At 38.2% G+C, this 72,089-nt stretch overlaps 1 protein-coding gene across 1 annotated transcript; it reads left to right on the forward strand.

The window, feature by feature from the left end:
* Positions 1-2,696: 2,696 nt before the first annotated feature.
* On the forward strand, positions 2,697-43,832 carry LRIG3 (leucine rich repeats and immunoglobulin like domains 3). The gene is made up of 19 exons (XM_053943263.1): positions 2,697-3,210; positions 10,255-10,326; positions 10,598-10,672; positions 22,774-22,908; positions 23,522-23,665; positions 25,578-25,721; positions 26,028-26,171; positions 26,598-26,741; positions 28,004-28,084; positions 28,744-28,815; positions 29,174-29,245; positions 30,404-30,567; positions 33,455-33,775; positions 34,342-34,623; positions 35,074-35,526; positions 35,736-35,894; positions 36,998-37,141; positions 37,224-37,496; positions 39,966-43,832. The coding sequence occupies exons 1-19, from the start codon at positions 3,023-3,025 to the stop codon at positions 40,208-40,210; spliced, it is 3,312 nt and encodes a 1,103-aa protein (XP_053799238.1). The 5' UTR covers positions 2,697-3,022; the 3' UTR covers positions 40,211-43,832.
* The last annotated feature ends 28,257 nt before the right edge of the window (positions 43,833-72,089 follow it).

Here is a 72,089-nt window from a genome sequence, read left to right on the forward strand (position 1 = left end):
ATGCTTGGCAGTGTTGTGGAGGAAACTAATCTCGTTAGCCAAAGAGAGAGCTTGAGAGTCTAGTTTTACAAGAATTTTTCTCTGCAGCCATGCTTCCCCCTCCTCAACATCATTCCCTCAGGCGGCTCCTGTATTCAGGCTGTCATGGAAAGGACCTGTCTTTGCATAACCACAAGTCAAGTCTCTTCCTTGTGCAGCTACATGGAAAACTGGCTAAGGAAATTATTACAACTCAGAATTAAAGGAACTGTGTGTGTGTTGTTATTATTTTTAAGGGGTTTCAGTCAAATCAGTCCCCTAATCCTGGTGAATCCGCCATTATGCTAATGCCAATGCCAAAAAATGGTCACCACAAGTTCCTTGCTACATGTGGAGGTAACGGGATAGATGAATGGGAGACCTCTTATTTTGAGATAAGCTTACTTTTAAGCTTATAAGATATAGTTCAGCCAAACTTGTGAAGGAGGGACTTGTATTTGCTTATGTACAGTCACAGTGCACGCTCAACCTAAAACCAGTGATGAAGACACTCCTGGAACTGAGGGCTGCATGAACTTGCAGTGCTCATATGAGGTCTCTGAGACTTCTGAAGAGAGCAAATCTCCCTGTAGGAAGAAAGACTTTCTGTCATGGACTCTGAAGTACAGATACATATAAGTATATATAAGCACTGTAGGATTCATAATATTGATTAGTTTGAGAAAAGAAGCTGCAAAGACAAATGAACTAATTTTCTGAATTGATTTACCTTGTTTAACTGAAACCAGCTTCATATATTACTAGCACTAAATATGCATTAGGTTTTTCTAAGGACACAGTATTCCCTGACTGCATGAGTGGTTTTCAAAATTACAAAACCAGAAGTTCCTACCCTTTTAATCTCTTTTTTTCCTTGCTTTTGTTTCTCAGATTCTCTCTTGTTCCACAGTTCACATAAGCACGATATATATTATTAACTGCTATGATAAAATAAGTTCAAAATGCTTTGTTTCTAATTTTTCTTTTCCTTGGATGTTAAAACTGACAGCTTAATGATTCTCTTGCCACTTACTAGTGAATCACCACCCTTACCAACACTCAAGAGAAGCTCACTTTTCCCAGAAAAGTGAGGCCTTTTGCTGTGCATTCTGGGAACTATAATACAAAGCTTAGTTACTTTAAATCTATTTTAATTTTTGTAGATTCCTCAATAATTACCTGGAGCAATATAAAGTATTTTTTTATTACTTTGCAAAATTAGCAAGTATAGCATATCTTACCTATATGTAAACACAACATGTTCAAGTGTCTCTTTATCTTGGTGTTATGGTGTGAAACAATTGGATAGCTAGAACAAATGCTGGAACTTGAGAAAATAAGCTGACTTCCATGGAAACAGGTACAGACTAATCATGCATAGCTTCAAAAATCCAAATTGAGCACTGTCCTGCTGTTTGTTTAGAACAGCTTAGTGTTTCACAGTCTTTGTTGATCTAATGTCACCCTAATGTTTTCCAAAGGAAGACTGGAAAAGAAAGTGCAATACTGACATGCCAATGGTACCAGGACAGTTTTCATTCACTTTAAATAAATAAAAAAAAAAAACTTGTAAAGACCTGCTAAGTGATTTCTATCCTTTATTTTGTTCCTTTGCTTGTTTGCTTGCTTTTATACGTAGAAAAAAGTGTGTTCCTGCAGCATTTGTTTGTTTTCCCATGGTAATTTCCTTAAGGAACACCAGTGGTAAATGGAGCACAAGCTGACAAAACATTGCAGAGCTCTGCACACCCTATGCATCTGAAACAGTCATGTTGACAATGGCACATGAATGTTTGTAGTTTCTTAGGAATTGTCAAGTTTGCCTTGCAAACTCATGACTCCTGGCTAAAATGTAGTTTTCTTTAACAAAAATCCCCCTATCATGATATATACATGGAAACAATAAAAACTGGGACAAAGTTTCAGCCTTACAAATCTTGATACTGGAGCTGTCAAACTTCTTGAGGCTCCAAGTTCACAGTGTCCAAGATGTCTGCCATCTTTCAGGTGCACATGTAAAGGTGGGAGGGAAAGCAGTGTTCGGGAGCAATTTGATGGCTGCTGCTCCTGCAGAGTAGGGGGGTGTGAAGCCTTCAGTAACTGAATCCGTTGCAGGGTCCGCGCTTACATATGGAACTTGAACAATAGGTATTTACTTAAATTACATCAATTACCTCAGACATGTGGAATCTGTACGTCCTGCCCACTTCCCTGAACCTTTGGAGCCAGGATCCTGTGGGGAATATAATGGGCTTAATTACGGTGTCTGGACTAGCCGTGTAGGACCCGGAAGGCAGGAGTTAACCTCACCTCACCTTTTACATGCCAGTGACCCCAGGCTTGGCTGGGAAGCCTGGGGCCTCTGGAGCAGCTTCTGGATTACCACGACACACGCTACCTGGCGTGATGGCAAAGAGAAACCCCGCGCGAATACGGCCATGGTGCCCGTGCCTTCTCACTTCGGCCCGGGCGTGGTGGGCGACGCTCAGGGCACACAGGGCCCGCTCCCGCCCGCCCATGGAGAGGCCGAGGAAGGCAGCAAAATCCCATAGTAGCGCCCGCCGTGCTGCGAGGCGGGGGCCCGGGGGTGCCACCTCCAAGGCTTGGCAGCAGTGGGACACGATGCCGGCCCACCCGCGCCCTGGCCCACCATCGCGCACCCCAGCCCCGCGGGGCCCGGCCGCGGCTGTCACATGGCACGGGGAGGGGGCTGCGGTGGGGCGGGCCGTGCTTGGGGCTCCCCCGGCCGCGCGGAGGCGGGCTGAGGTGGCGGAAAGTTTGCGGAGTGGCTGGCGGCCGTGGCGGCGCTGCGGTCCCCTCCCGCTTTCTTGTCTTTACTTTTTCTATACACCCGTCTTCCATCGCCTTCACCTCTCAGCGGTCGCTCCGGGGCATGAGCGGCAGCCGCCACCCGCGCTGAGAAGCAGGAGGTCGTGCCTCGCTCGGCTCTGTCAGTGGGGGGAACGCCAGGGACGGGAGCGTGGGCAGCGGCTCCGAGCCCGCCATGCTCCGCCGGTCCCGCTCGGCGCTCGCCGTCCTCCCGGCGCTGTTCCTGCTGCCGCTGCTACTTGGCGGCCGCCCCGCCGCCGCCCGCTGCCCCGCGCCCTGCCGCTGCTCTGGGCACCTCGTCGCCTGCAGCCGCCTGGAGTGGAGCCGGCTGCCCGAGCGGCTGCCCCGGGGGGCGGTGCAGCTGTGAGTATCGGGGCGGCAGGCTCCGCGGCGGGCTGGGGGCACTGGTCTGCGTCCGTCCGCCCGCCATCTTCTGCCCCCGCGGCCGCGGGCGGGCGGGCTTTGAGGGGGCCGCGGGTGTGGTGGCGGCAGCGAGGTGGGGGAGTGGGCAGCACTGGGGCTGCGGCCGAGCTGTCAGCGGGCGCGGAGAGGTCGCCGGCGGCCGCAGCGGGACAGCGTCCCTTGGGGCAGGCTGCGGCCCCGAAGGTGATGGCGATAAGCGCCCGGCTGAAATGGGCCCGGGAGCGCTTCTCAGTGCCGGAGAGGACGAGGAAAAAGTTTTGTTGACTTTCTTGGACAACGTGCAGTAATCAACACGTTAGCGCTGATCGGTGTTGGGAAAGCTCCTATCGGTTTTCTTCGTGCAGCTCTTCATTCCTGGGTAGTTTCGGCGCTGGCGATGGTGCGGGCCCGCTCGGCCCGGTGCCGCGCAGTGGCCGAACCCAGGGCAGCGCCAACTCAAGTGCCAGATGAGGAAAAGTTACTTTCAGTGATAAACTTTTATAGAAAAAGCATAAATTAGGTTAGCTTTCTAAAAGCTTGAAAATGGACGAGGGACTTCTCATATTTGTTTTTAATCGCTTGTCGCTATATATCGTCTATATATATTGTATTAATTTTCTGTTACATTTTCAAAGCAGATCGAGATAAGGGCTTTAAAGTAAACAGGAAGACTTTCAATTAGTTGTGGCTAATTCTGTTCAATTGCCTCGTCTGGAGGTCATGCTGCTTTACTCATGAAATGTGGATGGCTGTATTGACACCATATGGAACTGAACACAGGCACGGCTCTGGGAGTTGAGTATTTCCAGGACTGGTATACGAAAGTGTGAGGGGAAAGAAACTTCTTTTTTTTTTGCTTATGTGATTGAAATATACAGCTCTACTAGTGCATCTGCTTTACATTCAGCAACTAGTTTTGCTTTCTATTGCATTTCATTTCTCTTATTTTTTTGAACTGTTTCAATATGCCCACTTAAGTTTTCTGACAAAACCCAAGGATTTTGTTTTCATAGAAGGTAAGCTTTATAGTTTTATTTTTTAGCTTAGCATACATTAATGCTGTTAAAATTCAGCTGTGGTAAATAAAAAGGGGAAAATCACAGAACTTTTGATTTTTTTAGAGTTGCTTTAAAACATTTTTCGTTAGCAGTAATCCAAATTTGTTTTTTCCACTTACGTTCCCGACAGACAATAAAACACATTGCAGGACTTTTTTTATTGGCACAAGGGACGTTTTTTCTAATTAGAATTCCCTTGGTAGTGTAAATTGCCCTTATGTAAGTTCACATTCCTTTAAAAGTGTGAGAAAATAAGTTCCGCTTGTATAAATAAGCTTTGGTCTGTTGTGAGAAACCCTGCTGTGATCAGTCATTGGACAGCTGTGTCACTTGCTTTTAAACTCACAGAAGTACATCTTTGTAGGTGTCACCAAACCATGTGGTCTGGCCGCTTTTGTGTAAATATTTCTTTTGTTTGTGACAAATGCCTTAGAAGTACCCAGCTCTTTCTTCCTTCCCCTCTTAGTAAGAACAAGGAAGAGTGTGGCGTTGTCTGTTACCTCCAGCTACCCCAGTACTTGGACCTGGGATTGTGCAATTTGATAATCAATGCGTTCAGCTTTACATACGCAAAAAAGTTTGACTAGTTTGGATTATTGTTGCAACAAACTGCACTTTACAATTTGTAAAAGATTGTTTATGAATTTTATTGCTATATGTCTACTATGTTTTCCATGAAACTCTATAGTGGGTATAGCCAAAGGCTAGTAGTTTAATTGCAGGTTTTCCAGTCCTCTTGAGAAAACAACAGGTTTTTTTTACTACGTTCTTAACATACACTGGTGAGACCCCCAAGCAGGAGAGTGGAAGCTTTTCTGCCTGAGAAGGTCTAGGACCATGTTAGGCTTTACACCTTCCTTTGCCCATCTGTACTGACCCATATGGAGAGCAGGTTTCGGAAACTCCTGCTGCATACTTTCATGCCTGTTTTGTTCACATTCCCTGCTGAAATAAAATAAGAGTGACCTCAGAATGGACAAATAGGGGAAAAAAATGAACCTATGTCCCCGTCTTATGGGTGGCAGGTGTGAATCTACTGTGTATTATGGAAGTGTCTTCATAGAGTGTAAACAGGCTATAATTGCCAACTTCACTGTGATTTTAGCTAAAAATGCCTTCTTCTATTACCTTGCCTTCATGAGAGGTAACAGTCTGCTGAAAACTGATAAACATTTATAACGCCTTTGTGTACAGATAGTTTTGAAGTTGGATTTCCATTTAATTCCAGGATGTGTATCCTGATATTGCAAGAATGTGAGGTTGTTAGAGCTGGTGGAGGAGGAAGAGTGGCCAGAGTCCTCCATGTGTGCAAACTCCCATTGGCACTGCAGTACCCTTTGCCAGGTTCACTCAGGAATGCTAGAACTGCCGGTGGGGCAGGAGGGAAAGTCTGAAAAATGGTTTTCACTTGTGTTTATATTACATCTTTAGTATTTACATTTTATAAATCCTCTAGTTCTCTACCAGAATTGCCAGAAAAAAGACCTGTATGGTTTTCACAGCTGTTTTTCAATATTTTCCAGACTAAAGCTTGAACATAGCAAGCTGATTTATGAGTCACTTTGGATCAGTGTCTTAAAACAGCTACAGCCTGGCTTTTTGTTTTTCAGCTCTGCTGATTTCTGCTGAATTAGCAGCTCTATAGGCCCCAGTGGGACTGATTAAGGAACTGTTGCTGGATTTGCATTTTAAAATTTGACTTGGGGCTCAGGTTTCTGAGTTCTCTAAGGAAGAAGATGATAATTGTGACTAAGTGTTGTAAATTAAGTTAGAGTCTAAAAGTTATATCTATAAAATGTGTGAAGAAGCACTTGTGTTCTCCCTCTATGCATTAGGCTTCATATCAGTTTTTAATCACACAAACATAGATGTTCAGAATTAAGTTTCAGCTAATGCTGGGACTTGTGAGTTACAAAAAATGGTCATAAAAACATAATGGAAGAAAACTGTCCAATCACTTTTACTAGAAATGTGAGGTAAAGAACAGGTATATATGCTTACTACTGCTGTAAAGAATTTCTTAATATGTATCTGATTTCTGACTGTTTTCAGTGTTCTGTTCTATCTTCTATAACTTTTGAAATTCTAGTAGCAAAAGTAATCACAGAGGGAATTTTCTCCGCTCTTGTAATTTGGTTTTAACACACAAGGAAAATTCAGAAATGGAAAACGCATAGTAATAATGTTTGAACAATGTCAGTTCCATTTCTGTGAAGGAAAAATAGAATTTAATTTTCCAACTTTTTCTTTGTACATGTTTTAAGGTATGGTGAGAAATGCATTGGACTGAAATCAACTTTCAGCTTTGCAACTGGGATGTTGGATTTTTATATTTAAAAAAATTGTGCCAATCCAGTGCTTATAAGTTTGAAAAACTTCTACAGGCTTAAGCTTCACTTAGATTATTAGTAAAAGGCAAATATTTTAATTCTTGGTTCACTTTCAACTAGTCTGATTGAACTTAAAATGTAACTTGCAAGGCTTTTTTTACTGAATTTTCTTGAAGTTTCCTATGCCAGTAGTAGTGAAGTCATGTTAATAAAATATTTATAATACGTTTTTTTTGCAACTATTGGTAGACAAGCACTATATATATACTATATGAAACAGGCAATTCAGTATTGTCTGGAGGGTTAGGCATTTTTTGTTGGTTTTTTGCTTTGGGAATTTTTTTTTCATCTTGTGTTTGACAACCTGGTGTAAGTAAACCAGGCATAAGAAAATTTTATGTATGTATTTTTTAAAGTAGGTGCTACTTGGAAAATGTGAATGTATCTTCAGTGTTAAAAAACAAACACCAAAAAAAGTAGTTTGAAACCTAGTGTTAGTTACGCTCACGGTTGCCTTGATAGACTCCAGATGGATGTGAGTTTGAGCTATGAGTGAAAGTGTCTGGCTCCAGTGTGGTGATCATGCACAGCAGTGGTTGTAATTGCAGGATTTTTATAGTTTAAGGACTCTGCCAGATTTTTTTTAACTTGTTTTAACTCCAGCAGAACAAATCTACTCACGTCTGTTACTGTCTGGTAGGTCCTTTAGGCAAACTTGCCTTAAACAAACCTTTTGCAGAGTTTTTAGGTGAAATGAAGAAATGCAGGTTTTTAGCACTAATGTTGAAAGCTCTTTGTTGAAATAATTACTGATTCCTAAGTCTTGTCTGAAGCGTGAACAACAGTAACATGTTAGGCACTAACAGCCATAACTTGACTGAATTTTGGCTGTTTATTTGCATAGTTCTTATAATCCCTACAGACTAAAGCCAAATATTGAATTAAGTTTAAGGGCAAAAACTGTCTCTACTCTGCCTTTAAGGACCAAGTTAGATTGCTGTCTAGATTTTTGTAGCAGCATACTTTTTCAGTATTTACACTTAAGAATGCAGTGTGAGAATTTCAAATCTGTGCAGCTAATGCCTTCAGATGTTAAAGGGATTTTTTTTCCAGTGTATGGCCTGGAGAATGTTTGCACTAGATCTTCAAGCAGTGAAGATGCAGTCCTCTTGACATTAGTATGGTTAACCCAATATGCAGGAGAACTCAGAATCATAATGGTGGCCTTTTGAAAACATTGACACTGTATTGGTTTTCCATTGTTAAGGGGAAAATCTGTAGGGGTTTAGATACCTGAAAATCAAGGCACAGATATATATTAGGTGCTTGAGTCCAGAGCTGAGTCTCTGAAAACATCCTCTCTGTGCCCACCTGAAGGTGGTGGAGTGTATTCCCCTCCTGTAGGTGGCTCTCCCCCAACTCTCAGCCCCTTCTTTCGTTCTGGAAAATGCCATTCACACCTGCAGTTCTGCCCTGTGCAGTCCTGGCTTGGGAAACACAGCATATCTCTTTTCCCTGCCTGTGGCTCTGAACAAGGCTCTTGCTGAGCTGCCACAGCTCAGCAGCTCCCTGGGCCTGGTCCATTTGGCTGGCTCAGAGCATACCTTACAGCTGAGTACTGGTGGTACCCCTCCTAATATACATACATGCCTGGGATTATTTTTTATACTTAATTTTTATTATTACTGGGGGATTTTTTTTTTTACTGCCAACGGTAGGAGAGGACAAAAGTGACAATTAAACTGTCCTGGCAACATGGAACAAGTCAGTTGGGAGAATCTAAAACAGAGTTTTACTATTCACATGTTCTGCTAAGGAAGCCTAGGTGCCTGGCTGAGTTGCAGAATTACACCTGTGTCTGAGGTTGTGTAATCATGGAAGCAGGGAAACTGGAGTTCTCTGGATCTGTGGGTTTGCAGGGCTTAGTCACAGAGCAGAATGCCTAGCACAGACCCTGAACTTGACTTCGTTTAAGGCAGCTCTGATATGTGTGCAGCAGGGATATGCTGTTCATCAGCTTTCTTCACTTCAGGAACTGTGGATGGAGAGTAAACACGTCCATGGCAGTCAGGCCTGTGTTTGGTATGCTCAGCACAGATGACTCTACTGAGTCATCTTACCCAGAAAAAGTGAGGAATCATGTAGTTTCCTCATAGATTCAACTTGAAATGACACTTTGTGCTTGTTGGCTTGGTGAGGACCCCAGGAATGGTGGATGACTCCTAAGTGCTTAATTAGCATGGGGAAAAGTATCATGGAGTGTGAGCAATTTTTTTCAAAAGGATGCTTTTTAAAGCACCCTTTACCTGATACTACAGCTGCTCACTGCTGAAGTGCACTGATTCATTTCTTTATATGTCTGCATTACAAACACTCACTGGAGTGAATTTAAGAATTCACTAAAATAATGTCATTTTTGTTAGCTGGCTTGGATAAATGCAGTGTTTTAACTTGGAACAAATGCTTGCAGATGCCTGGATTGATGCTGGTGAGGTAGTGATAATCTGTAGTAGGGGAACAGAAAAGTGCACGTTTTGGTGGATGAGTGACTGAGAAAGGGAAGGCCTTCAACAGAGCTAGTCAAGGTTACAAGGTGAGTTGTGAGTCTGTACCACTTGTGCAGAGGTTTAGAGATGTGCAGGTTTGAGTTCCTGCAGTTAGCTTTTCTGTCTTTTACTTTATGGTTACTCTTATTTCTGTTATGTTTCCAGTGCTTCTGAGGCTACAGCAAAAATTTATTAGGACTCTTGTATGATGTCAAACGTTTGGGAGGGTAAAGATACATGGCACTGTAATGAAAAGTATTTCTTGTGGTCAAGAAGTGTTTCATTTTTAGTACCTGGCTTGTTTGGTAGCAAATGCTGCAAAGGTGTTAACAATTGCTTATAAGCTGCATTGTTATATACTGGGATCTTCAACATGGCACAAGCTAAGTGTTTAAGCTACTTCTTCAAGGGTAATTAAGTATGGTATTAATATCACCAGTATACAGACATCTTAAAACTCAGAATTTGCCCTTGCTATGTCTGTTTTCTTCTATTTCTTAAGATCTCCATTAAATTTGGTTATGTGGGAATGGTGTCCGGAATTTTGTGGAAGCATGAAAATACAACTACCATTATGAGCAGTCTTCATTGTGTATTTGTGAGCTGTGCATTACTTTTGAAACATGGGTGAGAAGAGTGAAATACTATGATTATCCAAGGAATGAGACTGCCATGACTATTATTTTTGAGTTTTACTTGTTGAAATAACCAAGAGGTTGTTATAGCCGTTTTTTTTGTTGTGAGGGGCTGTGGAAGAGGGGTTGTTGGTGTATCTGAGTCAAAATCTTAAGAAGTTTTCGATTGGTCCTGTGCACATTACAATGAACAGTTCTATATTGTTCAGAGATACTAGGAATTTCTTTGACACTGCTAGCAGTGATCAAGGTATTTGCATTTGAATTTGTATTTTTATACGTTGTGTAAGCAAATTAGTTTCTATTCTAATTTTGCTAATTAAATTTCTTTACGTACTTGGAGACAAGTGAGAACATAATTTGGATTGAAATTGCACTTCTTTACCTAATATTGTATGGCAAAACTGACAGGGTGTTTATTTTTGTAACCTCATAGGGACTTAAGTCACAACAAATTATCTTCAATCAAGACCAGTATCTTGGATCACCTTCATAGTCTTCAGGAAGTGTAAGTTAATTTGTCTTAATTAAAAACCGTACCAAAACATAAACCCCAACCAAAAATACCCAACCTGTGTTTGTGTATGCTAATTGTATAGTTATTTCTCTAGGAATGGTTGCTTGAACAACAAAGATGCTTGCTGTTCTCATATTTTACATTAAGTGAAACTGGAATTATTTTTTAATTTTGAGGTGACACAGTTCAGCAGTTTAGCAAGTCCAGTGTACCTACTTCTGATTAACATAAAAGCTAACTCTCCCTTTTGTAATATTAATAGGAAGTTGAACAACAATGAACTGGAGATAATTCCAGATCTGGGACCAGTCTCGGCAAATATAACTCTTCTGTCTTTGTAAGTAGATCTTACTCTTGTCCCTGGTTAGTGGAACTAAATCTACAGGGTTCATGGAAATATGTGCATTACAGAGATTAAAGTAAAATAATTGGAAATAGAGCAGCTTGTGGTTAGGAAGTTGATTATGTCATATTATTTAGTAGTTCTTTAAAATGTGTATAATTGAGCTTAATCCTTGTTTTTGTGCTTCTGAAATACAAAGACTGCATTAGAATTAATTTATGTTGTGGTAGTACCCAGAAGCCTCAGTCCTGTTGTGCTAGGCACTGTACAAGCATCTGTAAATGTTACACAGACTTGTACAGTGCTGTCTTTAAAACAAGACTTATGTTCTGTCATTATGCATCTTGGCTGAGATCCTGATGTGTTAAATCATGGCAGAATTCCATTAATTTGCCTGGACAATAAAGGGAAATCCCCATGAGATGCAGCTTCAGAACAAGTATCTAGGTTAGAAGATGTTTTCCAATGTCTTGAAAACTTATTTTTGAGCCCATTTTAATGTGTGGCACTTTTTTTTTTTTTTTTTTTTTTGTCTGCAGTTAATACCGAAAATTGTGACACATGATTGTGTCCATGTTCATTGCTTTTCATGAAAGAAATGAGTAAGTTACTTGGTGTTCAATTTTAATATGAGTATGAAGCTGTAAAAGGCATATAGGGCCCATAACCAAAAAAGTTGATTTTAAAGGAAATCTTATTCCTGATGTTTTAATGATAAATTAGTTGGATTTCTTTTCTGTGATTTAGTTTCCATAAACAGTTGAAGGAAGGTGTAGAAAAGTAGTTACTATCATACTATTAGTTAGAAAAAAAGACCTGTTTTGCATGTGTGGGATTTACGTTTTATCAGTGGGAATCTAAAGTGTCTAAAGCTAATATGTAGCCGTCTGGCCAAATCCTGTCCTTGAATACAAATTGCAAGTTACCTTTCTTGAAGAATCCTGAAGGGTTAAAACAATACAATAAACGTTAGAAAGCTGTTCAGTTAATTAAATTGATCACTATTCAATTGCTTACATCTGGTGATTTATAGGGGTTTGTTTTTACTTTAGGCCTAGGTTGGCCTAGGTCAGCCAAGTCAGCTGGTGCAGCCGCTGTGTCTGGGCTGCTCTGTTTGAATAAGAACTAAGTGACATTTGATACTGATGTGGTTTCTTACATATCAGAAAAGAATGAAAGAAAAAGCAGATAGTGTCTGACAAATAACTGTTGAATTTAAACACATATTTTATTTTGCAGTAGCATTGGCATTACTTTTACACTGGCATAGCATTCTGTAGTTCAAGCACCTAATTGATCTAAAAATTTTATTTCTCACATAAATTTTACCAACTTGCTAAGGTCCTCTTTACTACAAGGGTAGAAATACTAGCATAATGAAATGGCTTATATAGTCTTGCTTTTTTTCTGAATTCTTAGCATTTCTCTTTCTCATGGAAACTCAACAATTGCTGTTTAGAGGAAGCTAAAATCATTCTTTTGCAGCTGTGCAAAAATTTTGGTATTCCTCTGAGAGAATAAATAACTGTCAGTCACTGTTGAGTTGTTTGTTTCATATCCTTATGTCCCTGGCTTGGGACATTTACTCAGGCAGTCAAACATGGAAAAATCTTTGTTAGATCTGTGCTATGCACTGGATATGCTAACACTTGAAAGAAAAAAAAAGTATTTTCTAAAAGCTTTTATCACACTACTAATGCAGTTAAAGTTGCTCTGGGTGGGTGTTAGCTTGTTTTCATTCTAATTCTGTGTGTGGATAAGGAGATTACTGAATGTAACTGTGGTACAGCTGAGATTTAATACCTATTCTACGACTATGGCAGGGATTCCTGGAGTTTAATATGGCAGAAATAATTACTTTAATGTTTTGTGTTAACTTATGAATTCCAATCTACAAGTTAAGATAATTGTTTGTTCTATATCAAAACAGGTGAACATAGAATATAAAATTAGAGTTGTATTGTCCAAAAATAAATCATCTTGTCTCTTTTGCACGGCTTTTCTTTAAAACCTAGAGTAGAATCATAGAATCATTTAAGTGGAAAAAGACCTTTAATATCATCAAGTCCAACCATTAATTCAGCACCGTCAAGGCCACCACTAAACCATGTCTGTAAAAGCCTCATATGCACATCTTGTAAATACTTCCAGAGATGGTGGCTTAATCCCTTTCCCTTTGCAGCCTGTTACAATGCTTCACAACCTTTACCATGGCAAAATTTGTAGAGAGCAATAAGGTCTCCCCTGAGCCTCCTGTTCTTACTGGTTGGATATTATTTATGTAATGATCTTAAATTTAATTTCATATAAAATAGTATAAATAAAGAGAAATAAACATACCGCTGTTTGGCATAAAAGTAGATACGGTATTGTGGTATCATAAATGAACAAATAATCTAATACTTTTTTTAGAAGTGAAAAAATACGTGCATTTGGTTTTTCTGTGGTTGATGTTATTTTAAGGGATTGAATCAAATTGATTTAATGTATCTTAAGTCATGTGAAGTCATGACTTAAGTCATATGGAACAATTAGAATATAAGTTTTAGAATCACTCTTCAAAGAGACATCTGATGACTTTCTCCAGGATTTTAAACTTTTGTAAGAAAAGAGGTTGTGAAGCCTTTCCAAAGCAAACCACTGTTTCCATGTTGAGTCTTTGTTCTGGCTTTCAAATGATGGCAGAAAAGAGGGTGATAGTCTTCTAGATTTGATTACACTTCTTATGACATACTTATCAGTTGGTTCATTACTATCAGTTGAAAAGCCAGCTGTTTTTATTCCAAGGAACCTTCAAGGAATGCTGGAGAAGTGATACCCTCTTTTCTTGCCAATATCTTCATTATTGAAGAAGCTCTATTACAAGATTTTTTCTTTTACTTGTGAAGAATTCTCACTGGGCTGGGGAGCCTTAGAATTTTGCCTGTTCTGCAAGAATTTCATTGCCCTGCAGAGGAAATTTTACTGCTGGTATGTCTCCATAGTAGTGCAGGTATCCCCACACAACCATGTATGTCAGAATTCTTCGAAAGATATAAACAAGCATGGGTGGATTATCATGTTAGTCCAGTTTCCATTTCTGGAGCTACCTCATTTCTAGCTATCTAGCTGATATTTTATCTAAATGAGATATTTACATACTAATGAATTATTCAGAATAAACGTACCCAGAGCAGGAGGTTAGCCCAGTCTCATGGTCCCAGTCTGTCTGTAACATGAAACAGCAATGCTAACATTTTGTTTTTACCAATGCCAGTTGAGGGTTGAGCATCTTGGGAATGAAAAGTATCAGACAGGCACACCCCCTCACCACCACCCTGGGAGATGTGTGAAGGCACGAGTATACAAGGATATTCAGGCACACTCTGCTTACATGGCTGGAGATGTATCTATGATTTTATTCATGTGATGAGTATATATCTTGCTAGAGCTTGTGAACCTCCTGGGAATCTGGATACTACTGTGAGCTACATGGGTGGTAGTTCAGGGTATATCTGGTCAGGAGGCGTAGGTCAAGTCTCTGTCTGTAAGAGAAGGCATGAAAAGAGCAGTATATTAAGGCAGGAAGAGGGAAGTTCAGGTGTTTGCCAGAGATTGTCAGCACAGTAGCTCCAGCCAGGAGGTCAGTTCCCCCACATGCTGGCAACATAAGCTTTTGAGGAGAGTATTGGATTTAACAACTGCTTACCACAGGTATAATGTATAGACACCACACATTGTAATGTAAGTGTATTTATCTATCCCTAGAAGTAAAATATGTTAGAAGTTTTCTAGTTTACATTCCTGAAGTAAATGTAAAAACAGTTAAATTAATGGAGAATTTCTTTAAATTGTTGTATTTGAGAATTATTCATTTATTGGAGAAGAAACAGTTTATTTTTTACCGTTCCAAGATAGTTGGATTGTTTTTGTATCAGGTACAAAAATAGGCACTAATGCCCTCATTCCAGGAGAACAAGTGAAAGTTCTGGCTGTTGTTGCCATTCTAATGACATTGCTTATCTAAGGTGTACCTATTCTGTCCTATTTATCCTAAAAATCTGCCTGAACCAGTGATCTTTACATATAAGAAGAAAACTAATACTGCCTTTCAGGTCTATCACAGTTGTAGTTTTGGACCTAGGGGAAAAATCTAGAAACAGATTGAAACCAAATAGTGTAAGTACAATAGCCTTGTCTGGAAGTCCTGTTTGGTGTTTACCTACCAATACTATTTGCATAGGGGTTTTACTTTAAAATTCTTCCGAAAATGTTAACTACTATTAATGTTACTAGTGCTTTGTAAGGAAGAGACTGATTTGTAAATTCAGCAATGTTACGTAAGATTTGTTTAAGGATATACAGTTTAAATAAGAGACCCATGCTACTTTTACTTGCAGAATTTTTAAAAAATACGTAGTTGTAGACCCTGTCCAACATCATCAGTACACTGTATCTTTGAGTACTGTGAAAAATGGAAGGTAGCAGTGCCTATGAAGAGACCGAACAGCTTTGAGTATTGAAGTATTCTGTCTCTCCAACTAGAATTTATTCTTATCAAAACATACATGTAGAACTAGTATTAAAGCCCCCATGTTTCTCATTACCCACATCCAGGATGTGTTCTGTTGTAATGCAGTTGTAGTCAGTAGGCATTAGAAGAGCTGTACATGCCCAAGTCTTTAGTGCATATAGTGAAATTCTAACATTAGACTGGTTTTCAAGAGTGGAATGTTTTAAATAGACTTGTAATTTTACATTTTATTGAGTAGGAGATACTTTATTTAAAAGCACTAGAGCATATGGTGTAGGTGATTCTAGTTGTTGTGTTGTAAGGACTGATCATGTTAGTCTAGAATACAAACAAATACTTGGTCGTAGTAAAGCCAGAGAGGAAAATTTGAAAGTCGTGGTGTGGAAGTTAAAGGGTGCATGAATGATTCACAGTTCAGGAATGTTTTTCAAGTCTTACATTAATGTGTGTTTTATATTAGGTTCCTGCTTCACTTTTTTTTTTAGAATGTGAAATGTTCTGTTTATGAGAGACATAACGAAAATGTGACATGGTAGAGGTTCTCAGCTGTGCTGGGGGAGTCATCCAACTCTATCTGTACAGGAAGCCTTTAAGGCAGGGACCGTTCACTTTTGAGTTCTGAGATACTTAAAAGTGCTGCCAAAATTGAGGCGGTTTTTTGAAATGTGCCTGTGTGTTTGTTAGACAATGAAGAGAATCCACAAGCCACTTCTCTGGAGGTTTTCTACAGCCTTTAGTTTGTAATATCTGTCAATATGTGCTGAATTTAAATTTACTGATTTTGAAGATGTGTCTTGTATCCTGGATTAGGTTTAAAATCTACTAACAGAAGTACTAACAGAAAAGGTCAGGAGATAAAAACAGGACAAAAGAACTGTAAAGTAGCCAGTCCTAGGTGACTGCGCAGGTCACAAGTTTTCGCAGTAAGAAAAACTATTTCAGCTTTAAATTTAGCTTTCTGATCAGCCACTACAAAATTAGCCTGATTACTTATCTTTATACACAAACATAGTTACTGAAGAAAAGTGGCAATTAATCCCTTCTACTCTTGTGAAGGGATTTTTTTTTTTTTTTATTGTTTGTCCCTTTCTGTTTAAAATGTGGAAAAGTGTATTTATGTATGTTATGTGATAATGGGCATCCCAGGTCAGGCTTCAAATAGTCATATTGAGAAATAAAAATTGAACTAATTGAAGCAAACACTCAAATCATGCATTTGTCCCAGCTGAAAGTTTGAAAACAAGAGCAATAGTTTGTATTTTGTGGCAGTAACTTAAACCCCTTTGAAAGGCTTTCAGTGAGGACAGAAGGATAGGTGTGAGAAGTTTGCCTCTTTGTCATATCACAGTGGTCTGGGAGTGAAAGCTGTGTGTAAAATCCAGGAGAATACTGTCTTGGTATGCAGTTAGAAAGCTGTAGTCACAAGAAAGATGTTTAGATGAAACTCCTGAAAATGAAAGCTTACATTCAGTAGGAGTGAATGCCTTTCCCTCCTATGCTTGCCAGAGAAAGTGGTATTGTTTGTTTATAAAGCTAGCGTACTAAACTGGAGTCTGGATCCCAGTATGAAGAAAACATTGGTCAAATATTTTACATCCTTGTCATCTCTTCAGCTACCACTTTATTATGGGAAGGATTAAGATTTGGATGCTGCCTGGAAGAGTTTGTTTTGAAGAAGGATTGAAAGAAGGGATAGAGGAATGCCAGACTGGGCTTCAGGCATAAGGCTACTTGGAGAATGTCCCAAAACTAAGAGTAGTGGTAAACCATGTGTGACTTGGTCTGAAGTTGTGAGCAAAAGCTAGAGCGAGGAACTTACTGGAATTAGTTCTTGTAGTCTTTGACATTTGGTGTGGAGACTTAAGAGGAAGTAAATGAAAGAATTTGAAAAGAAACCTGACTTAGTCAGACTTACAGACATGGAAACTCAATTTTTATGACAGTGATTTAGGCTGAATGATGGGAAAGAGAAGTACATAGAAACACAGAGTTTGTTGTAGCAAAGATTGTGTGCGTGAGAGCCTAGATAAGTGCTTTTGCAATGAGAATGGAAAAGAATGCAGATTTTATGAGCTATTTGCAGTGGATAAATCTGTCATGATTTTCTGATCAGAGTGGTAAAGGAAAAGGTGAATTAAAAAGAATAGTAGTGGACTACAAACTAGAGAAAACTGTTCTGATATGACAGAATGGAAGAGTGGTAGGAATTTTACAGAGGAGTAGGGCATATGATGTGGAAAATGAGAGACGTGAAAATGAAATTGAGATGTCAGGCGTAAGTGTTTGGATTATATTTCAGAGAATTGGTAGTAGTGGTGGTGATTGTAGTATAGCAGTCAAATCACTTGTGCCTTGAGTGGAAGAGAAGTGGATGGGAGAACATTGCTCACCTTGAATGATTGAAGTTAGGGGTACATCTAGAGGGGTATGCAGTCTAAACTTCCTAGACTTTGGTCTGCACCCTCTAAAAGGGAGGGTTGCTCTGTAACAATAAAGAATAGGTGTTACTTAGGAACTCTATACATACAATAGGTTTACTTAGGAACTCTGTACATTAGATTAGAAGAATGATTTGTAATACTGGAGGGCACTATGTTGGTTTTGTCTAGGTCATGTTTTAAATTTTCCAAGATCTTAGCATTAACTAACTGTCACACAGCTCACCAAGTCTGCAGTGGGCTATTATTCCTGTTGTCAGTTCTTGCCAAAATAGTTATGTTTACATTGCTTTTGTTTACAGTTGTTAAAGTAAAGGGATGAATTTACACATTCACTTGCCTATCACATGCTAAGTAACTTGTGATTATTTTGGAAAAGCCAGAAAACTGAATTGGAAACAGACATCAGGGTATTAAGAAGAGAGTTTGGAAGGAAAACTTAATTAGTTGCATATTGGCACTATGACTGGAATCAGAAGAGAATTGTTATGGAAGTATCATGTGTTTGAAAGTTTGGATTTGTCTCTTTCTTCTTTTTGCTGAGGAAAACTTATCTGATCACAGAGTTGTTTCAGTCTGCCTCTTTAGCCTTTCCCAGTTTATGTTTGATTTGGGAATCAATAAACCTTTGGTTTCAAGTTTTGGACAGGGTATCAGTAGCCTACAGAGTTCTGAGTTTTCATTTTCTGTTATGCCTGTGTAATATAAAAAACAAGAAATTTAAAGAGTCTTTCTGACATCTGGCTTTAAAGGGGAATGAGAGGCATGGATCATGGAATGAAGGGGACCTTCAAAAGAAGGAACAACTGCTTGCCACAAGGAAGGCAAGAAGCTCATGTGTGAGAGAGGCATCAGATTTGTAAACCTACCAGTAAACTGGAAGTGAGCCAGAATCTGGGCTCTATTTCTGCTGACTTTGTCTTGGAGAAAAACAGTTTCACTTGCAATACTTCTATTACTAACACTTGCAAATATTAAAAAAATACCCCAGACTTTCTTAATTCAGTCCAGTTGGGTGTCTTAATGGTGAGAAGAGCATGTAGTCCCATTCATATCAGAAGCTGCTTTTTTGTAAGGGTAGTGTTAAGCTTAAAACTAAAATTTCAGTATTTTAAATAATGTAATTTTTCATTACAATGTTGCCCAGTATTCAAATGAGTAGAAATTGAAGAAAAAAACAACATTTTTGCTCTTCTTGAAGTAGTAGTTACTGAGGCTCTTCTGATAAGACTTCCTTAAAGTTGTCCAGTCTTATCCTAAAAGCGACAAGGTATGTATCTTCTAGCACTTCCAATTACAGTGTTGATCCTTTGTATTTAATATAATTTATTTTTTCTTTTTGCTTCAATTTTGTTCCACACAGTATGTTTACATCATTGCTCTCAAAGGAGTTTGGGAGGGGTGGAAGGGGACTGCAAAAAAGAATATGCCAGCTATATGAATATGATGTCAGATAGTGAGTGATGGAAAGAACAGGTGAAAAACCCAGAAAAATTTAAAAGGAGGCTGTGAGTTGTAGTGGCATGCAATGGAGACTGCCCAGAACATGCTCAGATGTGGACAGTCATGTTGGTTTTGTAAGGACTCTGATATGGCTGCCTCCAAAAGCTCTAATCCGGTCAGACTACGCATCCTTGAACTTCTGTGTGTTGGCCTCAGCATGGGTCAGAAAGATGCATCCAGTCCTAGCAGAAGGTTTTTTTTTTTTTTTTCCCTCTTCACTCCTGTTTTCCAGCAGGAGATTCCACTATGGTTTAATTTGCCTTTTTGTGATTCAGATTATTCTGCTTCTCAGGGCTTAGTTGAGGGACAGGAGGTACTGTGTTAGTCCAGATATACACATATGTTAAGACAGTTACTTTACATCTAACATTTATGCTGAACAGGTTGCATGGACTCTTCTCCAAAGTTGTCTCTCTATACAACTTGTTTTTTACTAGGTTGCTCCACCTCCAGACTCCTACACATACTCCTTGTCACGATAGTAGGGTGAGATCCAACAAAGAAGTTTTCAAAACACTGCAGGTCAGGATACAGCTGGAAGAAAAATTATACTGGAAGTGCAGGAGTGTTTTTTTGTGCTGAGATTTCAAAGAGAAACAAAAGACAGGACTTCAGGTCCTAATTTGTTCCTGCCTTGCATTTTCTATGTTACAGTGTGCATGATGAGTTACAACTCATCAGGACCATGAAGCTTATGTGGATATTTTTCTTAGGTAGAAAACATTTCATACTGACAATCTTTATCAAGAGACAGTACGACTATCTCATATCTTTAAAAACTGGAGAGGAGGGGATGTTTCAGGATTTAAGAGCTTTTACATCTGAAAGGTGTTAACTAGATGCTTAACAAATTGGATACAGAAGTTTCTGACCTGCTTTATATTTCCCCAGAGTAAAGAAAGTACAAGTCATTATGTTGGATACCTGGCAGCTGGTTGTATAGAATGAATTTTAAGATCAGGATTAAGAGGGCTATTAGAGGATTTCTAGCCTATTGGTACATTTAAAGTCATGAATGTTGAGAAGGAAAGCTAAGGTTTCTCATACCCATAATGAAAAACTGGTATTCTCAAGGTGGTATTCACACAGGCTTATGTAAAAGTTATTAAATCAGGCTGTATGCACTCATTGTCATTGGTTTGTGGGGTTTTTTGCTGCAAATCGGGGTGTAGGCACTCAAATTGCAAAAGGCACGTTCAAATTCATGTAGATATTTTTGGTGGGTTTATCTGCATTCCTTGGTGCTTCTGCTGCTTTAGCTGTAACAGGAGAAGTAAGGAAGCTGCAGCATGTTGCTGGTCCTTTCACATGAAGAAATTGTTACCAAATTGCTGCAGGTTCGTTTCTGGGCAAACTTGATGTACTGGTTTTCTTGTTGCAGGGAATCTCTTTCTCTCATCTTGCCTTGAAGGTCTGTGAAATTAAACCAATGGAGTGTATGCAGCTCCTTTTGTCTGAATACAGCAATAGTACCATCTCACAGGAAAGGTTTTCTTTTGGGTTTTCTTACCCCCACCCTCCTCTCAGTGAAAAAATTTTTATGTCATTGTGTCCACACTCATGTTCTTTGGTTCTGTCTTGAGAGTTAGACAGGCTTATGTTCTCAAACATGTTCTTGACTAATTTTGATGATGATTTGGCAGTTATGAGGAGGGTGATACATTGTTCTTTTCAATTTGCTTAAGTGATGATTATGAGGACCAATCAAATTAGAGTTAAACATTCTCATTTTAAATAAAGTTGGGTAATAAGTCGAACTATTTAGATATCTTCAATGCTGAATAATCTTCCAGATGTGAATTATTATACTTACTTTCTTTTGAAGAGAAACTGGACTAGTGTGTTCGAACAATAGAGAATGAACCTAATTTGGCAACTGAGTAACTTCTACAAATACGATTAAGCAGGAAGGTGCAGTGAGGGCTGGTTTGATCTTGATTGTGAGATGGAGTGGGACTATGATGTGTAGTGCAGTTTTACTGCGCAAAAGAAGTTGCTCGTCACTCCTCAATATGGCCTTACCATCTCCAAAAAAGAAAAATGTTCCTGAAGCAAACAAGCTGCGGGTTTTTTGTTCGGTTGTTTTTGTTGTAACTTGGTCTGTGTCAGGTAATTTGCCACTTGGTTTAAGTGGTACTCTGAAGATGGTGTAAGAGTTTTATTCGGTTCCATTAGGTCCAACTAAAGTTTGTAATACAGGGGCTATTATCCTGCCAGTTGTGAGGAATTTCTGTTTTATGGAGCAATGCTGACACAAAGACAGTACTGTGCAAGCCGTCTTATAACTGAACACTTTCACACTGCAATTTAGGAGGTGGGCAGTTCAGGAAATTGCTGGCTTCTGCTGGAGCACACTTTTACTGCAAGGAAAATTTTATTCATCACTCAAGTAATTGACAGTTTTAATACCTTGTTAGTAATTACCTTGTAAACAAACTAATGCAGAAAGGCAAGGCTCTATGACCTGTTACGTTATCTAACTCACATTCTTATTTGGCTGGTGGAAGTGACACACGGTGGTGTTTGTTGTTGTTTTTTATTAAAGTAATTTGTTTCCATTTATTATAAGTACTTTCAGCTAAGAGTTAAAAAATGCAGTGTATCTGTACCAGACAGCCTAAGGAATGAAACATGATACAAGCTCAACATTGGAGGGGCTGCTGGATCCCTTACCCATTCGCATATGTGGTCAGAAAGCCCATTAATCTCACTTCTGGTTCAGTTTGTGAGTTAGGACTTTTTTTGTCTTGAGCAGTAGTTCCCCCACACCCCTTGAATACATGAGAGTTGTCCATGCTACCCTATTGTGTAGATTTCTATTTGATCCAAAGCAAGTATTTCCAGTAAACACCTTCCAGAATTAATATTCTTGCTGATAGTTTTACTACAATTGCTTCTGCCTGCAATCTCTAGGATCTGGGAAAAGCTCCTAAATCTTGGTAATTATCAAACAAGGTGTAGAATGTACCACAGCTAGAACTGACTTGAACTTACAAGGTAACAAGAGTTATTTCAGGTTACATTTGTTTAACTGGTTGTGATCTGCTTTCACCTATGTAGTGGTAGCCCTGAACAATAATGCTGCTGATGTGTGGTGTATGATTTGGCCAGTGTATTATTTGGATCATCCATCCTTTATAATCTAGCTCTGTGTTTTTTTCTGGAAATTCAGTTGGATTTCTGTGACAAGGAAGTTTTCAAAAACCCCCAAGCACTGTATTTAGCTACTATGATAATAATTTGCTTAAAAGAGAAAACAGCTCTAACCTTATTTCATTACAATATTGTGGCATACTGTTGCATGCAAGTGTCAGGTATTTCTACTGTTCAGAAATAGCTGATTATAGAGTTTTGCATCTCTTTTTAAAACCCATGAATTGCAGTAATTTGATTACATTGCATTTTTTTTCTTCATTTCATGGAATTCTATTTTAAGAACTACTAATGAAAATTTATTTAGACTGTTCCAATTTGTGATTTTGGATTAATATTATGCATAGAGAACATAATTTATTGCTTTTTTGTAATTCAAAATTATTTTTGAGTAGGAAAATTAAGAACTAATATTGGTCAGAGTTGTGTAGTTAAGTTGTGTTTACTCTGGAAATGACAGTCTTTTGCCTACCACCCTTAAACTTCAGGACGAATAACAATATTGCCAACATTTTGTCTGAACATCTGAAGCCATTTCAGAGTCTAGAAACTTTGGACTTGAGCAACAACAACATATTGGAGCTAAAAATTTCATCATTTCCATCATTACAACTCAAGTATCTGTAAGTAAATTTTTCTTCTTTGAGGTTACTTTCAAAAATCTTGTTGGATAATTTAGATTGGCAGCTGTTTATTAAGGTACTAAATCTTATTTTAATTGGAATGACATTAATATTTGTACTTGTCTAGTTTAACATAAGCTACTAACTTGAATATATGAGTTGTTACAATGAGATGTTTTAATTCATTAAAAAAACTAAGGCCATTATCTTGAGATTAAACACATAGATGTGTCTCTTGACAGAAATAATTATGTGATAAGATGAATTTAAGTTCCCCATGGATAGGCTAGTTTATATTTTTATGAAGTTTGTTAGACTTCTTGTGAATACTTTAATTCTTACTCAGGAATATTGGAATGCCAGATATATTGACTAATAAAAAAGAAACAAGATTGCCACATACTATCTTCTTCCATTACCACACTCTGGCAGAGTAAAATGGTGGTGGTGAAATACTATTTGACTATAGAAAAAGCTGTCAAGAGCTCTAATTAATATGAAAAAATTCCATTTATAAATGACTAAGCACCACAAGAGTTTTGTGTTTCACTACTTGGTGTTAAGAATTTATTAAATAACTGTAAATTTAACCTTCTAGACATTGTTTCAACAGGTATATTAACAGTAACCGAATAACCTCTATGGAGCCTGGTACCTTTGACAATTTGTCTACCACACTTCAAGTATTGAAACTGAACAGGAACAAAATTTCAGCAATTCCTCAAAAGATGTTTAAACTGTCCCATCTGCAGCACCTGTAAGTGTAACCTACAATTGACTAATTGTTTTCAGGTTTTCCAAAGGACTGGCAGTGCTTGAACTTTAGCCTTTAATTTAACCAGAGGCAGAGTGAGACAGACAGAGAAAACATATTACTACAACCTTTACTAACTGCAGCGTTGTACTGAACAAAACTAGTCTTATATGTTGGTGAGATGTGAACAGTCTTTGTGTTTAAAATTGCGTTTGCCTATTAAAAGTTAAAAAAAAAAAAGACTGGAAAAGGGGTAGTAGCAATATTTCTGTAAAAAAGCATCAGGAAAATAGTAAGTAAAGTAAACTTATATAGTTCACTGCAGCAGTCATTTACTTTTTGCTTTCACGGTGGAATGAAGGAAATTCATTTGCTTTCAGATGGCATGACATTAAGCAATATGCTTGAATAAATAGACCTTCAGCTTTACTAATACAGTGCTGTCTGTAAATATTTTACCAAATAAATAATAAAGTTATATGAAAGAGACTGTGGGGTTTGTTTTAATTGGAAGATTTAGAAAGTGCAGAAAATAGACAAGAGAATGGGTTGCGCTTTGTCAAATCCTGAATAATTACTTTCCATATCAGACAGTCAGGAGTTAAAAATTACAAAGTCTCTTAGGTTAGCCTTGAAAGGGATCAGTTATAAGAACGCTGAAATATTAGAGTGCTTGACACTTGTGGAAAGGGTAACTGTGTTTCTTCTGTATACAAGTTCTGGAACAGTTTTATTCAGGCCTCAGTAGAAGAGAATGAGAACAGTCCTGCAAAGCTCAGGATTTGTTAATGATCTTGGTAGACTTTCTGATCTTCAGAGTCACCTTAAATTTTGGATGTTGATTATATCCTTGCCTAAAAATGTTCCCTTTGTTCATAGTCATTATGCTGACTGAGTTATGTTAGGTAGCTTATCTGCAAAGAAGGCCAAAAATTTGTGTTATCACCTGGAAATATTCAAAGAAGAATAGAGAAGAACTAAAGCCTGTTCTTACTGAATGTTCTTCACTTTTTATTCATATTTAAACACAGGATAAGAAGTAGGGTTCTCCGTCAGGTCTGTTATCAGGTAGATTTTGCGTTAGACTGCCATAGAGACAAGCTGAATTCTTACAGGGTTGTGACTCTGAAAAATAATGATGGTATAACTATGGGGAGAAGATTATTTAGACCTTTACTTTGCATGAGGAAATAAGTTTTGGAAGGAGACTTAGGAGTCTTAGTAAACCTAAGACTTCCCTGAAGGGGCAGATGGTCACTCTTTTTACTACCTTTCGGTAGTATTGTCTAATCCTGTCACTGCATCTTGCCCTCCAGCTAGTTATGTCCTACATCTACCTCGCAGGATACACATTACTCCCAGTTTCTGACCTGCACAGGGTGAGTGTAGTGGCAGAATAGTGAGTGCCAAGACCACTTGAGAAAGAGGGAAGGCACTATGTGTAACTGGTTGTGGAGGAAGAGAGGTGTAATGAGTACTTGGCTACAGATACAGAAAGAGATCACCCAGGATGTTAAATTTTGTCTAGTTATCACAACTAAAATTTTAACTTTTTTGACTTGTTTATTGATTGCAATTACAAACCAGCCTTAACAGCTCTATTGCTGGATAAACACTGCTCTCAGTTTTGAATTTGGGAACAGGATTAACCTAGACATTCTAGGTCTACAGGGATTCTTTAAGTCTGAAAATCAAGGAACTGCCAAGTACTTGTTCACAGTATCAGAAAGGCAGAAAAGTATTAACATGGTTGAACATAATGTGTTACAGTAAAATAATTTTACTTTTATTACTTCTTGTCTTTGTTTCATGTGCAAGAAAAGTGTTTAAATAAAGTTGATTCCAGAGAGAAAATAAATATTGTTGGCATGTAGGTAAAATTACTGTGCTGTAACTGTAAAATCTCTTGATGCAGGGAGCTGAATCGCAACAAAATAAAAAAAATAGATGGTCTCACTTTCCAAGGACTTCCTGCTTTGAAATCATTAAAACTGCAGAGAAATGGGGTTATGAGGCTCATGGATGGTGCTTTCTGGGGTTTGACCAACATGGAAGTCTTGTAAGTATCAAACTTTTGCTGGTAGGTTCTGCTGATAACATATTAAGTAGATTTGCACAAAATTAATAGAATTGTGTGGTAAAATTTAAAGGCATTTTTGAATTAAATTGTTTTGTTGTGGTCTGAAAAGGAGCAAGCAGTCAGTAGTGAATGTGTAGAGCAGCACACTTTAAATGCGTGCATACAACTCAAGATTTAAATAGAGGCTCCAGCTATCTAGCCAGTGTCATGAGGTCAGAGGTGGACCTGTGGCATAGCATGCATGCTGCTGAGTTTCTGTCTTTTTCTCTTTGTGGGTGTTTGTAGGCAGCTGGACCATAATAACTTAACAGAGGTAACCAAAGGCTGGCTTTATGGCTTACTGATGCTGCAGCAACTCCATCTCAGCCAAAATGCCATCAGCAGGATCAGTCCTGATGCCTGGGAATTTTGCCAAAAACTCAGTGAACTGTGAGTACCTTTATTCTCTTCCAGTTTCAAAAGCCGGGTACATGCCAAAACATGAGCCTATTAGCTCTGATCTGAGAATTTTTCATAGCGAAGTTTCCAAGATGACTACAGCTTTGCTGTATAAGACAGTTATATCTTGTTGAAAGAAGTTGGAAGTTAACTGAGATTGCTCCATTTCACTGTAGCAGTTGTACTAAAGCTATAACACAGTACTTTTCAAATGAGAGAAATTAATTCTGCAGTAATTTGTGAATTGTTTGAAACAGTGCAAAGTGCTGTGTGGTCAGAAGTGGTGTAGTGAGTTCTGTGATAATCATCAGGGGAAAACCGGTGCTTCCCCCCGAAAATTCATATGGGTTGAACTAAGTTAAATAAGCACTGCAGCATGAACATTAAAATGCTTTTTTTTTCCCCTTAAATTTGCAGAGATTTGACATCCAATCAATTAACAAGGTTAGATGATTCAAGCTTCATTGGGTTAAGCGTGCTGGTTGGACTGTACATTGGAAACAACAAAGTAAATTACATTGCTGATTGTGCCTTCAAGGGACTTTCCAGTCTACAGATTTTGTAAGTTGACAAACTCAATTTGTAAGGTCAAAACCCTTATGAAAAATCCTGTGTTTATAGGTTTATTTCTTTCCTTTATGAAAGAGACAAGAGCATTTTGTTAACTTCCTCTGATCAGTGTGTGATTTTCTTACAGTAAGATTTCTTTCCAGAATAGTTGAGAAAGGGAGAAGTTGCTCTTTTGTTAAGGCTGTGCACAATGGATGGTGATAACTGTGATACAGACTTCCAGTAGGATTGTTTCTGGGAGAGGCATATCTCTTGAAGGCAGCAAGCAGAGCACTGCTACCCACAGTTGTAGGGATCTGGATCATAGTTGTGTCTTAACTGAACCATTTTCCCTCATAGCAGAAATAAGAAGACAAAACTTATTGTCATGACTGGACAATTGCTTTAAGTACTAGACCATGTTTTGAAATAGCATTTCTTAAAGGAAGGGAAAGAACTAATCTAAATACATTCCTCTTCATTAAAACCTTCCCATTGCATACCACTGACCCATCTGTGAGCCAGATGAGCAAAACTATTGCCTTTGCCTCTAGGCTTTATTTTCAGGGGTTTGCTCACATAGTCACACTTAAGGCATCTAGTAAAGATGCAAATTAGAGGAGTGTACACTGTGTTTTTTAAGAATATAGAGAGTTGGAGATCATAAAGAGAGGAAGTTAGAGAATTGCGAGCTGTTTAGGTATTAAGTTATTAGGCATTTTCTCCTAGATTTTTCTTTGTCCTCTAGCCCAACCCTGTAGATTGTTTGCAGACACACTATTCTGTACACAAATCTGTAATCTCTTTATGCTTCATAGATAATTAAGCAAGTGTTTGGGGATGTTAAAATGACTCTCTGGGTGTTAATATTAAGGACTTAAAAAGACATGAGCATGCTCCATTTCAAAGGGACAACAGTTGGTCCTTTCCCTTCCTGCAATGCATGGTTTCTTAAATAGTCCTGTATCTGAATACTTTTAGAGGGGTATGTGGGTTTCTTTGTTCACAATTCTAAAAATTGTTGAGTTTGTGATCTTTTTAATTATCAGTGGGAAAAATACTAATAGTCTTCAAAGTCTCTCAGTAAGAATTGAAATGATAGTCAGGAAAAGCTTCTCTTAAAAAGCCCACAAAAACCAACTGAACAAAAATTCAACCTAACAGAAAGCTATTTTAGTTTTTTTTTTTTTAAGTACTACATGCTGTTGAAGAAGTATGTGCCTTGCTCTTTTTAATAGCTTTTGTGGTTTGATTTCCCCTTCCCTCTTAAACAGGGATCTGAAAAACAATGAAATATCATGGACTATTGAAGATATGAATGGTGCTTTCTCTGACCTAGATAAACTTAAGAAGCTGTGAGTATTGCTACAATATTTGTATCTCATCATACCTTAAAAATATAGCTTATTACGTGTCTTTCAAGGAACAAACACAACACTTAAGGATATTAAATTTTCAGTAGCAGAGATGTTTTTCTCCCTTACCACTTTGTTCTCTATAACATCTTCTTTTTCAATAAAAGAAATTCAAGATTCTCCAAGTCAAACTAATCTAAAATATTTTAAGTATTATTAATATTTATGGACATTTTTATCAAAGAATGAGGTTTTCCCATACTAAAAAATAATAAGTGTATCATATGACAAAGGCATAGTGGCAGGCTTAGTCTTCAGTAATGTAAAGCAACATCCAGTGGAAGTGGCTCCATTTCACTGAAATTTTCAAATGCAGATTTATGACATTAAAAGATGTTTATAGTTACACATTTAGAATAATCCATGTCACTTAACTGCACACCTTAAATGTCTTCTAAAATCATTGTAAAATCTAGTTATTTATTCAAGGGGAATAAACTAGTACCTTTTAGATGTGATACGTTTTCTTGCATTGGAGATGAGTGAGTGGTGAATACTAGTCACAGTTCAAAAAATAAATGCCAAAAATGCAATTATTCAGCTCAAAAATATTCCCATTTAATTACATTTCTTTTGTATCATGTGCTTAAATTTTTCAGGATGCTCCAAGGAAACAGGATTAGATCCATTACAAAGAAAGCATTTTCTGGTTTGGATGCACTTGAACACTTGTAAGTAGTAGAAATTCACATTTAACCCAAAATAGGAAAAGAAAGAATTTTGATACTAACTGAATTTAAGGTAGGACTAACAAGCTTTACTTATGACTTGGGATGAAATACACTTACCATGATCGTTAATGTGATCTTAAGAAGATTTTTCAGTTTTGAAGTTATGTGAATTTTGGAATTAATGCAGAAATTCTTATGTATTAAGCATGCTATGAAACTCCTTATTTGCATCTCTTTTGATTTTGAGCTTGAGTGTCCTTTGTATATAACTAAAATAGCAAATTATTGCTTGAGTCAAATCCATTCAGTTTAATAAATTATTGTTTCTTCTAATCCTATTTTTCTTTTTTCTTCCTAGAGATTTAAGTAACAATGCAATTATGTCAGTTCAAGGAAATGCATTTTCACAAATGAAGAAACTCAAAGAATTGTAAGTTTCTATCAAATGACATAATTTCTGTTAAGTATATAGACATTATTTATATACATAAATGTATAAATAAAAACCTTGTAAGACATTGCCTGATGCAGTGATAAACCCCTGGTGTAATCTCTTGGAAATAACATAAAAAGCTGATGCCAGTGTTTTGGGGTTACATTTGGGGTTACATAGGAGGCTACATTAATTTTCTGCTACATTTGTTGTCTCTAAAGTCCTTATTTTAAATTGGGTGATCTCTAACATTTTTTAGATAAGGAAGACTTTAATGTAACATGCTCTAAGACCAGCAGTGCTATCACTGAGCTAACGCTTGCTGGACCAGTGAAATGCAGTGCTGTAATTCTTTTATAAAGACCTGGTTGTCAGTACTTGTAATTGGGTCCTTCTCTCCTGTAGTAGCAGAGGGACGGATCTTCAGAGAAGTCATGAAGCGGTCACTGCTAAAAATGTATTTTAGTGAGGATGAGTTTTTGTCCTCTCACCCTTTTTTTCTGTTGATCAATGCAGAACAACGCTGGCTCACAGGTTGGGTGCAGAGGGTTATACTGAAACGGGTGACATCAAACTGGCAACCTGTCACTGGTGGGGTTCAGCAGGGCTCCATCCTCAGCCCTATGCTCTTCATAAGTGACTTGGATTCAGAACTGGAAGGGATACTGAGCAAGTTCACAGATGGTGCAAAACTGAGCGGAGCTGTTGACTCCCTGGAAGGCAGGGAGTCCCTGCAGAGAGACCTCAACAAATGAGAGGGCTGGGCAATCAGCAACTGTATGAAGTCCAACAAGAGAAAGTGCTGGATTCTGCACCTGGGGTAGGGCAGCCTTGGGTGTATGGACAAACGGGGGAATGAGATGCTGGAAAGCAGAACTGTGGAAAGGTACCTAGTGTCCTGGTTGATGGCAAGTTGGATGAGTCAGCAGTGCCCTGGCAGCCAGGAGGGGCCACTCATGTCCTGGGGGGCACCAGGCACAGCATCACCAGCTGGGCAAGGGAGGGGATTTGAGCTGAGCAATATTGCCGTCTTTCTCTTGCAATATGTTTGTTTAACCTAAAGCCTTAGTTTTGTTATGAAAGTGTGCTCATACAGATTTTGTATTAGAAACAGAAAAAAACAAACAGGCTTTGATTTTAATTACTTTTTCTTAGGCACTTTAACACATCAAGTCTCTTGTGTGACTGCCAGTTGAAATGGCTACCACAGTGGATGTCAGAGAACAGCTTCCAGAGCTTTGTAAATGCCAGTTGTGCCCATCCTCAGCTGCTGAAAGGGAGAAGTATTTTTGCTGTCAGCCTAGATGGGTTTGTCTGTGGTGAGTGTAGCCTCTAATTCTCATTTCATAAAACAAATATTGCTGTGTGCTTGAGATTTTTTTGTGGTTCATTCATATGTTGTGATTTCTATAACAAAATTGAGAGGATGTGATACTTACTGACATTTTCTTCTGTTCCCAAACTGTGATGTAGATGCTTAAAGCTTGTGGCTGTGTACAAGACAGGGAGTGATGGTATTTTGACTTTTATACCAAGAACAGCTTGTTTACACAGAACATACCAGTGTGCAAGTGAAAACTCAGTACTTTGTGAGGGTAAATGTATATCCCTCTAGTTTTGAAAGATACTATTTAGATAACTATCGTCTTTAAGTGAGACATATTTTGGCAAAATTAAAATGTAGTTTATGAGTTTGGTTATTTGTAATTTTTTGTCATACTCCATTAGTCTTGAGGTTATTCCAGGGCTGATAAAATTTCAAGGTAAAAAAGCCGTACTGGCCTTAGCTGTGACATTTTTTGTGTGCTTGTGTGCTTTAAAAATTATTTGGAGTATGTAAAGTACTGCCTTTTAAAATGTGTTTTAAAAATACCTGATTACCACAGTTATGATACTAGTATTTTTTATTTCAGTTTGACAGATAGTAAATGCTAGCAAAATATTTTTTACTTTAGGACCTGAGAATTTGAGGTGAGAGCATCTGCTTTAAAAATGAAATTTTTCTGTATGTGTTTAGTAGCATTCATGAACACCTGTGTTACGGTCTCTATTTAAAGCAAAGTGAAGCTAAGCATTCAGAGTAAGGACGTGTTTGATTACTCTGATATATAAAGTGGGAACTTTGAAAATATCAGGAAATTTAAAAGCCAACTAACTGCATTTCATGTATTTTTGTTGAATAAGTTTTATTTTTCTTACTAAAGAAAATTCAAACATTATATTCTTTGGAGACAAAAAGGTAAGTGTCTTCTCAATAACTTCATCTCATAGCAAATATAACTGGTTAATTTTTACTGTTGCTACCCTTTTTCAGTTGGAAAGCAAGTCCAGAATATAAAATAGTGTACCAAAATGTTGGTTTTTCCTTTCCTGTTAGCAGTCAGATATTTAATAAATTATGAGCAGATTCTAGCTACTGCTGAGGAGAAAAGGTTGACGTAATGCAGGGAATTACAGATTACTCAGTGGCTGGAGGAATATATATGAACTGGACATCTTAATTTATGCAAAATGCATTCTGTCAGAAAATTAAGCTGGGGATTTAAATATATATCCTCCATTTGTTAAACTGGGAGAATTTTGATCTTTCTTTTGGCTGCTGAATGCTATTTGTAAGTAATTAATTTCAAACAGTTTAAGATGTATTATCAAAAAGAAATGTACTGAATCAGTTTTTGTGCTTGACACTTAACACAATTGCCATGCAGATACAACTAAATGAAGTAATTGAGTGTTTCAGTTACATCTTCCAAGTGTGTTATTACTAGATGTTTAGGTGTACACACCTTGCCTTAAAAGTTTACAATGGCTGCTTTTGCTTTTATAGAATTTTTAAGTGGAATGTGTTGACTCCTGTCTGAAATTAAAGGGTGTGTATGTATGTGGATGTCTTTGTGATACATTCATTCAAATATGCTCTTGGATTATTCTATTCTGACAAAACATAATGCTAGTCTTATCCTGGTGTGTTCTGTATTCTGTACGGTATGCTTATTTGAGTGACATTTGTATCACCCCTTCCTGTCAGATAATTAAGACTGAAGAATGTTCTGCTGTCCTTTCACAAGGCTAATTTAAGTACTTAGAGTGTTTGACTTAGTTATTCCTGTGCAAAGTCAGTGAATATATTAACTCAACTTGCAAATGGCAAAATATGGGTAGGAAGCATGAAAAGCAAATGGCCTGGGAGGTTCTTAAAGCTCATGCTTAGAGTCCCAGATCCATATTGCCCTGTCACTGGAGCACAGCATCATACTGGCAGGAGTTTTGCAGACAGTTCAAGGTTACGCTCTCTGCACACCCCATTTTCTTTTGCTACAGAGTGGAGGTTCTTCAGCACTTTGACCCCATAGTTGTTCCCAGTCATTTGAGATGTAATAAGACAAAGATGCTAGGAGACAGCAGAATCTGCAGGGAGGAATTTTTGGGGCACAGGGCTTTCCCTGCTGTTCCTTTGTCCAGAGATTGGACACATCTTGAAAGTTGGGAATATACTAAGGCTTTTGGTTTTGGGAGACCAGGCATTTACTTGCCCACTCCTTTTGTGCATGCAGTGTACACACAATTGAATAAATAATTCAGAAGGCAGCTAATTCTGCAAACTCACAACATAGCACTTAGAAGGTAACATTCCTATAGTAAAGGGACCTCCAGGAATTCTTGAAATTCTTGTGTTCTGCCCTGCTTAAGGGACCTTCCATCCCCTTTGGCCCAAACAGATGCATATCACTGGTACACTGACTTTTGTACGTGATTTTTTTTTTTTGTGGGTTTGGGTGAAACGCTCAACTGTAACTTGCAGTTTCTGATAGCAGAAGAACTATGCTTTCAATAAAGAAAAACTCAGAGCAGCCTGAGGTGTTGTAAAGATGAGAGGTAGACTTCATGATTGATGTTCAGAGTAGTTCTTATGCATGTCAGGAGGTAGTTCTTCTATCTTTAGTGCTGCTATTGAAGAAGCTATGCACGAAGTCTGCTTTTAAATGTGCTTTTTCTTCAATAAGAGATAGCTTGGCACAATAAACTCATAGATATGGCATCTTCAAATGTCCTAAGGCTAACAAAATTTAAAACAAAAACATTGTGGATCCATTTAATAAATACTTATCTGACTCTTCTCTCAAACCTATAAAACAAGGCTTACTAACTCTCTGGAAAGAGTCCTCAGGCATCACATATATTTTTTTTTTCTTTTCCTCTGTGCAGATGATTTTCCTAAACCACAGATCACTGTCCAGCCAGAAACCCAGTCAGCAATTAAAGGCTCCAATTTGAGTTTTGTGTGTTCAGCAGCCAGCAGCAGTGATTCCCCAATGACTTTTGCATGGAGGAAAGACAACGAATTACTGCAAGATGCTGAAATGGAGAATTACGCACACCTCCGAGCCCAGGGTGGAGAAATGATGGAGTACACCACCATCCTTCGACTGCGCAATGTGGAATTCAGTAATGAAGGGAAATACCAGTGTGTTATTTCAAATCATTTTGGTTCATCCTACTCTGTCAAAGCCAAACTTACAGTAAACAGTAAGTATGTTATGTTATGTTATGTTATGTTATGTTATGTTATGTTATGTTATGTTATGTTAGTGGACTTAGAATGATTTTAATCAAGATAGGGATTCATAGATTTTCCATTCTCGTCATCTGCATCTTTTAGAAGATCCATAATACGAGATTATTTCTTAAAAATGTATCCATTTCCAAGGTCACTGTTCAGTTTTACCTCTGGTCCCAGTGCACTGAAGCATAGTATGGGAAAAAGCAAATAACATACCCAATTCTTAGTAAATCTGGCAAAATCAGTGTTACAAGATGGAAAAACCTTAACTTTTTCTCACAGAAGGTAAGTGTATGCTCTGTTTCAAGATGCTATGGAAAGGTAATGTGGGAGGCTGTTAGCAAAAATGAGATTTTGATTTGGTGGTCTCACATACTTGACAGTTCCCTCCCTTTCTGCTGGCTACTGATCAATTTAGATTGTATGTTTCTCTAGTGCTTTTAGGCCCATGAGGGGTGTTCAAGAAAATGCTGTACAAAACAGGAAAAGTATGTTTCATGTATTGATTTTGGTATCACCAACTTTTCTTTAGTGCTGCCTTCATTTACAAAAATCCCTATGGACTTAACCATTCGAGCTGGGGCAATGGCACGTTTGGAGTGTGCTGCAGTTGGGCATCCTATCCCACAGATTGCTTGGCAGAAAGATGGTGGAACAGATTTTCCTGCAGCACGCAAGAGGCGCATGCATGTCATGCCTGAAGATGATGTATTCTTTATTGTTGATGTAAAGATTGAGGACACAGGTGTTTACAGCTGTACAGCTCAAAACACTGCTGGAAGCATTTCAGCTAACGCAACATTAACCGTACTAGGTAAGATATTGGCAAACCTTAACAGCACAATCAATATTATGATTAAAAATAATGAAAGTTAGTTATGCTTCGCAGTGTATACACATCTGGTACACATGGGATGGAGGGTAGGAGGGGCTTCTGTTTTCGTTTAGAGACAATAGATTTGTTTACCTTCTGATTTCTTGACCTTCTATTAATCATTTTTATTGTAGTTCTCTGCAATCTTAAGCATGTATGATTTCGCATTTTTACCTTGTGAGGTAATCAGGCATGTAAATCGGATCAATTGGCAAGTAAATTGTAGACTTTTAAGTGCAATTTCCTGAGTTTCTTCTTAGAATGAGAGTAAGCTTTATTAGGCCTTACTGATGCATTTAATTTGGCTTTTCCTCTTGAGCTGTGAAGGAAAGGGACACTTCTTCCTCTTGCGTGATCATTTAGAATATAAGGCTTGTGCTTTCTTTTCAGAAACACCATCATTTTTGCGGCCTTTGCTGGATCGAACTGTAACAAAAGGTGAAACTGCAGTCTTGCAGTGCATTGCTGGTGGTAGCCCTCCACCCCGACTGAACTGGACTAAGGATGACAGTCCTCTTATGGTAACAGAAAGACACTTCTTTGCTGCAGGCAATCAGTTACTAATTATTGTGGACACAGATGTGGAAGATGCTGGGAAATACACTTGTGAAATGTCTAATACACTTGGAACAGAACGAGGCAACATCCGTCTTAATGTAATTCCTACTCCCACCTGTGACTCTCCTCAAAACATTGCCCCATCACTTGATGATGATGGATGGGCCACAGTTGGCATTGTGATCATAGCTGTGGTTTGCTGTGTGGTGGTCACTTCCTTGGTGTGGGTGGTCATCATCTACCACACCAGAAGGAGGAATGAAGATTGCATCATCACAAATACAGGTGTGTAAACTGAAGGCTTACCTTGGAAAGGAAAACAAATGTTTGTGGTTGTCTTGCAGTGACTTTATTGTAGGAACATTTGTGTGCTTTGACTCAGAGGCAGAAAGGTGAATTATTTGTTACTTTCAGTGCTTTACTGACAAGTTTAAAAATGTTTCTACAAACTGAAGTGTGTTGATGGCTTTTGTATGTGTTTTGCTCCTCCTCAGATGAAACAAATTTGCCTGCTGACATTCCAAGTTACCTATCATCCCAGGGGACACTGGCTGAAAGGCAGGATGGATATGGCTCATCTGAAAATGGCAGTCACCATCAGTTCCTCTCATCTTCTGTAGGAGGGTATTTCCTGCAGCAGAGGGACAGTAATGGTAGGTAGAACATGCTAAGCAGATTTTTCATGTGACTCGAGGAGCTGCAGTCTGCCTATTGTCTTTCTAACTAACAGAAAGAACTCTAAAGAAGCATGTTTACAGAATTTAATAGAGGACGTGAAATTTATTGCTTGGAATTTTTTCAACACGATAATAACTGGAGCTTGGTTCTATTCATCCAGATGACATTATGGTGTTTAAATCAGGAAGTTTTTCTCTAGTCTCAAGGGTAAATTTAAACTGATGAGGACATGTGCAAAACAAGAATGTCCAAAAGAAATTACCATGGCATATCTTCCTCTCTTACAGCTTGAAAAGGATGCTTTTAGTGGAATGTAGGCATGTGTGGTAATACCAGTGGAACTTTAGTATAACTGTTTAAACTTGCTGGTTAAAAAAAAAATCATTATGGTCATAGTCAATAAAGGATTCAAGATGACTGCAAGTTAAAAGCTGCAATAGTTGACATTTATACCTGTGGCCCCTAAAAATCCTGTATGTACCTGCACTAGGGAGGCAAGGGCACCTTTCTGGGTAAGGGATTGGGGTTGAGATACAATCAGGAGCTGAGACAGGTAAGAATGGAGTGATGGTGAGGTGGTTTTGTAGTTGTGGGGTAGTGAGAGGAACAGCCTCTTGTGTGAATCAAGAACCAGAGACTGTGTCCAAAGCTTTGAGGAACCATTGAACTAAAAATCCTTATAGCTGTTTAGGCAGGCAGTGACTCCCTCAGATTCTTCCAGCCAGGACTTCGACTTTGATATTCTGCTTTGAAAGGTGGCTGTGAGACTGATCATGAATTTGTCTTCTGTGCTTTGGAAGAAGGAAGTCCCTGGTTCTGATCCCTGTAATTGGTTTTGTTTTGTTTTGTTACTCAGAGATTGTACAGTGAAGTGACACAAGCTAATTAATTGAACAGTTGCTGGAATTAGAATTCTCATCCAAAGGTTAGGTTAAACCTAAGCAAACTCTAAACTACACTATAAAATGCAGTTGAACACATGGGGTTCTTAAAACTTACTCAAGAAGCTCTGAGTTGGAGATTCAGATGTTAGCACATCATGACTGTTGACTGCTGACACATCATTTTTATTTTTAAGGCATTTGCCATCTAGATAACAGCAGTGAAACAGACTTGGAGGGTGTTGCGGATCCATTCCTATGCCATTATCTGGGGACTTCGGGGACTTTGCATTTAAAAGGTGGCGCTTACAGTTCTGACGCATTTGAAGCATACAGTACAAGTAAGTTGGTGGGGGGAAGCTTTAGTCCTAACTCAATCTTTGTTAAGATGAATCTATAAAATGAATTTTTCATTTCCTTTAGGTTGCAGCCCTGACCAGAGAACAGCAGGCTTGGGCCCTTATGAGTCTGGATATTTAAAGAAAAAGGAATGCTGTCAATACTCACCTCCACAGGAAGATCCCTTTGACCAGTGTGTTGGCATTATTGGGACACAAACTACAAATAGCAGATTGATGAACTCTATTTATACTCAAAATGAAGGAACTGGACTGAAAAGCAAAACTCTCAACTCAGGCACATTTGATTTAAACAGAAGTTTGGAATCCTCATCCACGAGTAAAAGCACTTTCATGGGTATGCTCTAGCAATTGTTTTTTTATTCAAGCTGCCATTGTCTTGCTGTCTCATTTCCTACCTACAACACCAAGCGAAACTTAATTCTCAGCATTTTCTTTCTCAAACATTTGATGCTGAGGAACAGAAAAGTGACTATAGTAAAACTGTATGAGGATATTTAGATTACCAGATCTTAATAGCTCACACTTACGTAAAAATCTCATCAGTGATGCAATTCTTATCTTTTGTCTTAATATAGGTGGCAGATTTCTGTAAATGTTAGCATACATAATTTAAATACACCTTGCGAAACTTCAGGCATACCAGAAGTTTTCCCTGACAGGCAAAAGGTGTGTAAGGAGGGCTCAGTGCTGGTGGGGAGACTTGAGCTTGTATGCATATATATTGTATAATATTCTGCTAGAACTATTTACCCTTCAAAATAAGGCACTATTGTAAAAATGCCCTCCCTTATCCCTCCTTTGTCGTTTTCTCATGATGTGTATGATAAAAGAATTCCCGAAGTTTAGTTTAGGGTTTACAATTTTAATCCAGATTGCAGGGAGAGGTGGGGGAAGGAGAAAAGCATTGCTTTATCCTTGAAGCTCATTAGATTTTGGATGTTGGTTTGGTTGCTTGGTTTAAAATCCATATGAAACCACATACTCCTTTCATCTTCGTGATATCTTAGCGCCAAAACCAGCCCTGGTACCATGGATTGTCTCCCGGCTGGTGTGTCAGCACTGCCTGATCAAGATCTGGGTCTGCTGGCTCTGAAGGGGACCTGGGGGAATGTGCATCACTGGGCTCTTTGTTCTCAGGGGGTGGGGAGGGAGGCACAAGCTCTGAAGTTTTCCTCCTTCAAAAGCCAGATGTTTAAACTGTAAAATGTTGCAGATGCCAGGACATCTGGCAGAGACCTTGGGACTGCACACAGCCAGCGTCCTGGCTGCCTGCCACTGTTACTGTGGTGGGACTGTGCAGATAGGGCTTTAGAATGTCTCCTGCAGAAAGCAATCCAACTGTATGTTCGTATATCCAGGATTTAATATCACCTCAAGGGTGCATAGTTCTCCTTCTGCCCTAAAAATCTATGCAGAGTTACTACTTTCATCAGTTCTCTGAGTGTATTACCCCACTTACGTTGCATTGTCATTGCCTTGGATGCTTCATAATCATTAGCACTCTTCCCTCAAAGAGCCTATAGCTAGATCTTGAAGATGGTGACTGTGAAAGAAGTTGTGATAAGATTTCTTGTCTTTAGTTGTGAATTTGCTTCTTCAACACAGTCGTCAAATTCAAGCCCCCTTTTGCCTGTGCAGTCAACAGCTGGCATTAGAATCACAGTTGATGAATGAGCCAGAAAGTTCATAGCTTGAATTTTTGTTTTTAAGACAGTTCATTTGTAGCTTTGGTGCTGTAAGGAACATCCTTCCATATTGCGTTAGGTCAAAACTTCTCTATAAACTATTGATGGAAATAGGGGTTTTGTCCAATTCCTTTTTTAGTAACTTCTCAGATCACAGTTTTACTTGAAACCCTTGCTTCTAACAAGTAAACAGAAGCAGAAGTATTGCATTTTGGGTTCAAAATTTATTTTAAAATGTAGTGTTAAATTATTAATAAAAACTTGAATTCTTCAAAGTCAGCCTGTGGCACATTATCCTCTGAAAGTAAGTCCTTACAGACACTATGACTTAGGATGGCTGTATCTTTGTTCAGTGAAAAAAGAAGGCCCTTCTTGAAGAAGTGTTGATGCTAACAGCTTCCCAGAGGTGAAGAATGACACACATTGATTGTTTTCTGACTAGTAAATCCAGATAATTATTAATAACAGTTTAACTGAAATGTGTAATTCTCTTTGGGTTGCTGCTGTTCTCTTTGCCCACAGCTGACTGGATGATCAGTAGCAAATGGAGCATGTGGCCATCTGCATGTTTATTATTAATGGGAGATGCTAAGCAGAAAAAGACTGTGTTAGCATTCAGATTGCACTGTGGGACAATATTGTATAACCTGATAGAGATTGTGGGGTTACTTTTTTTTTAGATTCTTGTTTTATTTTTTCTGAACTGCATGGCAGATTTCATGTGCAATTTATTGAAAAACAAAACAAGGAGTGACTTTTGCATTAGAAAGTGTCTTGTGATGTGTTCGCAGTTTGGTCTATGTTCTCACCTCCCCCCTCACCACCCTCCCCAAATTAAAATGGGTATGGAAAGTAGTCATGAAAACAAAAGAAAGGAAGTTGTAGGTTGCTATACAGCTACTTGGAAATGTTTTTAATGTCACTGGTGGCAGAATCTTGCCTTATGCTTGTGATCACATGGATGTTTTCTTTAAAATGGTGGAACAACATTTCAGTAAAATCTCACTTTGATGAACTTCCTGTCAGTCTTAGATTTCAATGTCACTTACGTATGATAGGGTGAGACACAAAGCTTTTAGCATCAATATTTCTGTGCTCACTCTTTTACTGTCTTTCAGGAACATTTGGAAAGCCTTTATGGAGGCCTCAGCTGGACTCTCTTTCAAGCTGTAAACAGCCAGCAAATTGCCAGCCAAAAACCTCCCATAATAATCATCATGTCTCACTGGACTTTGATGCACAGGCAGATGAAGAGGGAAAGGAAAGGACAGTTTCTAGAGGAGAAAGTAACTTTTATGCTTGCAAACAGTCCTTTGAAAATTTTAGGACTTCTACTTTCCAATCCTGTGATTCGGATACGTAACTCCTTTTGGACTTAACAATTTCTGGAACCAAAGAAATAATTTGACATACTACTACCTCAGTATGGAACTTTATTTAAAAAAGGAATAAGGAGAAGAAGGGAAGAAAGAAACCACATGATGCTCTGAAATCAGAAGAAAAAAAAATCTTTTTCCAATAAAGCATACTTTCCAAGATGTTCTACATTGGTTATACAGGGAAAAATCCTTAGAAAAATACTATATTTGTATTTATTTTATAGCCTTTTTCTAATGCAAATAATATGTTTTGTAAATTAATGGTGTAAATATTACAGTGTATGTATTTCTATGTCAGACTTCATTTTCTTGAAATGAGCAGTAAGCATTCTAATTTTGTACTGTTACTTGTACCTTTTTACAAATGGAAACTCCATGCTGTTTGCAGGTATCATGCATCTTATTTGCACATTACTTTAATAAAATATGCTGCTGCGTGGTCTCTGACCCATATTAGTGTATGAAGAATGAAAAGTGTGAATTATGTTTGTAGACAGTGTTGCAAATGTAGGTGCTTTCTGATGCATGTCTGCACCTTCATTTGACTTAAACTTGTACCTTTAAATTTACTGTGTAAAATATGTTCATCTTCAAAGAGTGGGTGTGGTCCTGCCACACTGCTGGTAAGGTGGGTTGCAGCTATTTGAGCTAAAGCAAGGCTGTAAATCCTCCAGTCTGAATTCCCCCTGTCAGATGTGCACACATATGCTCTCAGTTTTCATGCCTGTGAGGCTGTAGTACCAGCAGTTTCCCTGTGCCTTTGTTAGTGTGCCTGCATCTGGTGGAGGGATATACACAGCAGATGTACAAATTCACATCAAGCTATTTAGTAAAAGAAAAAAAAAAAAGGCACTGGATATCTGCCTGGTAACCTAGCTTTTCTCTGAGTGGCTTAGTGTCAAGTGTTTGCCAAATATGCAGTGCGTACCTGAGTCTTTGCTTTCCCATACCCTTTCTCCCTCTTGTTTTGCTTCTGCAGCCACTCCCTGCTCAACATGACGACGTAATCCAAGAACAAGATAATGGGTTTTTTTTTGTTTAATTCATTCCTTATTTGGCTGCCCTTCTCTGGATACAGATGAGATCTGTGCTTTATTTAATTGCTCGGTCAAGTTGAGCAATTGTAGACTCTTGCTGGATTATATTTGTAGTTATGAACCCAGTATCTTTACCTATACAAGAGGAAGAGGATTGCTTACTATAAAACAGTAGTTAAAACTGAGTGAAAACAGTCTTTGTGTTTCCATGGTGCCTATTGTTTTAAAAAGCTGTGAATCCTGTTGTCATCGCTGCAAAACAGTGATGACTTCAAAATGGTTAATTCTACAGGACATTGGCTTTTTAAGTCTGCCTGCTTTGAAGGTGCAAACGTACATGGTTGCCAAATAGCTTCTTTTAAACTAAATTGAAAGCAGCTGTTAGAATAGGCCATCACAGGCATCATGGCTAAAGTGAGAGCAAAGATTTTGTTGCCTGGTGTAGCTGAACTAAGGACTTTTAGTTGTCTGCAGCCAGAAACCTGGTACCCAGATTGCAACACAATTTCCCTTTAATTTAGGCACCAGTATTAGAGACAGGAAGTTAATCCATCCTTAGTCACTGGTGGTCTAAGCATACAGAATGGATTTTGCGTGCTTTAGTTGATCATATTGCCAGATTTTTTGACTTACTGTTAATTTGTCTTCATTGCTGCCAGATGTGCTGATGTGGTGAAAGACATTGGTACAAGTATTTGATTCTAATTAAGTGCATTTGAAAGAGATTAATTTTTCCTCAGTTAAGCACAAACCTGTAGGTCAATAGGGCAAGAAATCTAAAATTTGATTCACTCAATATCTCTCCTTTTTCTCCCCCAAAACCCACTCCCCAGTGGCCCTGTTTTTAGGGAGAGGAGAGCTGGGGCCTGTGATCACTCCTGTTAATAACCAGACATTGCTTTCTGACATATTATAAAATACCCAAGTTAAAAACACTAACTCCAGATTTAGTGTTTATCCTTAAGAACTCCATGTTAAAGATCCCTCATGAAAAACAAGCTTTAAATTCTGTCGTGGGTGAAGGTTGAGAACAGTGGCAATGTCATTCCTTTTTAATCTCCTTTGCAAAGATACGAATCTTCCAAAGGCTTGGATGTCTGTACCTAAGTAAATGTTCAGGGTCAGTGACTGAATTTTAAGTGCTTTTTATCAAGTTGCATTTAGCAATCTAGACATAGGAATTACTTAAAATTTTATTTGATGCTTTAAATGCCCAGAAATGGAAATGAAAGCTCTCAAGTCCTCTTTTCTGCTAGCTTGAGTTTTTATGTTTTATAAGTGGATTGTGCTTAAATATACAGTGGGTATCTGTAAAGTGCAAGATACACTGTAAAGTTTCAATAACTTAGTACTTCTTTTTAAACCGGAGATGTAACCAAACACCTGTTTTAAAGGCTTGGAAGTTTGCTTGCCTTTTTTTTTTTTTTTTTTCCTCCCCTCTAAGATGCAGATGTTAGTGAGCTGGTAGTTGGGTATTTACTGAGCTGAAAAGTAAATCGTAAGTTGATGTGATGGGGAAATAAATTGCAGCCAACCCTGAGTAAAGCTTGCACTGCATCTCAAGAGTTAGAATGAGAAACAAGAGTTGTGTTGCTGAATGACAAAACAGACATTTTGCAGTTTTATGACCAGCAGCAGCTGGAATCTTGCCATGGGCTCACTTAAAACTTACAGAATGTCCTTTGATAGCAGTATCCACTTAATGCTTTACACAACAAAATGTTTTGCCTGTTGAACTCATACAAGCAGTTGCTGAGGTATAGTTTCTGCAAGCCCTAAATAGTTTTAGATAAATGGAGTTAATAATTTACCACAGTTTCTCTGGCACAAACATTTCCTAAATGAACAACCTAAATGGTGTGTCTGAGATGACACTAGGGATACCTGCATACTGACGGGTGTTACAATTTCAAACAACCTTATGGATTACTTCTGTATTTCAGCAGCACATGCTTTAATTTACAATTCCTAACTTAAGGGGATCTTGAAAAATGGCAAAGAGTTAGATGCAAAGCTTTCTGCAACTGAGGGCTCATTAGTGTCACCAAACATTTCAGTCTCGGGGATCTCTTGAACACTTAAGCCTTATTCTTTGAGCTGCTTCAAAGAAGCTTAAAACTAAGACTTAGCTTTGCACTGCAAACATTTGTGTTCTGCCAGCCTTACAAACCAGGACTATAATTGAGTATTGTGTTTCTTCTTGAATATAAACATAAGGAGAAATACTATTAGCTACCTGCAAGATTTCTTGTTTGGATATGACACATCTCAGAGAATTATACTTTCTCAATGAAGTCCTCTTTTTTGCTCACTTTGTGTATTGCTTTGTCATAGAGAATGTGCCTTGACTAGTTGGATGTTAATTTACAAGTCTTGTGAAACTATTTCATTAAAAAAATAGAGACGGGAACCTCCACCTGTTTAGTGAAGAGGAAAAAAACAATGTATAACAAGATGCAGTTTGCATGCATACCATTTTACTTTGATTAAGAACTTTCCAGATGCCTTCTGTTTTTATATTTCAGGGAATTGCTACAAGAAGGAATAAAAGCAACAATGTCTTGACTCACTAATGTGTGGCAAAAGGTGCTTTTCCTCGTTGTTGTACTTAAGTATTAAGGGGTCAGTTATTCCCCTGAAATAAATATGTGCATACCCAAGCTGTTACTGAAAGGCGCAGGTGGCCTCTCCTGTTTCCCTCCTGTGCTCTGCTGTGCTGCTCTTTTTCTCATAGCTCAATATTGCTCCCATGTCCTCAGGGGACCCTCTTTGGTAACCTATGCTCCTCAGTTTCCAGCTTCTCTGCTTGCCCTGACACTGTGGTGACAGGCTGGGACAAATGGACTCAGTTTACAGAGTGCAGTGCAATTGCAGACAGTAAGTAGTGGTTGTGTCTGGAAGAGAGGAGGGAGAAGTGTTGGAGAGAGACAGGCTAGCCACAGCTTTAGGAAGAGCTTGGTATGAGTGTGCAGAAAATGCATAATTCAGGAGACAGGGATTAAATACAGGACAATGTTATAAGCATAATAAAGAGCATTTTTGTACTTTACAAGCTTTACAATGCCTTTTGTATATTCAATTCCACTCACCTTCTATGCTTTCAAGTGCCAAAAGCAGCAGTGCACCAAAGAGCACATCATCTGGAGATTTACCTCTTACTGCATCTAAAATCTCCTTTTTCTGGTAGACAAGAAACAAGATCCATTTATTTTTCTATGTTTGGGTTCAAGACTGAATATTGCTGGTGCAGTGCATAGTTTCCCAGAGTCACGTGGTCTGTGGAGTCCACTATGTCAGAATGCGTGTGATCACTGTGACTCAAGAATGCCATGGGACAGCAGGACCTGAGGGTGAAGTTGGTAACAGTTCTAAATTCACTGCTTGTAAAACAAATTTAGGCCTTGTTACTTCAGAAACTTTTTTTTCCCACACAGCAGAGAACAGAACCATGAATTACTCTAGATTAGGGGCTACTGAATAGCACTTCATGATCCCTGGTCTTCAGCCATCCACAAGGGCACTGGTGTTATTGCTATTCAGTTTGGCTGTTGACTGTGGACTGTTGACCAGCAATTTCAGTGCAGGATTTTGCAGTCTGAGTATACACTCTTCTGAAATTAATGGTGGCCAGTTTTAGGGCATGTGAATTTCAAATATGTAATTGGAAATTGAGATCTAACTTACTTGACAGAGGTAGTAAGATCCTCTGGATTTAAAACAGGCTTTGGGATTTTGTAGGCCTCTGCTTTGAAAGGCTGGTATGCAACACTGTCCAAAGACTTTAATTTGCCATAGCAATATTGCACCTACTTATTTTCAGCACTTCCTTTGTAGATGTGCAGGACAAGCTATGACTTAGGATTTGGGTCTGCTGCTGGATTATCAAAATTCAGGTATTGATTATAGAGACATGTGAAATAACATCTTTTTGGACAGCGAGGCTTCGGATTCTTTTCTCAAAATGATGCAAAGCCATATCAGTTCCTATCCAGTTAAAAAAGTGACATTTGGTACTATTCCTGGTGTTCAGCTTACTTATTTTAGAAGTCACTGAAAAGATACTGACATGGAGGAATAGACATTGATGTCCTTCAGTTGCTTGCAAAATGCTTGCAAAATGCTTGTGTTTTGTTTTGCTGTGACATGGAGAATTTGGGGCTCCATTCAGCCTCTGTTTGTCGACAAATGGCGGACTACTCTCATCCTGATTTTCATGGATGTGCCAGCACAGACACATCTAGTTCTGTGTTGGGCTGGCATGCTACATGTTAGAGGAGTAGTCAGAGCTACTGTAAAGCAGAGCTACAGAGATACCATAAAGGGAGTTCAGGGGAAGAGGGCTATAGTTCCCCTCTATGGTGGGGTTTTGAATATTTCCCTTGTTCTAAGGGAGTAACTTGTGCAGGTTTTAACATTTACTCCTCATAATTCCTTATCAAGGAATACCTTAATATAACCTTATCAAGGTGTTAAAGCTGCCACTTTATTAGCCCTTGAATGGGGAAGGTGTGTATTTTCTGCAGGACAAAGTCCAGTGAAGTTTTTGAAACTGCTTTTCAATCTCTTTGTGATTCTAGAGTCTTAGAAGTAAGTAGAAAGACTTAGTCCTTCCTTTGGCATAATGAGATCCCTCATGATGTGCCTTACTGCATGCAGAAGAGTTTTGCAGTCTATTGACTAACCAGAGAGCTCACACAAAAAAATACTTGATTCATTGGTACCACATAACAATTTTTTACACATCTCCAAGTGAGTTTTTTGTTCTATGTTTTTTCATAGCTGTGGCTGACTAGCACAGCAATGAAGAAGCTGCTGTTTGATTAAGTGGTAGAAGACATATGTAATTAAGCCAACTCATAACTGAAACTAGCCACTCTCCTGGCTTAAAATAAACTGTATTTGTACTGCTACCTGCTGTGGGTCTGTACACCAGCAGCATTAAGAAAGCATCAGTGCTACAGCAGCCAGCTGCCCGTAGCCTGGCCTCTGCCACAGAGTGGTCAGATTCTTTATTAGTGTAAAGTTCTTTCTCTGTTAACCTTCCCTTAGGAAAGGGGAAACATGGCCTCCATTGTAATTAGCTTACACGGCCTTCCATGTAAGCTAAAGAATAGAAGGTGTCAGGGGTGCTTGCAGCTGCCTCATAGGTATTTGCTATTAGCAGGGAAAAGTTAATCTGCTTTCAGATTTTGGCTAGGGCACAAAAACCCACGTGTAAAATGTTCTTAGAATGAATTAAATTTCACATAAATGTGACCACACAGTAGGTAAAGTAGTAAAATGGTGGTGATGATGGAAAATATGACTAATCAGAAAGCTGCATTAACTTAATGAATAAAATTATCCTTTGACATAAACTGAGGTTCTTAAGTGCCTCATTTTAAAAATGAGTTTGTTTATTGTTCTGTAGCTTATAACAACTGTGTTATTTCAACTACTAGCACACTTTAGCAGTTTGGTCTGAAACAGCATTTACATTTCAAAGTATGGGGGTTTTCTTGAAAACAAAAAAGATAAGATGAAATCAAAAAGCAACTCTGTTGACACTGAGCCACTGAACTTGTTTTACTAAGAGGTTTAAATCAGAACATGAAAAAAAGTGTGAAAAAATAGGCATGTTCCGATTTTTCACTTTGAAATTACTTGTCTCAAAATTATTTTCATTTGTTTTTGAATTCTCCCTTTTCCATTCAGAACTGGAATCTAAAGTGCAGACCCCCTTGGGTTATCAGGGCAACACAGACCAGGCACACAACTGGAGTGTGCAGAACCATTGTTTGTTCTTTTCCTGCTGTACATCCCTCTTCCCAAATCCATTTGATCTGAGTTTGACAGGTCCTTGTGGATTGATTCTCCTTCCTACCAGAACATGTTTCTCTCCTTGATTTTTTCTTGAAAGCACTGACTCAACAAGTTTCTACAATCATAAAGAGTCAGGCTTGATATTTTTCTGTGTGATTAGAAATGTTTTGCTCCCTGTGCACTTTGAGAGCTGTAGAAGGCTGGTCCCAAGGTGGATTCTGAGCAAGCCCCAAGTGGCCTCTCAGCATTGCTGTGTGTGCTGTTGGCAGGGAAGCCACAGCAGCAGCCTTGCTCTCCACTGCTTCTACCCTGGGGGTGCCTTGATCCAGCAGATCTCAAACTGTGCTTCAGATTCAGGAGCTGTGCAAGCAATGACTGAATCATCTGTTCCGTTAAACTGAAGTGCATATAAAAGGCTGCATCAGACAAATAACTGCATAGTTATCTCTCAGATAAGGCAGCTGAGGAAACATCTTTGAGTCTGTAATGTCTGGTCACTGATCAGGTGCAGAGGCTGAGGAGAGGATCTGGGAAAGGAATTCCTACCTCTTTCCTCCCCAAAGTTTTCCAGCTGTTCAGTAGTGTTGGGCCTCTTTTCTCCTCACAAAACTTTCTTAAATGGAAAAGTATGAATCTGCTCTTACATTTCACAGCAATTACAAAGTAACTATTTTATAAGTTTGGTGGGATTTTTCTTTGTTTTTAATGAGGTCTTTCACAAAGGAGTTTTAAGCTTATGTGGGCTTCCTGCTCAAGCTTCATGTATTTGTCAGGAAAGGAAAAAAAAAAAAAGGGCCTGCTTTTTTTAGGGCCAGGTGTTTTATATGGCTAAGTTAAGACATGCCTGAAAAGGCTGTGGTTATTTTCCTGTCTAAAAAGTACTGCATTTATTTGGGTTTTTCCCCCTTCCTTTTTGTAACATTGAGCATATAACCTTTCAAACATGCTATTTATTTCTGTGTTTTCTGCTTGTGAATCCCCTATGACCATTAGTTTCTTTGAAACACTGGAATTGAAAGTGGACATTAGTTTCCTCCTCTCCTCAAATATTCTTACAGATGTTGCTGTAAATCAATTGCAGGGCTGACATAACATTTGGCTGCCTGACAAATGTGCCATAATAATGCAGCTCAGTAAAATGTGGGATTTCTGAGGTAGTTCTTGTAACTTTTTTGATGCAGTTGTAAATTCTTATCCATGTCAGCACATGTGGAAAGATACTCACAAATAATATGTGCATGTGTGTGTAGAGAGTGGGGTGTAGAGGTTGCCTGTACTAATTCTTTCTAGAGAGTCCTCTAGGTGGTTCCATTATTTAATGCAGCTCCTTGAAGCAAATTAGAGAAAGAAATACTCTCATTAAACTCAAAATGATCTTGCTAACAAAGTTTTGGAGAGAATGTGTGCCTGCAAATTGAAGCAAGGGTGTTGTGGCAGCTGAAGGTCGGAGCTGGGCCTGGTAAACCATGACAAACTTCACAGCAACCCCCCAAGTAATGATAAAAGAGCCATTTCAGGTACCCACCATGAGTTTTTGCTTCTGAGAGGGCTGAGCCAAGCTGCTCTTGGTCTTCAAGAGAATTCAGCAGTGAGCTTTGTTGATCAGTTCCGAGAGGTGAGTTGTTTGGATGTTTTTATTTTTTCACAGCTAATCCTACTGAACGGTCCATGGAGACAAGGCAGTCCCCATTCAGCCTTCCTGGCTGTGCCAATCATTCTGCCTCCCTGGTGAGAATTTGCTTTTCATCTGAATATATGCTGAGCCTGGCCGTCCTTTCCCCAAAAATGAGAATTTTCTGTTTCCTTTGAATACATGAGTATAAGACTACTCAGGAATTGTTACACAGTAGCTAAGAGCAAAACATTTGGAGGAATCTTAGAATTTGATAAGCTGCTTCTGTTGAACCACCTGGGAGGAAAGCTAGGCAGAAATTCTGGGAGCACTGATTTTAGAAATATTGCCTCTTCTTACAATGAATGGTAAGAAGTATATTTGCTTAAAAATTAAATAATAATCTCACCTTGGAAACTTCTATCTTAGCTATCATTTCAGTCATCAATACAGAAACATGATTTAGAACAGAATTCCAACTTACACTACATAATAATATTTGCAGAGCATGGAAACGGTCACAAACATCAATCTGCATACAAAACTAGTGTTAAAAGAATATTTATTCTCATAGCTAGAGACTTTAAAATCATGCGTTTTTAAAGGTAAAAATAAGCATTTGGCCTTGTCAAAGTCTTCATGAACTGTCTGTCTTCAGTTGCTTGGAAACAAACAATTTTCTAAATCCAGTAAAGTAGTAGGTATAAGGTGTTCTCACTTTTTATATTTTAAATACAGTCCACTATTAAATGCAACACATTTTTTAACAGAGAAGGAGTATTAGAATTCAAAATTTGTGGAATAAATCAGATAGCTTACTTGGAAGACTAACCAGTGAGTATTCTATTTTTTTTTCTAGTTTATGGTTATTAGTGTTTATACCAGCATTTCCCAAAAAAGAGCATGTTTAAACCCAGGTGCTCTCATTCATCTAAGTGCTTTATTTTATGGAAAATTTATAATTCTATTCTCAACGGACTTCAAAATCAGCCTACTTTTAAAAATTATTATTACCCTGCCTGTTGCAAACTAAGATACTTCTAGATCCCATATAATTTAAAACCAGTTGATCCGAAACGTGACCCAAAATAATGTAATTTCCCTTAAGTGATAAAGTGGTGGCTCCTTGTTACTGCTTCCTGGTCCTTCTTTTCTGTCAGTGATGGGCAGCCACGCAAGACTGGCTCCCACTTGGTGACACTCCTGCCTTGGACCTCAAGCTTTCACAGAGAAGGCACAGGCTAAAATAAGGATGTGGTGTTGTATGGTTTTATCAGGAGCTTAGGGTGGAAAGACTCAATAGATGTGGAGGGGAGCAAATGTAGGAAAAGAGAGGGACTAGGGAGAACTGTGGGGTGGAGGGATATAAGGAGTGGACCATAGAGATATGCACGGTTTGAGGGATGATCAACTACCTAAAAACTCTGAGGTAGTCCAAACAAATCAGCAGAAATGGTCTGACTGGCTCATCTCTGCAGCCTTGTCTGTAGGCTGGTGGTTGGGTTGGGAGGAAGGAGAAGAGAAAATTGAAGAGTTGACACAAAGAAGATCTGCTCTTCAGAGTGTGAGCTATTCTGAAAAAAATTAAATGTCTGTCCTGCCAGAGATCATTACAAAAATACTTTCACTGCCTTGTATTAGCACCACTCAAACCACACACCTGAAAGATAATTCACATCTTCAGGTGCACCATGAATAGCCATTTTTGTACAGTCTTCAAACGAAGTTTTATCTCATATAAGCAGATACAGATGGTAGTAAGGGCTTGGGTTCTTCCTGATTCCTTTTAGCTGGTGGAAGGCTGGGCCTGTAGCCTCTGGTAACTGTCTTGGTTTCCTCTGGGCTCAGGGGGTATGTGATAAGCATCTCAGGAGATGCTTCTCCCCATGTCTTGGAAACCCATCTGAGAAAGAGCTGCACTGTTGTTCAAGCTGCCCACAATTCTGCTGACAACCTCAGAAAACAGATCAATTAAAAGCTTAACTGCTGGTCAGATAGGGATAGGTCAGTAAATCTTGTGCTATAACAATCTTTGTTAGTCACTAGAAATGAGAAAAAAAGAGTACAGTTCAGCTGACTTCAGAGAGCCCCAAACAAGTTTATAGAAGCTGCAAACAAAAAAAAACCCAGATATTTAATTGTAATTTGTTGCATCTGATGATGAAGCTGAGCTCAATAACAGGGTACCCTTTTCTGCTGACTTTAAATGCTTATAATAGGAATGGAATTGGATCTACTTTGACAACACTATGACAAGCAAATCACTGCAGAAAGTGTTCCTTTGTAAAAACTATCTGTGTTTCCTTCTTCAATCCACTTAGAGAGGTCTGCTAAAACCTGCTTTCTCACAAATGTAGGTCTCTTTCTGATTTTCAGCCCAGATTTACCCAGGACAGACATTTGCTCTTTGGAAAAACAGCTTTCTGTTGCTGAAAGTGGATGAACAGTAACCAGTATGTAGATTCCAATGTTTTCATAAAGACCAAGCATATTCCTTCTCCACCTTCCTAGTCTAGAAAAGCCAAATTTCTGTACTTTCCTTTGAACATCTCATGTCTTTTCCTTAATATTTCGGGCATCTCTTTCCTCTAAATTTATAAATCAAATAAAGAATCACTGTAAATCAATAATGTCAATCATCTGAAAAATTAGCTTTATTCAGAACTTTGAGTTAAATGTTGACAAATGTCACTCCAGGAAGGAAGAAGTCTCTCAATAATGCAGGAAGCAATTAATTGGTATTTACAACTAATAGAAATAAATCAATTTGATCAAAATTCAAAATGTGCCACTTCTCAGAAACGTGAATTTTGATGAAAAGCAAGAACATATTCTGACACTTTAGCTTGTCTGATCTCCATTCTAATCGCACTGAATGTTAGTTGTTTAAAGCACTTTGAAAAATTTTAACTACACTGTACCAATTTATCATTCTAGGTTTAAACCTGAAATTAAATATACAGAAGGCAGCGAAAGAAAAAAAGCAAAGCCTCCGTTTTCCTGAGCAAGTAACTAACAAAGCAAATGAAGTCATATCCAGACTGCTCATTTGTTCAACATTGTTGCAGCTCCCTTCAAAACTTTGTGATTTTGATTTTTTTTTTTTTTTTTTTTTTGCTTATCTCTGTTTTGCTTTCAACTGAGATGCACCATGAAAGAAATATGGCCTTTCCTCTGAGTTTATAATTGCTTGAATTATAAGCTTCCTGTGGGAATGGCTACCATGCTTAGGCATTTATGAAATGTCTCTGTTTCTGTCTGTGTCCTGACATGGGTAAAAGGCCAAGCAGGAAAAGCAGGTTATTCTTTAAAATAGTCATTCCTTTGGGAAGCAGAGAGAGCCTCACAGCTACCTGCAGAGCATTCCCCAGTTCCAAGTTATTTCACCCCTCAGTTTGGGCACCAAATGCTTCTTTTTTTTTTTCTGTGATTCTTCACACTCCTCATGATTTCACAAATCTGGCAGGTGACTTTGCTCTGCAGCTGCAGGATGAATCTGCATTGGCTCAAAATGTCCTTACTTCTAACTTTGGCTTTGGTTTGACTTTTGCTTTTGTGTATTTGCTAAAGGCTTTAAGTGTACCACATTCATCCATGCCTTGCAGAGAATGGCTGAGCTCATGGCCTAGACAGCCCTTTGGAAGTGCCTGTGTTTCTCTAATGACAGGAAAATGTACTTGTGGCAGAGACATAGGGAAACGTCTTGGTTAATAAGAATCACTCCTGGGCTTTTGCTTCGTGTTGCTTTTCTCACACATGATGGAGAGACTACTTCATCACTGAAACCCATTCAGAGCATTCATATATGAGGTTCTAACAGCTAAGATTTCATTATTAGGCTGGGTGGAACTGTAATGTCTTTGTTTAAGCACACAGATGTGAAAACAGGCACAATTTTTTTCACATATTCCCCAAAGACCTAATATATCCAGTCTTATTCTCAGTCCGGAGAGGTGAGGCTGTAGAACATGAAGCAGTATTGAATTTAATTTACTCTTTTATTATGAAATGATCCACCAGGTAGATATTTATTTTGTAAGTTTGAATGGGAGAATTATATTTTGGTTCTGTAAAACTCTTATAACTTTATACTACCAGAAAGATAAATAAATAAAAGATATTGTGTTTCTTAAGATACAGAAGAGAAAAAGAGATTAACAAATTTTTTCCAACAAAAGTATTGTTCCATATTGATACAATCCTGAAAAAAATGTTGACCTTGTGAAATAGCTGTAGACTGAAAAAAACCTATTTTGTTTTGTTTTCTTTTTTTGAAGTTTGAATCTTTCCATTTTAGTTTCCTCTAGTGAAATTTCAAGGGACTTCCAAGCAGTATTCTCAAGTTTTCAGAAATGCCCAAATGTCTGGGTCAGTTTGCTTGATGAACCAGAAATAGCTGATACTATTATACATCAAAAGCCTGTCTTTCTTACCTGAAATTCTAAATATTTAAGTGAATCTTAAGATCTTAAATATTTAAGTGAATAAGATTTAAGTGAAAGACTTAAAAGTGGATCTTAAAGATTCGCTTCTTGAATCCATAAACTTGCACAGCAAAATGAGATTTCCTGAGTCGTACACTGCAGAAAGATGGAAATATTTTTATTGTCTTAACATCTCACATCTCTGTTTCCCTGTTCAGGTTTTTTTGTTGTTGTTGTTGTTGTTGGGTTTTTTTATTTTTTGTTGTTTTTTTTGTTTGGTTTTTTTGGTTTGTTTTTTTTGTTTGTTTGTTTGTTTTGTTTGGGTTTTTTTTGGTTGTTTTTTTTTTTTTTGAGTGAGTCAACCAGATCCTCCTGTAATTAAATTCAGATGTGCTTCTGGTCAGCTGGGGAAGGAGTAGCAGTGGTTCCCCTGCAGAGCCTACTCACATACCTTCAAATCAGGGATTCCAAAACATTTTATGGGCTGTAACACAGTCCTTACAACATTTCAGGGCATTCTATATTGAAGGAAGGAAGGAAGGAAAGGAAGGAAAGGAAGGAAAGGAAGGAAAGGAAGGAAAGGAAGGAAAGGAAGAAAAGGAAGGAAAGGAAGGGAGGGAGGATGGATTTGAAAATTCTCCAGAAATAATGACTTTGCAGAGGTGCCAAATGGAGCCTGGAGGTGACCCAGGCTATTTGGAAGAGTTTCTGCCAGGGTTTTGTAGCAGAACTTTTGTGCACATAAGCCACATTTTGTCGTTTGATCTAGAGCCAGGTATTGGTCCCTTGAGGGGATGGCTCTGATGACTCTGTGATGCAAAACAAATACTTATGTCTTGAAAGTGCTTTCCAGGTCTTTGACTGCATGAATTCCCAACCTGATCCCCTTTAGGAGCTATAACATCATCAGTCTCTATGTGCAGGCAAGGAAGAAAGACGAATACCTTTAAGCATCTATCTGTTTGGGGTTATTTGGGGTGTTCGTGTGTGTTTCCACTTATTCAAGGGGCCTCTGAAGAAAGTATATGATTACATGTTATTTTTAATAAAGCTGTTGTTATGGACTTTATTTCCATAGTGAAGGCATGAAGAAATGAGAAAACGGAAGGAGAAGGTTGTGGAAGATCTTTAGAGGAAAAAAGAGGGAGGCTGTCCCAGCTTTGGCTCTTCCCAATGCCTTGTGGACCCCCAGCACTGATGCAGAAAAGGTCAAGACGATGTGAAAGCACTGCTCAGCAACAGCTAAATCATCAGTGTGTTACCAGCACTGTTCCAGTCACAAATCCAAAACATATTGTTCCATTCAAACTACCATAAAGAAAGTTAGTTGTGTCCCAGTGAAAACCAGTACCAGAGGAAGAGTAAAGATCATAATTAGGGAATATTTTTAATATTTACCTGATAGCATTTTTTTTGCTTATTTTTAAATGCCTTTTCTGTTTTATTCCATTGCATTTTTAGTTACTTCGAAGACATGCAATATGGCTTCTTGTCCCTGCTAAAATCAACTAGCTTTAGACAGGTGAGCATTTTACCTAGAAACTTCTAAGGAAAAAAAAAAAAAACTTATATTAAAATATAAAAAATATTTTTGCAGGTAAACCCTATTTGGTGACTTTACATAACCAGTAGAATATGAATTGGGAAAGCAAGCGTTTTAAAAATTAATAAGAACTTTTCAGAAAAAGAAATTTGCAGAAAAGGTCATAGTTTCAAAATTTGGAAAACAGCCATAAAGCCATCTAATCAGCATTCCTTGGGGAACACTTATTCAGGGCAAAATAAATCAGATTAACTGAAATAACTGCCTTCCAGAAATAATTTGATCAGCTCTCCATTTAACTTGACATTAATTTGACCAAAAAGAGGAAAACAAAGTAATGTCTGGGCTGGAACGTTCTGTTTATTGTTCCTTCCTTGTTAAAAAGCTCACAGGTAATTTTTATTGGTAGCAATTTGGTGTTAGTAGATAACCAACAATTTATTACTAGATTCATGCCATATTGCTTCTTCAGCTTGCAAAAACCCGTTTCTTTCATTGATAAAACACTTTTTAATTTATCACCTCTTGAGAGCACTTAAGCAACTGTGATTCAATTAAACCAGTGTTCAATGTCTGTGCCTGTGTTTCACACTTGGCTGATAAAAGAAAAAGATGGGGCACATCATACCTGTTGATGGACTATATCTTATTTATAGTTTTAACCTATAAGTCTTCAACAGTCACATGAATTTTGCATGTGTGTGTGTGGAGAGTGCTAAACTAATAAATGAAATCTACAAGTGCAACCCACACAGAGAAAGGAGAAACATGTTTTAACATTTTATCTGATTATGTAGTGAATCTATAGCTTTTGGTTTTGTCTGTTCCTTTTTCCTCCTTACATGCACAACAGGGATGCCACAAGCAACAGTAGTGCAACCTTTCCTAAACTGGAAGAGCCACCAATGCTATTTTAAGGGATTTTCACAAGGATTCAGTCTCTCATCCATTCTGCTTGCTTCCTGAATTCCTGTGATAGGCTTTCTGGCAATGATGTAATTTCAGCTTGTAAAGTTAATGCATTAGAGAAAGGAAAATAGTCTCTAAAAATATGCAGGTGAGGAAACTGAATCAGACAACTGTAAACTGGTTTGTCCAAGATCATGAAGAAAGAGCCAACAAACCTCTTTTATATATAAATATAAAAGAAAAAATATATAGGGAGATATAATAATATAATATAATATAATATAATATAATATAATATAATATAATATAATATAATATAATATAATAATATTGTAATATTATAATATTATATAAATATATAACATAGATAGATATATAGATATAGGTCCAGGCTGGGTTTGAATCCAGAGGAGAGCACAAAACTTCAAAGGCACCTAGTTTAGCTGAGGGAATGAAGAACACAAAAATAGATAAACCCCAATCTTTTAAAATGTAAAAGGAAGAAAAAAACCCCATGACTGCACTGTTTTGAGTCTCTATTTAATCTGCCATATTGCTCTCACAGGGAAGCTTTGAAATTAAGAGAGCATCTCAGAACACAAAATGGAAGAATAGATAGTGAAAGGTAGTTGAAGTTCTTACCCTGATGTCTCTTCCACAGGCTCACTTGAACAATGCCCTTTGAAGCTGTTACATTGCAGGGGTTCAAAAGAACAAGGCAAAATGTTTGTGTTTTTATTAACTCGCTTGTTCAAAATGCAGCTTTCAAGGGACATTGTCTCACAAATAGAACTGCCAAGATATTGCCTCGGAATCAAAACAAAAATCTTACTGATATGAACAAATTTGCATGAGGCTCCTGTACTAAATAAATGCTTTACAGGCCACAGAAAAGGCTAGGTGAATTTGAACTGCAAAAAACATTTTTGTAAAGAGAGGTTTAAATGAAAATGAAAACAGTAAGTTGGAACTGGTGGAATATTTTTGTTTAAAATTTTCTTTGGCATACAATGTCTTTTAACAAACTTTTTTTTATTTTGGCAGAGGCTCTGACATTTTATATTTTTTCCTCTTTTATAAATGCCTTTTCTGTAAACATAGAAAGGCATTTTGTAGGATTCATGTCAGGTTTGTTAAGGAACAAATTTTCTTTTTCCCAACAACTTCATTGTGTCCAGCAGGTAGTGATGATAATGATGATGACACAGCAGAGATGGCTGAGCTGTCAAGTGAAGATGGAAATCAGCACATCCCCAGGGAAGGTGCAGTATTCCCCCAGAGATTTCTGATAGGAGTTTTTCATGAAGCAGATATGAGAATTAAAGATTAATAATGATTTAATTTTTGTTTTGTTATGATTTTCTCAAAGTTTTCATCACTGAAAAGGTATAAAGATGAGGGTTTTCTTTTGTTTTGCTGTTTGCTTCTTGTGTCTGGGTTTTTTCCCTCTTGACTCAAACTCTTTTCTGTGTTGTTGCTGCTCCTGGTGTTGTTCCCAGTTTATTTAATTCAGCTGTTTGGTTAGGTGTTCTGTTTTACTTTGTGTTGAGATGCTGATTCTACCTCTAATTTTGTACATAATTAACAAAATGGAAGAAAAACAAACAATAGCAAAATATGCCATGATCCTTTTCATATTTTCCTTGGTTTTTGTTGATTATATCCACATCATTTGTCATGCTGCCAAGAGCATCTGAGCTTCAGTCAGCTACCTTTGGGACTGTAATTCCTTTATGATCTATTCTCCTATTTATTTTGTTCTGAATGGTTTAGCAGTGCAACTTGGAAAAGATACAGGCAAAGGCCTTTGGACTAAGTTTCTGTTGAATTAACATACCATTGGCTACAAGCATAATGCATTTTGGGCTGGCAGTTGCCCTTGAGAATACAAATCAAATGAATTTATTTTCTTTTTCAACTCCTATCTACTTGGAGCAGCAGACATTCTTATCACAAGTTAATGCTATAGTAGCAACATATTACAACCAGAGAAGGGTAATGGATACAAGAAGTTCATTCATCTGTGTATCTTGCTATTTATCCTACATAGGTTAATAGAACATGTCTGCTACACAGAATTCATTGTATTTGGATTCTTCTGCTTAGTTCTTGCATACAGACGTATAACTGCATTGTTTTTTCTTTTTTTTTCTTTTCTTTTCTTTTTCTTTTTTTTTTTTTTTTTTTAAGTGAGGAAAGAGGAATATGATTTGCATTATTCATAGGGAAAAATATTGCCAAGAGGTAGGTAGGGCAAATTGAAATAAATAATTGGGTAAATAGATTATTAAACTTAAGTATCTAATGTACATAAGAGCCCAGTATAGCTCTCTCTGGCTGTTTCAGAAGGTGCCTTTGCAGTCAGACAACAATAGTAGTTTTCAAATGTCTCTAGTATAGGTATCTGTGTTGAAGAAATTTATATCTAATGGTATTTCAGTCTCCTTTTTCAGACTGCTATGAGAAACAGCTATTCCTAGGAAACACCTCATCTCACCCTGATTAACAGACTTAAAATATCATAATAAATGTAAGATTTAATAATGACATTTACTCTCCAATAGAAATAATCCAGCTGAGTAACCCAGATGTACCTGCCTTCTGCATCAGTTTGTTGTGATGAATGCCATTTACAATTTTATAGAATTTGAAATCTTGCACTGTTTTTTGATATTAAGATAAAGTTGTGTTCCAAAGCATGGCATGCCTTTTGATAGTGGATAGCATCCTTTCATTATGAAAATGGTATATGTTGTGTATTCAGGATTCCTTAATAATTCTGCAGTGAATTAGAATCAAATATTGATCAGTACGCTTCAATAAAGATACAAGATTTAATCATATGCTTGAGTACAATCATCAAATATTTATGCATGTGGATTGATAAAGATTAAGAATAAAGCTAGCATGATACACACAATTACTTAAAAAAATTACAATTTTCTTATGAAGTAAAAATTAATACTTAATATACCTATGTACCTTTGTGGATATATCTTAGATAGAGACTTTTATTTGTGACCCAGGAGGTGGTAAGAACATTACAACTGCTCAAAAATATCAAAGGGTTGTCTACATTGCGCCTGACCAAGTCAGTAGCTGAATTAAAATTCACTTTAAATAATGGTATGAAAAATCTTGAACTGAAAATCCCTGTGTCTATCTAGCTGCAGAATCCTAATTAAAGGAGCAGTTGAGGTAGAGAAATCATAAAACTGTACGATAGGAACCCATCACTGCTGGGGAGTGAGATTAGAGCAGAGAGTCAGCACAGCCAGTCTGCCATCTGCTCCTGCACTTTCTTGACCAGGTTGAGGGCAGGCAGTATCCTCCCTTTTGTGCTATTAAAAGAGCCATGTGCTGTCTTCTGCGTCAAGGTATTTGACGCAGTCCAAACTTCACACATTCTGAATGGAAATTCATCAGAGCAGACTTGGACTGAGCCATAGGACTTTATCTTACAAGAGCTGTCCATTGAAGTATTAAACTCATTAAATGTAAACTCAGAGTAGGCAGTATGTAACTAAGCTATAAGAACCAGTCCTAAATGAGCTAAAATGTGTACTGGAAGACAGGAATGAGTGTTTTTTCTCATAGTGTTTGATCCCACTAAAGAAACTCTTCTGAACCAAGTCTCTAGGGTAGCTCATTTAAAGTTAACATGGATATTTCTGCAAGGCTTTGTCCTCACACACATAGCCTTCAGCAGACTTGTCCAAACTATAGCAGAGGATGTTTTTATACATGTGAAATTACTACAGCAGAAATATATTCCATGGAGAAAAGACAGGCAAAAAGACAAGAAAATAATTTAACTAAATATTTTGCTCTTTTTACCCTGACTTCTACCAAAATTAAGAAGCTTGATGATGTTATTTTTAAAATTAATTTTCTCAGTGTTTCTATGTACATTCAGTATATCTGTGTATATTATTTCAAAATATTATTTCCTATAAAGAAAGCCATCATTTAAATATTTATAAAATATAAGAAACTAATTTTTTTTCAGCCCTATATCAGGGACCAAACGTTACTTAATTATCAGGTTTTTAATACTAAAGATTACAGTCTCAAAACAAAGGTTCCCAAATAATGAAAAATATAATTTTGAGGAATGTGTACTTAGTGAGTCTGTGCTGAGATATGTACAAGAAATGTATATTTAAAATAAATATTATTTAAACAAATCTGCATTATATTTATAATTATATATAAGTATATATTAAGAATCTATATTATATTTATAATATATATAATCATCAAAAGGAAGGTGATTTAAGAAATCTATTTGGTCAGATTCTGTTCCTTTTTCCACTCTTTTTTTCTTTTAAAAGTCTTTTCAAAACTACAAGTACCAATACCTTTTATAAAGAACAGTGGAGGAGGTGTGAAGAGATGAAGAATCTAGGTGTACTCATCACTGGCTGAATGTTATTTTAAGAGAGCAAAAGAAAATAGAGAACCTTGGTTACACAAAGATGGGTTCAAGGGATGACAATTCCATTAACAGTGTAGAGAACAGAACTGAATGAATGAATCACACTCATAAAGGATCAGAGACTGAGGGTGAGAACTCAGCCAGCATCTGGAATGAGAGGTCTACATCAAGCAAATGGAAATACCTCAGCTGCAAGTACTTTATAGCCATCCTCCATTCTTTTATTATTTTCTTTGTTACTTTATTGCACTAGGAATTGTTCCTTGCTGTAAAAACCACAGCATCTTTCCTTAAAGAAATACAACTGGTTTTGTGATGTGGGTTTTTTAATTTCATAGCACATTATAAGACTATAATTTATTTTTAATTTACAAAATAGAGCAAGATTTTCAACTTGGGGACACAGAATCTCCTGTAGTGGAATCTGGGTATTTCTTAGAGTCAATAAATCAAAAACATTTCAAATCTCTGATGCAAAGAAAAAGGTATTTAAAATCTAAATATACATAAAATAGTTTCAAGGGGGAAAAAAAAGTCAAAATCAATTAGGACACAATTAAATTAACTACCCCCCAAAGCTGTTATTAGCTGGTGATGTCCCTTGATGTAATACAGTTTTGTGATGGCAATGCTTTCCCATGTTGTGTCGTTCCTGTTGATGCTAGCAGCCTTCTGACTTTGTAGGATAGGATTTCCAGTTGGTAAAATGTAATCAGTCTTTTTGACTTTGAATGGTCTCTTTAAAAAAAGATGAGCCAAGCTATTTATTTGTATTCTGAAGGCACTTTCACCTTGTCCTCCACTTTTCAAAGGTGTATTCAACATTGGGCAAACAAAGCAAAATTGATGATGCACTGTTAGAAAGTAACTCTTGCAATGCTGTGCAGTGGTACAAGTTCTTGGGGAAGAATAATTTTAAGTTTCTCTATTTTTAAGCAGGGGACATCCTCAAAAAATGAACATTTTTGTTGTTGCCCATTAAAACAAAGGAAGAGGTAAACAAGCTGTTAATGAATCACAAGGAGCAAAATCCAACCTGCTGTAATTCCACTAGAGTATCAGGCCAACATGCACTTTTTTTGTCAAAGACACCAAAGATGAGGCTAGAATTCAATGTATAATGTCAGATTCTCTTCTATGTAAAAAAAGCACATCATGTTTTTTCAAGTTAACATTTCTTAAGGCCTCATACAACACCCAGAAATACAGTACACTTCCTGTGTATTCATTTTATGTCTCACATTTTATGCTACATCCTTTTTGCCTAGTGTTTAATAATATTACTTATTTTTATATCAGTTAATTTTTTTATTATCACAAGTTTGAAATTTATTTTCAGTTTCTCAACTGTCAGTAACAGACCACTTTCAACTCAATAAATGCAGCTATTTGTGTGTGTGTGTATACACACAGTGGAACAAAGTTGAATCAGTCTGTATACACTCAATCCACTTGGGCCTTTGAATGAAGCCAGTGAAAGAAGGCAGCTGGGAAGGCCTGGTGGCAGCCAAGTCTTGAAATGTTAACAGAAGCAGCTAAAGAAACTCTGGCCAAGTCAGCAACACCACTATCCCAATTGCATCCATAGCACTGAGTGCTGCCAACGAAGTAGATTACAGGGTTTGGTTTATGAGTTCTTTGTCTGCCAGGCAGGCTTGGTGTGTGGCCATGTATGTAACAATTACTCCTTGGTGAAGGAAGGATGGGTACCAATGCTAGTGTGCAAGGAAGGAATGAACAGGTGTTCAAAAGTGTGTTTTTCTTCCCTCAGACATCACTGTCTGCCATCCATGAGCCAAAAATGACATTACAAGGCTGGTCTGCTCAGTGTGGTCAGAGATTCAGTTGTATGCAGTGGTCATTGAGCTCTGTGATTAATGTGGTTAAACTAAAACGTCCAGCTGCTGGGTCCCCGTTTTGCCCTCAGATGCATGTGTGTGGCTTCCGTGCTTCAATGGGAACAGTGTGTGCATAGCTGGGGATGAGATCTGGCTCTGTGTGTATGCCTTGGAGCTTCTGCATATACAACAGTTTCAAGGAGAAAGAGAAATGTAGTTTCCTGAATTATAATATTCATTGGCTTCCCATTTCCTTCTGTACCAAATGTTACTATTTGCTTTCAGAGTTGTGGACTTTGATGTGCAGCAGTCTTCTTTGGCAAAGCATGTAGGTAATTTGGTGACCCTGTTTCAACCAAAGCAAAGCTTTTGTCCTAATCTCTAGCTGAACCACAGCCTGAGCTGTTTGGAAATGTTAGAAGGGGAGAGGAGAGGAGAGGAGAGGAGAGGAGAGGAGAGGAGAGGAGAGGAGAGGAGAGGAGAGGAGAGGAGAGGAGAGGAGAGGAGAGGAGAGGAGAGGAGAGGAGAGGAGAGGAGAGGAGAGGAGAGGAGAGGAGAGGAGAGGAGAGGAGAGGAGAGGAGAGGAGAGGAGAGGAGAGGAGAGGAGAGGAGAGGAGAGGAGAGGAGAGGAGAGGAGAGGAGAGGAGAGGAGAGGAGAGGAGAGGAGAGGAGAGGAGAGGAGAGGAGAGGAGAGGAGAGGAGAGGAGAGGAGAGGAGAGGAGAGGTAAAGATACAAATGTTCTGTTTGTATCTGAAATGTGAAACAGCAATGCCAAAATATCCCAGGAAGTCTATTCGTACTGTACTACTCACCCAGCCAAAACCAAGTGCTTCTTGAAATCCTTCAAGAAATCCTGTTTGAATTATTTCCAGTCTTGCTTCCAGACCAGAGAGGCTTGGATAAGACATTCAAAAGTTTGAATGTTTATCAGCAACTTCTTCCTTTTGCCTCTCCTATTTAAACAAGAGCCCAGATTCATCATCAGCTCTTCATGGATGTGTCGCTTCCTTCTGCAGACATGTCTGACTGGTTCTCCACCTATACAGGTCAGAAAGTTGAAACAACTGAATTTAGCTTTTCAAATCATAAAGCAAAAACTCTAAGACAGGCAAGTTATTAAGCAATATCCTATAACTAAGCAAGAGTTGATGGTGATATTGTCCTTCCTCCTGTGCTCCCATTTGTGCACTGAAATATTTTGAACATCAATGGGTATCATCTTTGACTCAATAATTGCAGTTTATTCATGGTTAATAACATGACTAACCATTTGCCTCTTGTTGCAGATGTGGTGTTGCATTTCTCTCTGAAGCTGCCTCTGTGTATCTATGTGAAGCTGAGCTTGTAGTTCAGCCAGAAGCTGCAACTGTTATTTTTACTCCATTTTTTCAGAGCAGAGCTAAGAATATGAATTACTTGTTCTCCTTAAACTTAGTGATCATCTGCCCTGATTTCATTTTTCACATAAGCATCCCCATTTGATTGGAATCTGGGACAGAGGTGGTTTATTTCATATTCTAACTGAACAGTTTTTCTCATTCCTCATTATCCCAAAGAATTAAGTGTTGGAAATAGCTGGAAAAAAAAACTCAGTTTGACTAAGAATCAGAAAATAACACTATCTTTTTCATAGCTATTCTGCTTCCTAAAAAATAATTAGTCCTTTGATAGATATATACTTTTTATTTTTTTGAAGTATGTCATCCATAACTAAGCCTCCTTATTCTTATAGTCTAACAAATCTTTTCAGTTCTCATTCCTGCTTGGTAGATCTTCTCCAGTCAAGACAAACCTTTTAAAATATGATCTCTTACAAAAACCTCAAAAGTGTAACCATCTATAACCTTACTCTAAATTATTCAAATCCAATTTGTAATTGTTTGGTTTGAAATAAGTAGTATTGCATGACTCATAGGTTACATGTTCAAAAATGGACCAGCGTGGTCAACTACCTCAACCTGTGACACAGGACATCAGGCTAGCCCAACTTAGATATTACTGGAGCTAAATCATGACCTTTGGAACAACCTTTTATATTTTTTTTTCCTCACATAGGTCTAAGCAGGCTAAGATCACCTCATAACTTCAAAAGATGAAGTGCCTGGATTTTTTTGCTATGAGTCATGTTTTCTTATAATCTAATTATTCACACAAATCTTCTCTGAACTCTTTCCAAATATCAATCCTTCTTGTACTGCAGACAAAGGAATTTACTTGAGTATTCTAGTAAAGTTTACTTTGGGAGAAATACATAAATGTTATTTACACTTTACACATGCTGAGTAGCCCCTTTTTACTAAATTCAAGTGTCTTGCTAGCCTTTCAAAACACAGACTTTCATGTGAAGCTCAGATCAGTTTAGAGTAGGACCATCCCAATGGTTCTTCCCAGAATTACTCTTTCATGTGTTAGCATCCCCTCTTCTGTTGGTATGATTTACATCCTTTATTCTCCCCCTCTCTCTCTGCTTGTTCAAATCAAAACACAGACTGTTTGCAAGCTTGTAGTTTATCAGGCAATGAAGATTGCCCTTTGTCAATAATATTTCTTCTTTATTATTTGCCAGACTCTAGTTCTTCCTGGTAACTGCAAACTTTGTTAATGATATTCTTATGTTATCTTCCAGGTCATTGATAAAACTCATTAAAATATATTATGAAAGCATTCCCTATGGGATCACACTAAAAGCACACCTGCTTGATGATTATTTCTCTGATGTCTGTCACTTAGTTAATGGATAATATATACAGTGTTCACTGTGTTAAATTTGTAGCATTTTAGAGTTTTAATCAAACTGTCTTTGATATGCAGTCAAAGTTTTGACTGAGCTTTGGTCACTTACACTGATATTACTTCCTTTGTTAACTTTTAATCACATTAAAAAAATATCATGTTTCCTTGAGAGAACCTGTTTAGCAGAAGACTAGTCTGAAAAGCCTTCATAATATTTTATTATTTATTGATGTAATGTGTCTGTTCAACTATTTTTTTTAGTGTCAAGGTCAGTCTGATAGAATATCTTCAGACAGGTCATCTGGTTTATCCCATTTAAATACTGGTGCAGCATTAAATTTCTTCCAGTTTCTGAAATTATTCCAGTATTTCTAGTGTTATTGAAAATAGCAATAATAGCTTAAAGAACCTTTCAGTCACCTCTTAGGATTCATAACTTTTGTAGTGCTTAAGTCATAGTTCATGAATATATGAATGCTCTTGACAACCTTACCCAAATACCTGGGCTGCTGAGGCACAAACTATGATTAGAGTAGGTGTTATTAACAAAGAAAACTAGTGTGGTTTTTTTTATCTTTTTCACTTTATCTTTTTGATATTTTTGTTCCATTCTCCTAGCCTTATAGGAAAAACCTTCAATATTATGAAATATTTGAAAAGAAAAATATCTGTGGTTAAGACACTTAGCTTGGGTGACACAAAAGCGGAGACATGGCTAAGCCTCCTAAGGTACTGGTTATAGCATTATTTATACCCTCAGCTAGTGGTCTCTCAGTGTATGCTTGCCTAAATAATTTTGAATCCGTTAGATAACATTGAAACCAGACATCCTTTACCAGATCTCCCCTGACAAAATGATGCCTTGCCCATATAGATCCCCGTTTCAAAAATATTTTATTATTGGCAAAGAAGGTCCTGAGGAATATTCACTATGAAACCAAAAAGAAGAAGATAGTGAGGACAGTCTGGCCATGCTTTCACACTGCAGCTGGTCACACAAAGCTAGGTCAAACCTTGACTAAATGGTTGCTGTCACCTACTCTTTTTCTCTCTTGTTGAATTTCATCTGTTTGTTCCATGAGATATTTCTACTTCTCCCCTGGTTTCTGTGGAGGTCAATTCAGCAGAAGAAGGCTGGAGAAAAGTTTAAGATATGGAGAAGCAGAATGAGGGATATTCTACTTGGAAATAAGCTGTTATATGTGGTTTAGAGGCTAAAAAAATATAATAATACAACTGACAAAATAAGAACGCATTAACAGGTTTTGAATACATGCTTTACATTTCTAGTTGAATCTGAACCATCATTTATTAACTACAGATTAGACTTGGACTAAAGATGAACTCCAGGTTGTGACCTAAACCTATGTATTTAAATTTTTTTTTGGTCATTAGCTGTAAGTAGAATGACCAATGCTTTTTTATTGCCAGTTACAATGAAACAACAAGAAATATGATTTAATCTGGTAAGAATTCTAAACTGCAACAATTTTACCATCTGAGAACATCAATATGAAATACAGGAGCTATGAAAATATTAATAAATCTAATATCTCAAGATGAGAATTTCTTTGTCTTTTACAACTCATTAGCGCAATTAAAGCATGGATAAATTATAAAGTTAGATATGCTTCTAATAAAGAAATGTGCAGTTTAACAAAGAATTGAACTCAACTAGAATAAAGTTTCAGAAAAGCCACAAATAAAGTATTTGTTAAAAAGACTTAAAGGAAGCAATATATAGTACACTGTTTGCATATTGCCGTGCCAAAACAAACACAACCACATAAATGCAAGACTAATTTGGAGAAGCAGTTTCTACACTGTAATTCTGATGGTGAAAACTGTGATTATGGCTGCAATCCTGCAATCCCCAGCAGTTGTACTGGGTTTATTCAAGCCAGTAATTGAGTTGGACATTCCCACATTCTGACGGTTGCTAAATTCTTCTGATTCACCACACATAAAGTGCCTAAAATCAATGTTTTCTACTTTCTTCACAAGTCCCTTGCTACCACTTGTTTAGTTCTGGACTTGATAACAGCCACCAACTAATTTCTAAAGATTGTGCACACAGTTTTATATTGTTTGCCATATTTTGTCATCTCTAAATGTTTTTTTTTCCTGCTTTGATTCCTTCTCAGGGTTTCTTCTCACCACAGGCAACCTCTAATGCCCTTTACAATCCCACCTTTCTGGTTCCTATAAGTTATGATTCTGGTCTGTATTCTTTCACCATGACCACTAACAGTGGCCATAATACAACTAATAATATTGTTGTTATCCTTATTTTCCTTACTTTGTCTTTTCTCTCCTTTCTTCCTCAGTAGAAAAAAAAATCTATGAAAACTCACTTTTGGCAAGATAGTGCTATTAAACCCTGGCTTAATTTGTATTTTCTGCATATAACATGGTTTGGTTGACTGCTTATTTGGCCCCTAAAAAATGATCTGTAGAATTTTCCTTTTTACAGTACTCAATAGCCTCTAAAATTCTGTAAATTAAAAACTTATACTTGAAATGAAAACTTACACCACCAGGGCCCTGCATTTGTAGACATTTAGAAACAACGTCATAACAAAATTTTCAAATACAAGTCATAAAGACGGGACAGATGATGTAAATTCTGTACTAGGTCATTGCTGTGAGAGAAAACTCAACAGGTGAAAATAGTTGAAAATGTTACTGGCTACAGAGAAAGAAAAGACCAACCTGTCCACCTGTCTCTACATATAATGATTGGCCCTATAATGATTCTGGATGCAAGGGGAAAACATTGATGGGTTGCTTAGATCAACCAGGTAGAGTCCATGTCATCTACACTTCAACACAGACTGAGGAAGAAATAGAAAGAAAAAAATTACCTTTGTATAAAGAGTAAAAAAAATTGTTAGTCAAGTCTGCCCCTTTGACTGGAATTGCAAAGCTGTCAGTGACAAGCAAGGGTTTTTTAAAATGATTGAAAGAGATACCAAAAAGTTATTAACTATGTGGGGCTTGCTGATTCAATTTCTTGAGAGCTTGAGGGGAAAGAAAAAGGTATATTATTTTCCTAATATTTGTGAGGCAAATTCCCAAGAGATGGAATTTCTATCAGAATATCAAGAAAGTAAAATTTAAAAAAAAAAAAAAAAAAAAAGAGTACACAAATCCACCCACTTCTTTTCTTTCATTGACTCCATGGGTTTACATTTACGAAGGATTCAATTCAAGTAAGTTGGAAAGCTAGAAATGAACTTGATGAGCTTTAAAATTAAGGCAATATAGCAAAGAAAATCAATGTCCCATGCCCAACTTACAGATGTTATGGAAATTACACATACCTAATAGGGTTCAGCTCTAAGTTTCTGCTGAATTAATAAGCCAAAAAGAGATTATTTTTATTAATAACACTACAGCTTTGTTCAAAGAAGGCCCTGGGCAATTCTACCATTATTACCTGAATTCCCTATGTGCCATGTGACACTTCAGCCAGAGGTAACATTGTGGTTTGGGACCTTCCGGTCACTGGGTCCTTCCATTGTCTCTAGATGAGACATTTCCTTTCTACTCTCCAGGGCTGTGCTTCTGTTAATGAATGCAGCTTTCTTATTTTCTGGCTTGAGCTGCCTCTGGCTGCTACTTTTCCTTGCCTAGGTGAAAGTTACACCCAAAGCTCCAAAGCTTCAGCAAATTTAGCTACTACTGCTAAGGAAGTTGTGCCAAAGAAGTTCTAACGGAGTAGTATACCAAATCACACAACACAGAAGATGAGTAGGAAAATTTAAAACAATCCAAAACATAAATAATAATTATTTAAATATTATTAAATAATATTATTTAATATGGGAAATAGTCTTTTGCTGCAAAATTCAAATCTATGTTTGCAGCCCAAATTTTGGCTTGGGAAAATGTTGTTATTGGCTTGGGAAAAAGTTGGTCTTGGGAATATTTTTTACTGTGGCCCTTATTTTCTGTGTACTTTTTTTCCTTAAGTCTCATAAAAGAGCATAGAGTACCCTTCTTGAGAAAGATGTGATTTTTGTGACAAATTAACATGCTTTTCTTTGTATCAATAATAATTGAGCCAGCATGTAGCTTAAAACATTGCCTGATCATTTTTTTCTCTCTATGTCTTTACATCTCTCATCCCCACAGCACAGGTGGGTTGTTACAACTTACTGAAACTTACTGAACTTACTGAAATCAGGTAGATGTGATGGATTTTATTAAAAAAAGAAAGACTAATGCACAAACACATGGCAAAGAAAAAGCTTGGGTGCTTGTGATGTAAGGTAATTTATCTGTGTAATGTAATTTCCAAGTGAGGGCTTACAGTCAGTTTATTCTAGGATGAGTAAATTACTTTAAGATGTTGAAGTCTCTAGAAGACTTTTCCTTACATTTTTCACTCCCTGCTGAATAAATTTTTAAGTCCACTTCCTCATCTTGATGTTAAGTGCAAAGTATAGTGGGTGGCACCAAAAATAACCATCCAGGAAGAAGTTTTAAAATATGAGCAATTAGTTTTTCAAATAGCATATCAAAGAGAGGGTGGGTAAGAGAAAGATTTATGGATTTAGCTTAACAAAGTCCCATGACTTTGCTTCAGAGGGTTAGGGAAAAAACTAACTAGGTATTTTTATGACTGATAGTCTAAGTTTTACTAGGTAGACTTAGAATTAAATCTATTTTCATACCTTCAGGTAAACAAGGATTTAGTAGAGTCATGCTGTACTCAGGTGTTGCATTCTGGAGTTTGGGTTTAGATTAGGGTTTTTAATTTATGTTAAAATAAGTCAAGTTCTGTAATCCCGCATTTCCCCTGTGTTGTCCCCCCCGCGGTTTCTGGCCCCATGCTGCCGGATCTTCCCCCTCTGCCGCTCCTGTAACCACCCCCTCGTCCGGCCCCGGGAAACCCCGTGCCGGCCACCCCAAGCCACACGATCCCGCTCAGCCCGAGGTTCAGTGCCCGCCCCTGCGGGGTTCTCTGGTTGGTCGCTGTTGCTGGCGTCACCGCCACAGCAGCCGCCCCTGTTGGCCGGCAGGCCGTGGATCCTCTCGCCCCGCCCCTCTATAAAGCCCTATCCCGCCGGCATCCAGGCGCCATTTTCTCCCATGCGAGTGACGGGAGCGGTCGCGTCTTTCCATCGAACCGTGCCACGTGTTCAATAAACCGTTCCTGCCAAGCACGGAGTAAATGGACAAATTCCTTACCTCTTTACCGGATCCCTAGCGCACGGTAACAGAGGCTGGCCAGCCCACGCGCCCGAGACATGGAGCCGTGTCCGGGAACCCGCAGCAGCAAACCCCGGCAGCACGTGGAAGCTACGCCACAGCCGGGCTCCCAAGAGCTGCGTGCAGCCGGGGAGAGCGAAAACCCACGCCGCACTCAGGCAACAAGAATATGTTTCAAATAAGGAATGATTTTGCATCGTTGAATTTCAAGTAACCAAGATTCAAGTGCATGTTATAAGTTTACAGTAAAGCAAAAAGGGACTTTCAGCCCACTCTTACATGTGTGGTAAAGGTAGATGTGCTTTTGTTTCATGTCTCTAAAACCCCTCTGTTGCATCCTGGGTTTTAGGTTCAGATTTGGGGTTCTGGTCTTTGTTAGCTTACCGGTTCCATGTATCCTCGTGTATCCCCCGTGTTATCCCCCCCCATGGAAGTTATCCCCAGGCTGCTGGCCATTGGGTATTCTCCTCTGTCACTCCTGTGACCACTCCCCTGTCCGGTCCCCGGCAGTTCCGTGCTCGTCACCTCATTCTCACAATCCCACTGGCCCTGAACCCCCGTGTCCACCCCCGTTGTGTCCCATTGGCCATTGTGGCAACGTCACCGCCACGGCATCTGTGTTCATTGGGCGGAGAGCTTCCATCCTCCCCTGTCCCACCCCTATATCCCTCCGTGGCATCCCAGCCTCGGGGTCAGATTCGTCCAAGCGAGGCTGGGAGCGGGCGCGGCTTCTCCATCGCGGCTCCTGCGACCAATAAAGCACCCAGCCGTGACGCGGACGGGTTTGGACAATTCCCTGCCTCTTCGTTTCCTTCCCTTGCGTTGATGACAAAGCACAGCCAGCCCATCCCGGGGCGCAGCCACAGAAGCACCTGGAAGTAGCGGCGGCATCAACCCTGATGAAGAGCTGAGGCACCGAGCCGCGCTCTCGGGAGCCAGTCGGGGCGGGAAAAGTAACGTGCAGCAGTACCCCTCTACTAATGCAAATTTAATGCATTAATAATATGTGCAAATCCTTTTTTGATACTTACATGAATATTTGAAGCTTGAAATAAGTATGAAAATAAAAAATTCTAATGTAGAAAAAACAGTTCAACAAATACTTAGTGAAAGAAATATACTTGCAAAGTAAAATTTTCTGTACAGTACAACATAGCACGGTGCTATATGTACATCATGAATTTTATACACTAATTTTAATTTGGAGACACTTTCAAAAGATGAAGGAATAAGATAAAGAAACAATAAATGCTTTCTTTCCCTTCAGCTCTTAAAAATGACTTAGTTCAGAATATCCATCATCTACAGAATGACACAGGAACCAGCTCCTTGGCTCTTTTTATTCTACTATAACTCATTTTTGTCAGGAATTGTCACCCCGTAACAACTTAGAGTTTTCCCTTGGCTTCATTCTCACAAACAGTAGCTGAGGAATATGATTTACTGCATCTGCAGAGGCAGCATCAGAGGAAGCGATCTCTGTCAGGGCAGTTCTCTGATGAGTGTGACATGCTCATTTCCCAGCACACCTGCCAGCATGAAGGACCAAATCTCCTTCGGTTTGTTCAGCAAACCTGGTTTTCTCCAGTCACTGCAGCACTGCAAAAGTTGTTTACAAGTCCTGAGATAGCACTGCTATTTGTGGGAGCCATCTATATGTGCTGAGCGTGCCTTTATAGATTGTGACCTTGGCTTTTTAGAGGTGTAGAAGTGTGTATGTTTCTGGTGCATTACTGGTCAGTTCATTTACAAGACATGACATTTAACTTCATCAGTTTTGTGCACAACCAGCTGTGACTGACTCTAACCCCTTTACTGGGCTCTGCCTTCACCCACCCCATGGCCCAGGACCTGCTCTGCCCATGCCCACACTGGCCCCTGCACATCTCCAGGATTTGGTCTGCCCTGGCACCTGCCAGCACGTAAAAGCAAAATAGTGGAAGATGCTGTGCTGTAGAGAAGTAAAGTTAGAAGCTGTTTGGTAGAATACTTGATTTGGATAGTGCTCAAGAGAGAAGATGCTTAGTAAAAAATATGATTGAAAATAGTCACCAAACCACTGGGCTTTAGCTTCTTCCCTAACAAGTGGGAGAAATATGCTCATAGTTTTTTGCATCTTCTCTCTCCTTGCTCATGCATACTGAAGTCTGTTTGGGTGCCATTCTTACTGCCTGTCTTTAATATGGCCCTAATGTCAAACTGATGGCCAACAGCACTTTTACTCTGTCAGCATTTATGTGTAAATTCTATCAGAGCCCACAAACTTATGTGTGTCTGGTGTGCCTAAGTATTCCTCAACCTCATCCTCT

This window comes from Vidua chalybeata, chromosome 5 (assembly GCF_026979565.1).
Source record: "Vidua chalybeata isolate OUT-0048 chromosome 5, bVidCha1 merged haplotype, whole genome shotgun sequence".
In the NCBI taxonomy this organism is placed as follows: domain Eukaryota; kingdom Metazoa; phylum Chordata; class Aves; order Passeriformes; family Viduidae; genus Vidua; species Vidua chalybeata.

Excerpts from the sequence above, each read along its gene's own strand:
- LRIG3 (XM_053943263.1), top strand. The coding sequence starts at position 3,023 with ATGCTCCGCCGGTCCCGCTCGGCGCTCGCCGTCCTCCCGGCGCTGTTC. Across the intron at positions 28,085-28,743 it reads CTAGATAAACTTAAGAAGCT|GATGCTCCAAGGAAACAGGA; the intron begins GTGAGTATTGCT and ends TAAATTTTTCAG. Across the intron at positions 37,497-39,965 it reads GAGTAAAAGCACTTTCATGG|GAACATTTGGAAAGCCTTTA; the intron begins GTATGCTCTAGC and ends ACTGTCTTTCAG.